At 37.3% G+C, this 72,089-nt stretch overlaps 1 pseudogene; it reads left to right on the top strand.

Moving 5' to 3' along the window:
• The first annotated feature begins 45,061 nt into the window (after window positions 1–45,061).
• Window positions 45,062–45,720, top strand: LOC144299466 (large ribosomal subunit protein uL1 pseudogene; annotated as a pseudogene).
• Window positions 45,721–72,089: the final 26,369 nt, after the last annotated feature.

Raw genomic sequence — 72,089 nt, 5'->3', positions numbered from 1 at the left:
GGGACTTTCATTGGTTGGCTGAGTGATCCATGGTATGAAGTACCCTTCCTGTATTCATGTGCCGCAGAGTGTGTCATTGGAGAGACATTGACTTTCCTTTAGCATCTGATTCTTGAGTGACTTTATGTACACAGAGGTGTGGGACAGCGAAGCCATAGAGACTACGACTTCAGACTCAGCACTGATCTCATAGGGTAACTGGGCAATTTTAAGATCTCTTCCTGTGTCTCACTTCCAGGTAGTCTGTTGGGTACAAAGCCATCAGTGTGAGCCTACCGTTAGTCACCATGGCCTGCGCACTCTCTGCTGGTGTGCACACAGAAAGATTTGCACATGCACACAATTTCTCAGAAGGACTTCTCTCAACAGTTAATCACAGCTAAGGAATTTTATTTCAGGTGATCTCAGTGGTCACGATCTCCTATGTTTATTTATTTTTAGAGATTTATTTACTTACTTATTTGACAGAGAGTGAGAGAGCAAGAGCGAGCACAGGAGCAGGGAGAGTAGGAAAGCTCAGAGTTTTCCACCGAGCAGGGAGCCCAGTGCAGGACTCCATCCCAGGACCGTAGAATCATGACCCCAGCCAAAGGCAGACGCCTCACCAGTGGAGCCACCCTGGTGCCCCATCAGTTTCCTATGTTTAGAAATTAAGTGGGGGCTGGTTCTTGTGAGCATACCTTAGCTACAAATCCCAAAGGCTGGGTGATTTGGACTTTGATCTGGCTGAAATTGGACTCTTCCCATCTTCAATGGTGGTGGGTATCACCTGGATGGGGGGTCAGCCCATTTCTAGAAAGCCGTAGTGAATGCCTGCCCAGATATATATTTCACCTTGCTAAATTTCATAGAAATGAGGGGAAATGGCAAGAGTGCACACATACTAAATGTGCTGGAACGGCATTTATCAGGGAAAATTTATGGAGACAGCAGTAACAGAAGTGTGTGAGTCTCCTGTTGCTCATTGAATTCTAGGCCAGTGCCAAGAATTCAGCTGGGGTGGAAATCGGACTTGGCAAGAGGCACTCTAACAATTTGGCAGTGGAATTTTAAGTTATGATTAGGGAAGCTCCAGCCCCTCTGGTGTGATTAGTGACTAAGAAACAATGGTAATATGTCTCATCAGAACCTTGTCTCTGGAGACTTTGATTATGGCAGAAGTCTGGCTGTATCCTGGGCCATGAAGTAGATGGAGACTAAGGGTACCCCCATAAGAAGAAACACTCCTGATGACCCCTTCTTGGATGGAATATACTCATTAAGGATGTGTCCATACCTCTGTCCTGTTTTATATGATAGTTTTTTTTTTCCAGGTCCAAACATTATGCCATGTAAGCACGATACTGGCTTGTCTCATTGTAGGATGAGTTCAAATTAGTGTAGCAAAGGTTAACTGATCTGGGCTGAGATTAACTGGTCTTGGCACTGTTTTCTCACATGTTTGGGTGTCCGCTGGCTGTTGGCTTGTCTAGAATGACCTCAGCTTTTTTCTAGATGCCTCATACATGCTTCCAGAAGGCTGGCTTTTTCTTATGGTGATGGCAGAGGTCAAAGAGAGAGCAAGAATAATAATAAAGGAGCTACTAGTCCCCATGTAGGTGACCGCTCTGGGCATGGAAATGAGGCTATGGGTAAATTCTAAAGAAGAAAAAGACCCTTGCCTAGTAAGACAGGATCACTGAATTCACTGGAGGCTAGAAATGGGCACACACTGTCTTGCCCTTGGATTTCTCCAGAACTGCCATGAGACCATCCCCAATTCTTGAAATTTTAATGGGTGGTGACATTTTTGTTCATCTGTCTCTGAGCTTTCAACAAGGGGGAGGGAGAGAGAACATTTCCAGCACCTGCAATGACACTTACTGTGCTTCTAAAACTTCCTAGCAAACTTGATCTATATATCCTAGAATGACAAATGAAAGTGATTGTCAGAGGTGGATCTTAGATCCTAAGGTTTAAGGGAAAGTCATTTGGAATGGCTCCCTCTTTCTCCAGAGTGATAGAGATCATTGCAGATGCAGAAGTCTTCAGAAGACTCTTCTCAACCTTCATGCTATATCTGGTTCGAAGACTTGTTAATCCTTTCCATACGAGGTAGTGGATGCCTTTTGGACTGTTCATAAAAATGGTCTTACCCTCTTTCTTAGAGGAAATAATCTTAGGGGAAATAATCTACACCCTGAGGGTGGTTTTCAGGCATTGCTAACAATCCTCTAGTATCTTCTTTGGAAAATTCAGTGCTTACTCTCACAGTTTTTAGGGGATTGATAATGGAATGGGTTATTCTGCGTAGAGGACACATTCTGTGATCAGGGTAGTGGACTGAGAGGTTCGTGTTGATATCGTTCATTTGAATCAACAAAACTCCGTGGAAACTGGCTATAGTCTAATAATTAATCCGGGTTAATCAACAAAACTCCGTGGAAACTGGCTATAGTCTAATACAAAATCCGGGTTTGAATCAACAAAACTCCGTGGAAACTGGCTATAGTCTAATAATTAATCCGGGTTAGCCATAGGGCTTGGAACTTTAATCCCGGGTGATGCCAGTGAAGATACATGAGTTAGTTATTACTTCTTTTTTTTTTTTTTGAGTTAGTTATTACTTCTTAACTAACTACCTCAAAGCTTAGTGACTTAAAACAACCACCTTTATTATTCCTCACAAATCTATGTATTAGCTTGGTATAATGTACTGGGCTGAACGGGGCTGAGATTAACTGGTCTTGGCTGTGTTCTCTCACATGTTTTGCTGTCTGCTGGCTGTTGACTTGTCTATAACGACCTCAGCTTTTTTTTCCAAGTGCTTGTCATACACTTCTGGCAGGCTTGCTTGTTCCTTTGATGATGACAGAGGTTGAGAGAGAGACAGAGCAAGCATCATTGTGTAAAATAGCTAATGGAAATGCACATGTGCTTTTTAGTTTTCTGATTACAGTAGATTTTTTTAAATATCTCATTGGCCAAAGCAACTCACATGCTGATCTCAGAGTCAGAAACGGAAGGCATTATGAATTTACAGGACAAAGTGTGTGGATATGGGGACAACATTAATTGATGGCATTAGGCAATCAACCTGCCATAGTCCATCTTTTGTTCAAAATTATTTATTGCTTCTTATATGTAGAATACATTTATCCCCTTCAAGTCCTCACAGAATCTTATCCAATTACAAAATAAGGCTAAGAGTCCAGTATTTTATGGTATATTTTAAGTCAGGATGTGTTCTTCTTAATCCAGAGACCTATGGACAAGCTTGTTAATACCACATACACCCAGGGCAGTATAATCATGAGAGACATATCCATTCAAAAAAAGGAAGAAAGAAAACTGCATAGGAGACATTTGTCCATAGTAATTCTGAAATCTAGCTGAGTCTTCCTACTCTGAGGTTGGAGACTATTTCTTGAAAAGACCCAGTTCTGATTTCGGGGGTGGCTCTGCAGCTCACTGTTTTCCACAGCTCTTCTCTTAATCCTCCGGGTTGTTGTTTTCCCTGCTCCTTGCCACATGGACTAGGGCACTACTGCAATCTGAGCAGTTTTCTCAGCTTTCCCTGCCTGTAAAAAGTTGGTGCCCATTTAGAAGCAGAGTAGAAGAGTTGTTAAAAGTTCATCCCATTTCTTTAAGGTCATACCGGATCAATGTGATATTTTTTCACAAGAAAAATATGCTGTTGTTACCGATCATACATAACTATGATTCCAGGAAATAATCTCATCTGGTTGACTTGTTAATATTAACATTATATTTTATCTTAAGAATTTTCATGGACAAAAGAACAACACAGCATTGCCTCTTTCACAAGCCTCTTTCAATGAAGTATATTATGCAGCAACATTATCGTCTCATGTATGGGTGTCCTCTCACCCTGGGCATTGTCCTTTTTGTTTGAAAAAGGGAACTTGAGAATAGTATAGAAGAGCAATAGTGTGCCATTTCTCACTGACATTAGTTGTATCTATTTTATTACATTCTATGTTCCTTAACTGTTATGGTCAAGGAACTTTTCAGCCACCTATTTTAAATACTTTTTTTTTAAAGATTTTATTTATTTATTCATGAGAGACAGAGAGGCACAGACATAGGCAGAGGGAGAAGCAGACTCCCTGCAGGGAGCCCGATGTGGGACTCCATCCCAGGACTCTGGAATCACAACCTGAGCCAAAGGCAGATGCTCAACCGCTGAGCCACCTAGGCATCCCTTAAATACTTTTTAAAAGAATTACAATAGTTAATAGACCTTCAATATTTCCATAAGGGTTAATTTTGTGCATAATATGTAGTAAAGAAAGGGCTTACTATGTATATAATAAATGTTTGTGACTTAAAGAGAACTTGGTTAAATTATTTTCCTATGTTAATCATTCTCATATTTCACACTAAAATTCAATAAAATTTATGGCATTTTAATGCACTTCAATGTATTTGTTACAAAAGTCATGGACTTTTAAATTATTTTTCTCATTTTGACTATTTTCTCATTTTGGGGTATTATGCTAACTGATTTTCTCCAAGTCCATTCCATTCTATTATTATATTTATATCCTCTTTTCTCAATAATTTGCAGATTTTGGAAAGCAGTGAGTTATTTCTCTGGGATGATTAGTTGGATGGTAAATATACTTAAGTTTCTTAGGGAAGAGTTGTCATCAATATATTTTATAATTATTCTTTTAATTAATATTTGTAGATTTAAACTAATGTAATCTAATTACTCTCCAAATCTCAAGCAAGAAAATAATTTAAGGAAATATGCATATAAATGAGCTACTTCAACACAACAGTAAACATCGATAAGAGGAAGTAATTATATTTACTGTGAAGTTCCAAATGGGGGGAAAAGTATACAAATTTTGACAGCACGGGTAGCAATATAATCAACTGTTATTGCTACGAGAAAAAAATTAATTAAGAGGTAAGGGAACAGGAAATAGGAAACAAACATAAAATAAAAAAAAACAGGTTAAAACAAAAACAAATAAATTTCTATGCCAGGTCTTTTTTTTTTTAAGATTTTATTTACTTAGTTGAGAGAGAGACAGAGTATGCAAGAGACTGTGAGCACGAGCTGAGGGAGGGGCAGAGAGAGAAGGAGAAGTAGACTCCCCGCTGAGCAAGGAACCTGATGTTGGGCGTCATCCCAGGACCATGAGATCATGACCTGAGCGGAAGGCAGACGCTTCACCAACTGAACCACCCAGGTGCCCTGCCAGGTCTTTATTTTAAGACTTGAAAGAAAGAACTCACTGTTTTCCTTCCTCCCTTCCTCTGTCTTTTCCTCCTTTCTCCCCTTCATTCCACCCTTTTTCTGTAATGTGAAATGATAAATAGCTATGTCATTTATGACACGTAAACATGATGACATTGATTTAAGGATGTCATAAGAAGAAATGCCCAGATAATTTCCCTTAGTTACTATAATAATGGCTATAGAGAAACCAGCATACAAGTCAAAGCAGAGTTTTTATTCAGCCACAATGATGACTACTTCTTTGAGCTCAGGGACAATGGATTATTATACTTTTTTCATTTCATTCACTTCTTAGGGATTAGTTTAGTAATTTGCTTTTGGTAAACTCTCAAAAAAATCATTTTTAATGAGAAAATATTTCTTAAAAAATGACAAAAAGATTTTAATTTCCATATTATTTTAAGGATTTTCCAAATCTAATGACAAGGGGAAAGAAAATGTGGTGTAGTAGTTAAAGGAGATCAATCCCAAACAGGAGTATTCCATTAGCAAATCATGTACATTTTCTTGGCCTCAAATTTCTTGTGTATAACACAAAGGGTAGAACTAAAGGACCTTGAAGATGTTTACAATTCATGAGTTTTGAAAAAAACTTTTAAAAAGTTGAATATAGGGATAGGGATCCCTGGTTGGCGCAGCAGTTTGGCACCTGCCTTTGGCCCAGGGCGCGATCCTGGAGACCCAGGATGGAATCCCACATCGGGCTCCCGGTGCATGGAGCCTGCTTCTCCCTCTGCCTATGTCTCTGCCTCTCTCTCTCTCTCTCTCTCTCTCTGTGTGTGTGTGTGTGACTATCTTAAATAATAATAAAAAATATACATAAAAAGTTGAATATAAATTTGCTCATTATGATGGTTTCACCGCATTTTGGGGTATAATTTATTCTATAATTATGGAATACCAACTCCATGCCAGGTATAGTGTAAAACTCTAGGGTAGAAAAAATGGGTAAGATAAACTACTCAAGAGTTTATAATCTACTTGGAGAGATAACAATGAATGTATTATTGTAATAAAATAATACAAATGCTATGATTGAAGATGCCCAAATGAGTAGTTCTAGTCTCACTGCTGGTCTTAATCTGTTTAAGTTGCTATAACAATATACTTAGGTTAGGTGGTTTACAAACAAAATACATTTGTTTTGTCATGTCTCTGGTGACCCAGGCACCTGTAGATTTGTTGGTTGGTGTGTCCACCTTCCTGGTCCACAGAGAGCTCCCTTTTTGTTGGGTCTTCCCAGGTTGGAAGTGGCAAGGTCATTCTCTGGGGCCTCTTTCATGAGGGCGCTAATTCCATTCCTGAGAGCTCTGCCTTCAAAACCTAATCACCTCTCAAAAGCCCTGCATCCAAATGTCATCACATTGGGTGTGAGGATTTAACATATGGATCTGGGGGTGAACACAGTCAGTTTATTGCCCTGGAAAACCCTGATGGAGTGTTGAGAACTCATTTCTAGAAGAGATACTGAATGTTTGAGTTCTGAAGGAGGAACGTCTTTGCTCGTGGACGTGGTAGTAGAGGAATTTCTAGATGTAAGGGCAAGGATGTACAATGTCATGGTGCCATTGTGATAGAAGCACTGAAAAATTTTGTTCATTCATGTTTTCTTGCACAAAACTAAACATTTTAGTGTTTCTTCAGAGCACATGGCTCTGGGGAGGTAGATTTCTTGGAATATTTTTTATTTTTTGTTTTTTCTGTTTGGCTTGGCAGTAGGGATATAGAAAATGAAGGAGTGAACTAAAACAATTGGAGAAGAGGAACTAACACTTTATCCTCCTTATTCTTACAACCGTTTTCCACACTTTATTTTTGCTTCATTCAACTGTTTTCTTTCAGGGCCTTTAAAAAAGTATTTCAGAGAAAAGCTGTGATCTGCTTAAAAGACAGTTTTTTTGTAAAACATTTTATTTATTTATTTGGGAGAGAGAGAGAGAGAGAGAGAGAGAGAGAGAGAGAGAATGAGCCCAGGGAGCAGCAGAGGGAGAGGGAGAAGCAGACTCCCTGCTGAGCACAGAGTCTGACCCTACACTCAATCCCAGGACCCAGAGATCTGACCTGAGCCCAAGACAAAGACTTCACCATTTGAACCAGCCGGGTGCCCGTGAAAGACAGTTCTTTAAATTGAAATGGGATAAGTCACCTTCTCAATTGTTATATTGCCGCGGATGGTTATTTTTTCATCGGAGACACTGATGTACAGTGTGCTGGCTCGAGTGAGTCAGGAGGGTAACTGGTGAGCAGTGAAGCAATGGAAGGGTGCTCAAATCAACCATACTCCTTGTTGTTGTTGTTGTTTAATTGAGATGTAATTGACATACAACATTAGATTAGTTTCATATGTAGAATATAATGAACTGATATTTGTAAATATTGTGAAACGATTACCATCCTGTCTCATTAACATCCCTCTCCATACAGAGGTGCATACTGTTTTTTCTTGTGATGAGAAACTTTTAAGATTTATTCTCCTAGCAACTTTCAAACATGCAATATATAGCTACATTCACATGCTCTCCTTTTCTTAGGGATCACATAAGTAAGTCCTAGGTGACATATGAGAAAAGTAAAGTATATTTTAAAGCTGCCACAGTATTAGGTAAAATCTGGAAATTTATACGTTGAGAACAAAGTAATGGAAATTCTAATTTAAATCAGAGGAATGGGAGTTTTGTGTTTTATAGCAGCCACTGTGTGTAGAAATGATTTTGCAGGATTTTTCTTCTTCAGATACAGCCACTGGGCAGCTATTTGAAGACATAATTGGATTTGAGTCTCATCCAAAGAGTCAGAAAGACTCTTACGGGAAACAGCAGGAGTGTCACGTGAATACAAGCTTACAAATGACAACAGCATTACAGTGGACTCTGGAATTTTGCCGAGCACTAAGTTGTATCTGCTGGTATGTTTTACAAGTATAGGTCAGTCTTCTCATGACAAACAACCAACAATTATCCTAGACATCTGGGGAAATGTCTTTGGGAGTGGCCCACTGTTCTCATAAAATGTTCACATCCATGACTTCCGTATTCTGTATTCAGTTTCCATCCTAATCAATACATATGCTTTGCTAGACTGAATGGTTTATTAGAGAACCACCATGGGATCCACTGTGGAACAGCACATTTGCTCTAGTTTATGTCATCTAGAGAGGTTGTAAATGGCCTCAGAACACCGCTGCTTTTTCTCTTTGATACAGTTAAATCCCTCCTTGCTCCTTGAGTTAAAATTCAAAGAAAGCTACCCCGACTGACTGATGTAAGTGGTGTCTGAGGTCAAACAAAGTCAAACAACTTGTTTAGAATAGACTTCTAATTAATCTGGGCCTTAGGAGTGTAACCTTTATAACTTGACTTCAGAATCAACGCCTTTTATAATACCAGGTGTTCTCCAAACAGTCAAATGTCAGTTGTCTTACTATGTGATCATAGGGCTCATAAGGCCCTGGCTGTGCCTTCATAGACTTTGCATCATGCTTACGTCATCATTCTTTCTATCCGTTATGGTCTCTCATTAGATGGTAGTTCCACCCATTTCTCGGTCAGTTTGGGTTTTTTCCGCTAACCACCAGAGTTTCATCTTTCTTAGGTTAATGTCAGGTTTGGGGTGGATGTACAATAAGGCATAGTCAGATGGACATAAGTGAAAAGTACTTGCACAAACAACATATATTTATTAAGCTCTGTATAGTTAGCTTTTAAACATATCTAAGAAAGAAAGAAATAATTAACCCAGAAAAAAGGCATCCTTAGCCTGAGTTAATTTTCAAAATTTCAGATCTTCCATTTTTTATATGGGTTTCTGAAATTGAGTTTAAATGGATAGTTCTGTGTATCTGCAGGGCTTTTCTCTCTTAAGAGACAAATTTTCCTTGATTTTTCTCTTTTTTAGTTTATTTGAAAAGACTAGCTTTTGTCTCTACACTTTTAAAAACTACAGAAATTCTTTCATATTTTGAGTAAATTGTGATCACTGGTTTGCTCCATATAGTAAATGTAACAGAAAAGATGAAAATAATGCTGAAATTTCTTGTGTTTTTTTTCCTTCCCACTTTTTAAAAGAAAAGTTATGCTTTTAAAAGTTATGCTTACAAGGAACCTTGCAGGCCCAACTCCATAAGATCGAACACACTAATTGCTCAATCAATGTTGAGTGATGGAATAGTGGGGGCTAGAGCAAAAAGAAAAAAAAAATCTAAATAGCTTGAATTGGGTCCTCATATTTTTTGACTCACTATTTCTTTTTTTTTTTTTTTTAGATTTTATTTATTTACTCATGAGACACACACACACACACACACAGAGGCAGAGACACAGGCAGAGGGAGGAGCAGGCTCCATGCAGGGAGCCCGACATGGGACTGGATCCCGGGTCTCCAGGATCACACCCTGGGCCCAAGGCAGCGCTAAACCACTGAGCCACCCGGGCTGCCCGTTGACTCACTATTTCAACCTCTTTTAAGTTATGTAACTTGCATTGGACTTCAAATAATTTTCAATAGTGAGCAATGAGATGAAATAGCACAAATAGACAACTTTTATACTGGAAAAGATATTTTTAAGATGCTCCTAATGAAAATGTTTCATCGTATAATTAAAATTTCTTATTTTATAGCAGCTGAAAGGAGCAGCTACATTAAGAAATTTGAACTCTTCTATTAAATAACTGTTTTTGTTTAAAATACTGTACATGCTAAATCCAAAGAAATATACTCATTTGGACAATCTGAACTAAAAATACACAAGGCACTGATCTCATTTCCATTGTAAATTCTGATCTGCATGAAATTAAGAGGCAGAGATTATTTGGAGGCAGATGGGCTTCTCCTTGGATGTTTTATTTGAGCTTACTTGTATAATTAGGTTTGCTCCAATGCTAAATAGTTGTCCTGAGGGGTGCAGGTCATGAGTCTGTACGTCAGCAGTTGACAAGCTAACACATCAAGTCAGCCAAGAAGGAAAAATAAAAAAGAGAATTCTGTTGAGCAAGCTGGGCTTGTTAAGCCAATGGCCACAAAAATTGTAAAAACTAGATAAATTCCACTGTATTAGCTTAGATGAAATTATTTTACACGTAGAAGGTTTTGGCTGGGAGGGACCCCGGAAAGAAAATAATCAGCCACCGAGCACGGGTTCCATTAGGCAGGTGGTGTGCTGCCTGCATTAGATCCAGGATCCCATTCATCCTCGTAACAATTTATGAGATAGGGACTACTGTTATTCGCACCTTATAGCTGAGGAAACAAAGGTTTTAAGGGCAAATAATGTTCGCAGGCTAATTAGGGAGCCAGATGTTGAACTGAAGTCGGAACGCAGTATGTTCTGCTAACAGTTCTGATATGCCCTTACTTTAGGAGACAGTGTTTTACAGCTTACAGGCTGGAGAGCTGGGGTTTGCACCTCAGTGAAGAGGATGAAATTGCAATCAGAGACTTGCTGAGAGGTGCTTTCTCGAGATGATCACATCACATTTAAATGGGTCAGAACGGTGCCAGAGTTCCCTGCAGTTGGTGCTGAGCACACTGCCCATGTTTCAACGATTAATTCCTTTGATGGGATTGCTACAAAATGCCCCATTTTGGGGACATGGTAGCTGTGCCAATGCAGCTTCGTGTACCTGCGAAGCCTCCAGGTGGCACCCTCTGCCCTCAAGAGAGGCCACAGGGGCCACGGGCAAGACATCTGTGCTGAGCAGGTGTTTAGAGCAGCCCTGGACCACCTTTCATCCTCTGTTGTCTCAGTTCCTCTCTGAAGTACCCACCCTTCTTCTAATAAATTCAGATTTTAATTAATAAGGAGAAAAATAATCGGCCTAAGGCTTCGTGGCTGGTAAGCATTTCAGTAAGAGCTTTCCATCCTCACACCAACATTTAAGGCAGTTTTATCTCCACTCCTTTGAAATGAGGGAATAAAAGTGCCCACAACCCATCAGTGACGGAGGCAGGTTTTGAACTCAAGCCTCTGACACAAAAAGCAATTTGCATGCCATTCTCTTTCTGGGTAGGAGGACCATAGCCTGTACCCCAGGATGCTTGTCGCCTGACTGTATTGCCATGATGATGATTAGTGTCCCTTTTCATTTCCAAAGCGTCCAAGTTTGAATGATAAAGTCATGTTGGCAACATTAATGAAATCTCCATAAATTTCTCCCCTCTCAGTTCTGATGTCATCCTTCTTCAGCAGAGTTATCGGGTGCCCTGGGACTGTTGCTCTGGAGGAAAGCTAACATCTCTCTAGCTAAGAATCTGGAACAGTATTAAGAATCAGTGTGATTTTCTTTTTTTTAAATTTTTTTTTATTTATTTTTTCAGTGTGATTTTCAAAGGACACCTTCACTGAAGGAAGACAAAAAGCCTAATAAAGTAGATATTTTTGTTAATACTATTTATAAAGTATTTGAACACTTTTTCAGTAATTCCTTTTAACCTCCTAGAAGTCTTGCAAGGCCTTTCTTTAATTATTTTCCCACCTGTTTTACATTTACAACTATGAGAGGACAAAGAGGACCATTCTCAATGGGGGAGATGAATAGAATCAGAGTTTCTTAAATCCATTGCTTTGCGGTGTTTTTCATTCTGTCACTTTGCTTCTATTTTTATATTTTGCTATTATGTGAAGTGTATCTTTTGGTTGTTTATTACTTTTCCTTTCTTTCTTTCTTTCTTTCTTTCTTTCTTCCTTCCTTCCTTCCTTCCTTCCTTCCTTCCTTCCTTTCTTCTTTCTTTCTTTCTTTCTTTCTTTCTTTCTTTCTTTCTTTCTTTCTTTCTTTCTTTCTTTCTTTCTTTTTCTTTCTTTCTTTCTTTCTTTCTTTCTTTCTTTCTTTCTTTCTTTCTTTCTTTCTTTCTTTCTTTCTTTCTCTTTTTTTCCCTAAGTGAAGACTTCATCCTGGCTGGGTTAGTTTCATAGATCTGAAACCATCTCACAGGGATACTTCTGAGTTTTGTCAAATGCCATGAATGTGTTTGCTATCATAATAAACAGAATTCTTGTGTGACCTCAAAAAAAAAAAATTTCTCCCCTCTCATGGTGTTCAATGATAAGCTGTTATCTCTAGTTTAGCAAAACTCCTCATTCTGTAAAGAAATTTCAGGCATCAATGAATAAGTGCTTGTTCATTTGTGGAAGAGATGCCTGTGACTATTTCCATGAAGGCTGAAGCCGAAGATGGAGAAACTGGCATCTTTTGCACTTCCTGAGATACAGCCGTGCCCTGAACCTGCCTTCCACGGCTGTGATCTGAGGGCACTTGTATCACTTGTGTTAGTCAGTCTCTCGCCATTCAAATGACAAAACCTACATTCAGCGTTTGTTTAATCCAAGAAAGGAATTGAATTTTGAGGTTCCTAACTTGGAGTTCAAAGACGTGCTGTTGTCTGGACACAGCTGGCACCTGAGCTTCAGTCTCTCTGTTTCTCTGTCTCCTGCTCCCTGTCTTTTTCCCAGGTTTTTCCTGGCATGACTTTCATTTCTCAGAAAGGGATAAAGAAAGTCCCTGGCAACCTGAGCACTGCAGTCTTCCTTTGGCACCAGCTAAAAGTCTAAGGACGATTTTCCCTGGACTAAGTGGGATCACATGCTAATCCCTACCATCCTTGTAGGCCAAGGTACAGAATGTTCTGATTATACACACACGGCATCATGTGCCTATCTCTGGAGCTTTATAGCAGGACCGGCAGCAGCTTGAGAACACAGACAGAAGTTGAAGAGGAGCGTTTCCCTTAAAGAAGATAAAAATAAAGAATGGCCAGTGAATGGTGGGCAAAACATCACCGGGAAACAAACCAAACACATGCTGTTCACTGTTCTGCTGCTTTGGTTAATAGAAGAAAATATGGAATGAGGGAGAGAGAAGAGGTGTAAACTAAAAGGGTGTTATTTTCCTACAAGTGGTATAAATGAGTGCCCGTCATGGCCCAACGTTCTACACTGGAAGGGTCACAGGCATCCTAGGGCTTCCTCAAAGTGTGGAATACTACTTCGGGCCTCTTGCTCTAAAGACTGAGTTTGTGCAAGTGGATTGATTTGCAATTTCTGCCAAAACAGAATGTCAGAAACTAAGAGCTTCCAACCACACAAACTTATTATCTTACAGTTGCAAAAATCAGAAATCCAAAACAAACTTTATGGGAGTAAAAGCAAGTGTCGGTAGGACTGTGTTCCTTCTGGAGGCTCCAGGAGAGAAGTTGTTTCTTTGCCTTTTCTACCTTCTAGAGGTTGTCTGTGTCCCTTGGCTCATTACCCCTCCTGCCTCTTCCAAGTTAATTAGTCAAAGTTCTGCTCTCATCCTTACATCTTCTTGTACTTTCCTCCACCTGCTTCCCTCTTATAAAGACCCTTGTGTCTATTTTAGGCCTCTCTGAAGTATCTGGATAATTCAGGATAATCTTCTCAAGTCAAGATCCTTAACTTCATCACATTGTCAGAGTTCTTTTTGCCTTGTAGACTAACATATTCACAGGTTCCAGGAATTAGGACATCGGTATTTTTGGAAGAGCCATTTTTCTGTCTACTACAGTGCACTTAGGTGAATTCGAGCAACCCTGGCCTTCTCACTTAGAAGTGGTTCCACCATCACTTCCTGGATCAAAACACTGAAGTTTTGGGAAATAAACCCTTTGCTTTCTATCCAGGCCAGACTCGATCTAGCAAGGGTGGACACAGGCAGTGGAAGGAAATTGGAGATTTCCTTGGAAGCTCCTTGGAGATCATGGCTTTGCCCTGTAACTTTAAACCTTGGAGGTCATGACTCTGCCCTATAACTTTAAGCCTTCTGTGTCACCCCATACCCTGTCCCACTAGGTCCTTTTACCTTACATCACACACAGTGAATAATTAGTGAATATAGGTGGAACTGAAAGGTGTCTTAGAGTCTCGAATGTTCTGTGGATGCAAACATTTGAGAAGAGGATCCCAATCCTAGAGCCAGCGTTAGATTTGATGAAAACACCTGGCAGCACCAATAATTCTATTGTTTGCTTGTGTATTAAGGAAATTCATAATAGAGCTTGTGATAGATAAATGACATATGACCCTATAATGGCATATAACTTCCTTATATATTATCTGTTCATTTATAAGACACATTTGTTGAAGGCTTACAACACACTGGCCACTAGGTCACTTTCTGCTTTTGAAAGTGCCCCTGGTCCCACAGTGAAGTTTTCTGTATCTCTGCTGAGATGCCTACATAGAGAAAAATTAGTTAATACCTGGCAGGTGTTCTTGAGGAGGACAGTGAAATTACTGAGTGAGCTTTACCAGCACACATATGTCCACTGACTTAAAAAGTCTGGAGTGCAACCTAAAGAATATGCACTTTACAGAATCTCCTCGGGTGATTGACACACACAACCATGATTAAAAGTGAACTTTGTATTCTCAGGCATTCCAGTTAGGAAGGCTCTAAAGTCCTTTGGTGCTTTTCCACTCCCACACGTCATCACTGTGATGTGACCATAAACATAACAGTAAAGAGGTACCTGGTCAATGAGTGGTTAGGATTCTTTCAGTTGCTCAGTTATTGGGAGCATGGAGGACTCTATAACATTCAGGGAAATCTTGACTTTTTGGGTAGAAATACTGAGGAATGTCCAATGGATAAGAGTAGCTAACACTTTATTTTCTTATAATGAGAATAAATCTATGGAGTTCATTTCTGTTTCACTTTTTAACTTATATGCAAGATATTTCTTAACTGGTTTTATGGTTATGGCTATTTGTACATCAGACAGACAACTATACAATAACTTTCTGAAAAGATATTAAAATACCATTATTGGGCAGGGATGTCACAGTAACCTTTGATTACAATTAAATACCCTCCTTCTCTACTTTTTCCTTTCTCTTTCTTTTTGTTCAAAAATAAAAGAAACCCAACTGAGACTTGTTTAGGGAATTTGCTGACATGTAACTTGGAATGATAGAAGTAGTACGGTCTTTAAGCACTGATATACAGAACCCCCAAAATGCTCTCTTTCTCTGCTTCTCTCTCTCACTTCTCACTGTATGTGGGCCTCTAGGTAATAAACAATTTAGCCTTGCCCAAAGAGAAGTCTGGCCTTTGTCCTCAGTTTCTGGGAAATAATAACTGGGCTCTTGGAATGTATGCCTGAGAGGAATATCTTCATCTGCTGGGGATCATATGAGTAGCCTTAGAAATGTGATTTAAGGTGGAGGTGGAACACACCTGTGTAGTTTTAGGGTGGGGGTGGCCATGCCAGGATGACCAACAATGTGAGTTGCTGTGTATGTTGAGGATGAGGGGCTTTAGGTAATAATAGTGTAGTCTTCTTGGAGATTGAGATCACCCACATGGACAGTCAATCATGCCTACATAATGAGGATCCAAAAAAATTCAATACTGATGCCCAGGTGAGCTTGCCTGGTTGGCAATTCTCTGTGCATCTTGTCAAACATTGTGCCAGGAGAGTAATGCATCCAGATTCTGGGGCTTAGGACAACAGAAACCCTTCATTTGTAACCTTTCTGGACTCTGTCCTATGCACTTCTTCCTTAGCTGATATTAATCTGGCTCCTTTTTAAAAGATTTTTATAAATATTTTATTCATTTATTCATGAGAGACAGAGGTGGGGGGCAGAGACACAGGTAGAGGGAGATGTAGGCTCCATGCAGGGAGCCCAATGTGGGACTTGATCCCAGGTCTCCAGGATAAGGCCCCGGGCTGAAGGCGGCGCTAAACCGCTGAGCCACCGGGGCTGCCCTCTGGCTCCTTTCCAACTGTGGAAGGAGCCTCGGTGTCCATCGAAAGATGAATGGATAAAGAAGATGTGGTCTATGTATGCAATGGAATATTCCTCAGCCATTAGCAACGACAAGTACCCACCATTTGCTTCGACGTGGATGGAACTGGAGGGTATTATGCCGAGTGAAATAAGTCAATCGGAGAAGGACAAACATTATATGGTCTCATTCATTTGGGGGAATATACAAAATAGTGAAAGGGAATAAAAGGGAAAGGAGAAAAAATGAGTGGGAAATATCAGAAAGGGAGACAGAACATGAGAGACTCCTAACTCTGGGAAACGAACTAGGGGTGGTGGAAGGGGAGGTGGGCAGGGGGTGGGGGTGACTGGGTGACGGGCACAGAGGGGGGCACTTGATGGGATGAGCACTGGGTTGGCAAATTGAACTCCAATAAAAAAATAAAAATAAATAAACACAACTGTGAGAATCCTATCCTATGAATTCTGTGCATCCCCCAAAATGTGGGTGGTTTTCAAAACCGAGAGTTCACAGTTGGTGTCAAGAGTGAAGGTACTTTGTGGAGAGCTGTGTGCCCTCTAATTTAGGGCAGTTGACTAATATTTTTGCCCCTAAACTCTTTTCATCCTTTAACTTCTCTACTGCCGACAGATGATTCTATATGAAACAGGTGGAAGGGAAGAAATGGATGCACATAGCCCCGAACTTGCATTGTTACAATTAGGTAGCCTCAGACCTTACACAGAAAACATCCTTCTCAGAATCAGTATAAAAAATGTGGGGTAAGGGGTGTAGATCTTTCTTTCTTGAGACATCAGCCCAAACTCTGGAATAACTACAATGGCTAATGAATATGATAAAATGATTAGAAGCCCTGCCAGAATGACATGAGTATGGATGGTGTGGGAGGAACAGTTCCCCAAAAGAAATGTGTGTGTGTGTGTGTGTGTGTGTGTGTGTGTGTGTGTGTGTGTTGGGGGAGTAGTGGGTAGAGTTTGAGAATTGTTTTGAAGTGTTTGAATAGGAAAAGACATTGGGTAGAATAAGATAACCTATTGTCACTAGTACTTTTCCTGAACATTAAAGCTCAAAAAAAGTCTGAGTTGTCCCAGCAGCCTCCCCAAGCAAAGTTGGGTTTCACCAAAGTTAAGTAAAGTAACTTTTTACTGATGTGTGAGAGCTGGAGAATTCACAGGAAAATATTGTTTTAGTTATGAAAACACACACTCACACCCCAGAGATAACAGAATATGGTAACCCAGTGTTTAATGTAGTCATGAGTATGTCTGTCTTAAGGGTTCAGTTTTGTTAGTTTTGAGTCATCATTCAAATAGTTCTCAGATATTGCTACTGTTGTCACTGTTTCTTTCTTTTTTTTTAAGATTTTATTTATTTATTCATGAGAGACACAGAAGAGAGAGAGGCAGAGACACAGGCAGAGGGAGAAGCAGGCTCCATGCAGGGAGCCCGACGTGGGACTTGATCCCAGGTCTCCAGGATCACACCCTGGACCAAAGGCAAGCGCCAAACTGCTGAGCCACCCAGGCTGCCCTCCCCCCCTTTTTAAAAAGATTTTATGTTGTCACTATTTCTTTATGACTCTGAATATTATGGTATAATTTGTTTATTGTGCAACAGAAATGGGAAGCCCCTGGGAACTTGATGTAGTTTCCTCTTCTTCTCACCCTCTTCATTTCCTTCCTCCTTTCCTCGTCTCTGCCATTTTGTCCTGTCCTTTTTAATAAGTACTAAGAAATTGGAAATTTCCTGATTAATCAAAATGGCAGCTTAATTCAAATAGCTAGTAGAGCAACAGTTTCCCGTATTTTTTCTCACTAAGAAATCTGGAAATACAAAATGTGACTTGCATCATTTTTTTTGCACGTGGTTTTACATTTAAAATTTTTCATAAACCAAGATTATTTTAAAATTGTTGTCAAAGGAAACTTGCTAGCTATTTCTCTTATTTTTGTTTCCTGAAAAACTTATTACCTTTATGATTCACTCTGCAATTAATGACCTTTTCATAGTAAGGGGATTTGACTTTGACATTATACTAAGGGAAGTGAGTTTCACGAGAGCAGATCCTGCAGAAGGAGCTGAAGAGAGGATATCTCAGGGCACTGGAGAGAGATTTTCTTGGGAATAGAGAGGATTTCTTGTTCTATTCTTGCTGTGAACTTGAGTAGGCTATTAAGTCTTTCTTTCCCTCAGTTTCCTCTTTTCCAAAAGGAAAATAATGAAGTTACTCATCACAGGGCTGTTGAGAGGAAAGAATGGCTTAATATTTATAAATGTCAGAATAATGTTTAGCATGTAATAAATATAAAGTATGTGTTAGTCACTGTTTCCATCCTCGACATCCTCCTCCTTCTTTGGCTATTGGTAAAAAATTGTTACCCTTTTTCCTTTAAACTTGCAAAAAAACTACATTCCTAAGTTGTGGACAGGGAAATTCTCAGCTTTAAGTTGAGATAGTTGAAATGTTTAACAAATTCAGACTGACTGTAAAGTATTTATGCCAAAATTAGTGCTTGCTCAGGCTTTGTCTAAAATGTCTTTGTGTCTCCGGGAGCCTGGGTGGTTCAGTTGGTGAAGTATCTGCCTCCAGCTCAGGTCGTGATTTCAAGGTCCTGGGATCAAGCCCTGCATCAGGCTCCCGGCTCAGCAGAGAGTCTGCTTCTCCCTACCCCTCTCCACCTACTTACGCTCTCTTTCAGTCAAATAAATAAAATCTTTAGAAAAATAAAATGTCATTGTGTCTCATTCAAATGTATAAAAAATAAACTTTACTCTAAAATGTTTAAATCTTATTTTGAAGGTTAATTCAAGTCATTATCCTATCTGCATTTGTAAGAAGCTTAAAAAGAAATCACAAATTGAAGTTTTTAAGGGCCTAACAATCACATTATTGTGATTAAACACAGATATGTTGGTAGGAAATGTGGGAGTTCTTACGCAATTAGAAGTGAGTTGAAAGTACATCTAGGAGCAAGGTGAAATGATCAGAATGGGAGAACTTGGTTACTGAACTGAAACTTGATCGGATTTTCCACTGTAGAGAACTTTTACTGTGAAAAGTTGAGAAAAAATGTTCAAGAGCACAAAATATTAAGTAAAGCCAGAATATGCAATGATGCACATTATTTTCTGAGACAGGAGAGTAAATTTTGCTTCTCAAAGTTATTCATTAACGTTAAGGAAAATAAATTCATTAATAAAATTACCTCTATAATATACAGGGCCATTTCTCTATGAAATTGACAGTGGTTATTTCCAGATTCCACAGAGGCATATTCAGGCATTTAGTGATTTTCCCCCTGCTTTGTCTATCTCATTTGTCAAGATATGAATCCATGAAGAAGTCTGCTTATCTGATTTTGCCGTGTATGGGCACAAGCCTTCATGGTCAAGACAGAATGTTGACATCTTCTTATGATATTTGGAAGGTGTCTTGGGATTTTAAGAATATGTGAGAAGATAATTTTGCCATCCTCTTTAATGACAATTATATATTATTTAAAACTCAGATATATATGTAATAACACATCAAGGATATAAATAGATTTTGTTATGAGTCTGGTTTTCCTTACTTGAAATTAGATGATACCCCTTAACCAGTGTTATTAAGCAAATATTTCCATGCTGAAGTAGATTTATCTTCTGTCTCTTGTGAATCACACATTGCCATGTTCATTACTATTTATTTCAGATGTCTGTTTATCTGCCAGTCTTTTATGAGAGGTAAATACTTGGTTTACACTTGCATAACTTACCTAGAGGCATTTGCTACAGCAAATTTTTCTTTTAGCACAATTTTTTGGGGGGAATTTAAATAACTTTATTTTTTATTTTCTTTAAAATCAATTAATTAACATATAGTGTATTATCAGTTTCAGAGGTACAGTTTAGTGATTCATTGGTTGCACATAACACCCAGTGCTCGTTCCATCATGTGCCCTCCTTAATGCCCATCACCCAGTTACTCCATCTCCCCCCACCTCCCCTCCAGCAACCCTGTTTGTTTCCTAGAGTTAAGAGTCTCTTATGCTGTGTCTCCTCTGATTTTGTCTTATTTTTTCTCCCTTTTAGCACAATTTTTGAGAGGAATTTGTAAGAAAGGTTTTTGCTACATTCAAATATAATTTTCAAAATTCTGGATGCTAGCTCTTTGGCTGATGTCAAGAATGTCTACATGAAGCTTTAGCCTTTGTTCCTCTCTGTGCTCTTGGCCAACGGGGTTTTCGCAGTCCTGATCAGCATCCTCTGCCCAGAGATTGATGATAGTCCTATTTAAAAATCTTCAATGGAAAAAAACTATTTCCTATTCAAAATTAGCACTGAAAAATGTCCCACTATGATACTTTCTCTGTAGTAGTATTAAGCATTTCAGCACCTAAAGCTTATTACAACCTTAAATACTTCAGGCTCAATATCCTATCAGGTACAAGATCTGAAGCCTAGGAAATGAGGGAAGTAAATCATCCTTTAACACAAAAAAGACAGCTACCAAACTTTTATTATCTAGTTCAACACTGAGCTTTGGTTATCCAAAAAAGAATTTTCATAACTGTATTTATAATGAGAGACATAAAGATCAATTGTTAAGTGGATTATTTTGTTAGGGCTGTCATAACAGACTGGCTGACACTAAAATAAAAAAAGTTTATTTATTTTCTCAGAATTTTGAGAAATCCAACATCTAGGTGTTAGTAGGGGTGTTTTCTTCTGAGACTTCTTTCCTTCTCCTATAGATGGCATCGTCTCCATCTTTGTTCACATCATCTTCTCTGCACTAGGCTGTGTCCAAATTTTCTTTTCTTACAAGGACACCAACTCATTTTGGATTAGGGTCCACCCTAATGACCTCATTTTAACTTAATTACCTCTTTAAAAACCCTTTCTCCAAATGTTACATTTTGAAGTGCTGGAGTTTAGGACTCAGCCTAATGAATTTTTGGATAGATACAATTCAGCTGATAATATTAAGATATTCAGAAAATTGACAAAGTAGGGATACATTTTGAAGAGTCTGGCAACAAGGGTGATGACCTCAGATACTTATTTCTTCATCTTGATTAATGCTTTTCCATTGTTCACATCTTTACTTTATACCAATGGATGACAATAACATGAGAAGAAAGGCAAAGACAATCTTGACCAGGTAGAAAATTAAAATAGGAATGGATATGTATTTTTAACCTGAGCAGTTTTTAGGGAAGGAGTTCACATAATTTGGGAAGGTGTTTTGGGCAAACCAGTTATATGTTATGTGTCATTTCAGGGGAGCCATAAACCACCTGAAATATTCTAAGCACTGTGTTTTTATGTTTGTTTGTATATTTACAGATTCATGGAGAATATTCCAATCTTTACACAACTTTTAAAACAGGTCTATTTTCAAAGAACATTTAAGAACTTCTTTTTTTTTCATTTAAGAACTTCTAGTTTGAGATATTCTTTAAGAAATGAAGGAATAGTGGAGTATCAGAAAAAGTCACAGAAGAAACATGACTTGAGCAAAGAACATATGCAAATCATTGACTTATGAATACTTTTATATGTAAACATGTAAGTTACAGAGAGTTTCCAACTTATCAGTCACTGAAATGTCACCAATTCAACTATGAATGGATTTTTTAAGATCCTAAATAATGGTAAATAAACATATTTTTTGATCTACTAATTCCCCCTACACATTTAAGTGATAATAGTGATTTAGATAGTGGGGTCAAGAATTAGAGCCTGGTTCAAATCCCTTTTGTACTCCTTAACTATTTGTGCCCTACTTTGGGCAACTCATTCATTTATTTTAAGCCTCAGTTTCTATATCTGTAACACAGGGAGGGAGTAAATAACCTCTTCATATGATTGTGGTGAAGATTAATCACTCATTTTGATGAGACCTAAAATCTACACTAGGGATAATGGTTAGATCTTTGTACGTTCATAAAAATATTAATGTTCTTGTTACAAGTGTACAAACTATGCTGTTTTCATCCTCTTCTCAAAACAGAGAGACCATTTCTATTAATCATGGATCTTTAAGTTCATTGCCTAGTAACTGTTCTATTGCATAGTTTGGGTGAGTCTCTGAAGAGCCAGATAATTTATCACATTTTAAAACACAAAATTTTAGAATTTTCAATCAAATGGAGAGTTCTGGTACCTACTATCGTTTAATTTTGTTTCTGAGACAGTTTTCTTCTTTTCCCTCCAAGGTAAAACATTCTATTAATAATGCTTCCAAATCGCTTGCTATTTCATTTGTATTGTCACAGTATACTCTGTCCAGGTTATGATTTTAAACTATTCAAAAAATAAAATGTTGCCCCTAGGAATTTATTAACATTATAGTAGCCTTAAGCGACTTGTAGATAATTTTGAGTCTTTTGAAATATTTATATATGCTAAGTGACAGAGGGAATCTTAAATGAATTAATCTCTCCCCTGTTTATAAAAGAATCATAAGTTCATTGTATAAAATTTAAATGAAGAAGACAGGTGACAAAAATAGAAATCTCCCTAATCCCATGGTTAGAGAAACGATTTTCCTATAATCAGGTCTCCTCCTGTCCTGGATAATTAAATATAGAATAGAGGAGGTTAGGGGCACCTGGGTGGCTCAGTCGGTTAAGCATCTGACTCTTGATTCCAGCTCAGGTTATGATCTCAGGGTTGTGGGATTGAGCCCTGTGTTGGGGTCCATGCTCAGCACAGAGACTGCTTGAGATTTCCTCTCTGCCCCCACCCCTGCTAGCGTGCTCCTATGCTCTCACTCTCTCTCTCAAATAAATAAATCTAAAAATATATATATACAAGGGGTTAGGAGATTTAAGTTTGCTCTAAACTGTCCTCTGTGCCATTGATGAAGTCAAGAAAGGGTCAGGTCTAACCTGATCAGAGAGCAAGAATTTCATGAGGTTTTATATGATTCCAAACTCCCAGGTCTTCACCTATACCATTCCACTCTTGATACTCTATCCATACTTTCTCCACCCTACCTGTGTGGTAATTGACACAGCTGTCACTCTTGTCTGAGTGGTCTCTGATCCTTGCTAATACTAACACGTTATTGAACTTCATGACCTTTGGCACCACATAGAATCCTCAAGAATCTGACCTAGATCTCTTAAGGACTTTATGACAAGTCCTAAAAATCATTCATTCATAGGCCACATATGAAAAGATGCAGAATCTTTACTTTCCCATCATCTCTGGCCTGTGTACAGAGGTGCTGGAACTCACTCGAAGGTCTTATGTATGCCTTTTAAGAGAGGAACTCTGGTTAGTTAGCTGGGCATGAAACAAGAAAGCACACCCTTTATTTTTCCTGATATTCTGCTGAGCATTGAACTAAGGGGGGAAAGCCCCTTCCAACACACACCTGTTGCATTTTATTATTAGATCTCTACATGAATATCAATAATAAAATTAAGTGTATGCCTTCATGATAAGCACTGTTAATGAATTTTCTGAAATGAATGATCAAATTGGTAAGGAATGTGGAAGTATAATTATAATTAAAATTTTGTGCCACATGCCACAAAAATAATATTAGACAATGGTGTGAGATGGATACAGGTTTAAAACACATCAAAACACCCTCAGGCTAGCATGTGGTTGTCAGGAAAGCTTTTCCAAGTCGATCTTTCTATGTCAGAGTTCTGACCATGACAATTACCAGCTCACACACTTCTCAGGACTCCACAATGTCGATCTGACCAAATCAGTGACTTACATTCTGTAGCAAAGCTCCAAGAATTTAGCTCCAATCTTATCTCTTACTACTTGAATAACATCTTTGATACTCTCTCAGAACTATACAACTAACTGATAAAAGTCATTCAAAACTACTTTTGACACATAAACAGCTTAGGTAATGGTTAAATTGCAAAAAGCAAGTTAGTTTATACCCATCCCTTTCGATTTCTTGCCACCAGGCTTATGAACTACAGCATCTTTCAAAGCTTAATAACTTACTAGTTTGATGGGTCATATTCTGAAAGTAAATTTTAAAATAAAACTTAACAAGTGGGCATGACATTTATTTATAATTTAAGATCTATTTTTTGTTTTAAGGAGGCCTCTTTGACCCCTTCCTTCAAATTAGGTTACATCTCCTGCATAATTTTATACTTTACCTTTTATAGCATTTTTCAGTACATTTGGGATTAGTCATTCTACTTATTCCAACCTTCTGAGATAGTAGGAATCATGAGGACAGATTAAAAAAAAGATAAAAAGAAAACATGCTTTATTTTGAAGTGCTTGGGTGACTCAGTGGGTTATGTATTCGACTCCTAATTTTGGCTCAGGTCCTGATCTCAGGGTAATGAGATCAAGAACCACCTAAGGCCCTGGACTGGGTGTGGAGTCTGCTTAAGATTCTTTCCCCTTCTCTCTGCCCTTTCCCTCCACTCTTTCTGTCTTAGAAAATAATAAATAAATAGCTTGCCTTATTTTATTTTTCTGCATCTTCTTACTCCCTATTCTGCATCCAGAGTGTCTAGCACAGAGTATAATACATAGCAGCTGCTTGGAAGATCAGTGCTGAATAGAAATTAATTTCCCACTGCTTTTCTGTCAGAGTCTCTAAAATGTCACAAAGACACTTAAAGCTTATCCTAAAACAGAAGCTGTGAGCTCCCAGAATTTCACGATACCCTACTAGCCCTAGTGGAATCCTCCCGTGTGTTTCATCTCCATAGATAGGGGCCACCCCATACATCCAGAAAGCTGGGTATCATTCTTACTACTTCACCCCTTCTCCTAAGGATTATTAATTTCATTTCCTATGCATGTTGAGACTCCTTCCAGGTCTCTGTATCCCGCTGCTACCACCCTGTTTAGGCACCTTCATCCTTTATCCAGCCAAGTCAGCAATCTGCTTTTATTTTTTATTTCTCTTTTTAGAAGATTTTTTTTTTTTATTTATTTGAGAGAGAGCACAGCAGCAGGGGCAGGGACAGAGAAGGAGAAGTAGGCTCCCTGCTGAGCAGGGAGCCTGACTCAGGGCTCCATCCCAGGACCCTGAGGTCTTGACCTGAGCCAAAGGCAGATGCTTAAATCTATCTATCTATCTATCATCTATCTATCTATCTATCTATCTATCTATCTATCTATCTATCATCTATCTAATCTTCTATATATATATATTTATTTTTTATTTTTTAAATTTTTATTTATTTATGATAGGCACACAGTGAGAGAGAGAGGGAGAGACACAGGCAGAGGGAGAAGCAGGCTCCATGCACCGGGAGCCCGACGTGGGATTCAATCCCGGGTCTCCAGGATCGCGCCCTGGGCCAAAGGCAGATGCTAAACCGCTGCGCCACCCAGGGATCCCTATATATATATATTTATATATAAACATATTCTTCTTTATCCATTCATCTATGGATGGACACTTGGGTCACTCCTGTAATTTGTCTAAGTAATTAGGCTATAAACAAGGAGTATATATATTTTTGACATTGTGTTCATTTTCTTTGAGTAAATGACCAATAGTGGAATAACTGGATCATATGGTGATTCAATTTTTAATTTTTTGAAGAACCTCCACAGTATGGAGCTTCAGAATTTTACAAATGGCTCCACCAGTTTGCATTCCCACCAACAGGGCACAAACATTTCTATTTCTCCACATCCTCACCAGCACTTGTTGTTCCTTGTTTTTTATTTTACCTATTATGACAAGTGTCAGGTGATATCTCATTGTGGTCTTGATTTGTATTTCCCTGATGATGAGTGATGTTGAGCATTTTTTCATGTGTTTGCTGGCCATCTGGATGTCTTCTTTGGATAAATGTCTGCTCATGTCTTCTCTCATTTTTAATTGGATTATTTGGGTTTTTTGATGTTGATGTGTAAGTTTTTTATATATCATGGATACTACCCCTTATCAGATATATTGTTTGCAAATATATTCTCCAATTAAGTAGGTTGTCTTTTTGTTTTGTTGAGTATTTTTCTTGCTGTGCAGAAGCTTTTTTTTTTATCTTGATGTAGTCCTAATAGTTTACTTTTGCTTTTGTTTCCATTGCTTGAAGAGCCATATGTAGAAAAATGTAGGTATAGCTAATGTCAGAGAAATTACTGCTTGTGCTCTCTTCTAGGATTTTTATGGTTTCAAGTCTCAAGGTCTTTAATCCATTTTGAGCTTATTTTTGTGTATGGTGTAAAAAAAATGGCCCAATTTCTTCGCCTTCTCCTTTTCCTCCTTCTCCTCTTCCCCCTCCTCCTCCTTCTTCCTCTTCCCCTTTTTCTTCTCTCCTTCTCCTTCTCCTTCTCCTTCTCCTTCTCCTTCTCCTTCTCCTTCTTCTTCTTCTTCTTCTTCTTCTTCTTCTTCTTCTTCTTCTTCTTCTTCCTCTCCTTCTCCTTCATCTTCATTTTTGCATATAGCTGTCCAATTTTCCCAACACCATTTGTTGAAGAGACTTCTTTCCATTCCATATTCTTGTCTCCTTTGTCATAGATTAATTGACCATATAACCCTGGGTTTATTTCTGGGCTCTCTATTCTGTTCAGTTGATGTGTCTTTGTGTGTGTGTGTGCCAGAACCATATTGTTTTGAATATTCTGCTTTGTAATAGAATTTGAAGTCTAGGATTATGATATCTCCAGTTTTGTTCTTCCTTTTCAGGATTACTTTGGCTACTCATGGTCTTTTATGGTTCCATAAAAACTTTAGGATTATTTGTTCTAATTCTATTTTGAAAAGGATTGTAGTTAATCTGTAGATTGCTTTGGGTAGTATAGACATTTAACAATATCCATTCTACTCATCCATGGAGATGGAATATCTTTCCATTTGTCTATATTGTCTTTAATTTATCTCATCAGTCTTTCACCTCTTTGGTTAAGTTTATTTCTAGATATCTTATTATTTTTGGTACAACTGTAAAGGGGATTGTTTTCTTAATTTCTCTTTCTGCTACTTATTAGGGTATAGAAATGCAACAGACTTTTGTATATTGATTTTGTATACAGAGACTTTATTGAATTCACTTATAAGTTCTAGTAGTATTTTGGTGGAGACTTTAAGGTTTTCTACATACAGTATCTGTTATCTGCAAATAGTGGAAGTTTCACTTATTCCTCATAAATTTAGGTGTCTCTTTTTTAGTATTTTATTTATTTATTCATGAGAGAGAGAGAGAGAGAGAGAGAGAGAGAGGCAAAGACACAGGCAGAGGGAGAAGCAGGCTTCATGCAGGGAGCCTGATGTGGGACTCGATCCCAGGATTTCAGGATTACGCTGTGGGCTGAAGGCAGGCGCTAAACCGCTGAGCCACTCAGGGATCCCCAATATTTGACCTTTCTTATGTTCCCTCTAAACCTATATTGTTGAGGGATTTTATCATGAATGAATGCTGCACTTTGTCAAGTGCTTTTTCTGATTTTATTGAAATAATCATATGGTTCTTATCCTTTCCTTTATTAGTGTGATGTATCACATTGATTAATTTGGAATATTGAATCACCCATTCATCCCAGGGATGAATGTCACTTGATCACAGTGAATGATTTTTTAATATATTTTTTTCAATTTAATTTGTTAATATTTTGTTGAGGGTTTTTGCATCTATGTTCATCAGAAATACTGTCCTGTAGTTCTCTTTTTATGTGGTATCTTTATGTGTTTTTGGAATCAGGGTAATCTGACCTCACAGAATGAATTTGGAAACTTTCCTTTCTCTTCTAGTGTTTGGAATAGTTTGAGAAGAATAGGTATTAATTCTTCTTTAAATGTTTGATGGAAATTACCTGTGAAGTCATTGGGTCCCATAGTTTTGATTGTTGGGAGGTTTTGTTTTCTGATTCAATTTCATTGCTCTTTATTGGTCTGTTCAAATTTTTCTACTTCCTCCTGATTCAGTTTTGGGAAGTTTTATGTTTCCAGTAATTTATTCATTTCTTCTACGTTGTCCAGTTTATTGATTTTTTTCACAATATTGTTTTACAATTGTTTGTATATCTGGGGTGTCAGTTTTTATTTCTTCTCTTTCATTTGTGACTTTGCTTATTTGAATCCCACCCTCCCCTCTTTCTTTTATGGGTTTGGCTAGAGGTTTATCAATTTTGTTGATCTTTTCAAAGAACCAGCTTTTGGTTTCATTGATGTGTTCTATTGTTTTTAAGGTCTATTTCATTTATTTCTGCTACAATCTTATTTCCATCCTACTAGTTTTGGGTTTTGTTTGTTCTTCTTTTCCTAGATCCTTTAGGTATGAGATTTGATTGCTTATTTGAGATATTTCTTACTTCTTGAGGTAGGCCTGTATTCCTATAAACTTCCCTCTTAAAACACCTTTTGCTTCATCCCAAAGATTTTGGACCATTGTGTTTCCATTTTCTTCTGTCTCCATGTGTGTATTGATTTCCTCTTTGATTTCTTAGTTGACATATTCCTTGTTTAATAACATGTCATTTAACTTTCATGTATTTGTTTTCTTTCCAGATTTTTTCTTGTGGTTCATTGCTAGTTTTGTAACATTGTGGTCACAAAATACGTGTAGCATGACTTCTGTCTTTTTTAATTTGTTGAGACTGGTTTTGTGGCCTATTATATGATCTATTCTGGAGAATAATCCATGTGACCTTAAAAGGAATGTTTATGCTGCTGTTTTAGGATGTAATGTTCTGAATATATTTTTTTAGATCCATCTGGTCCAGTGTGCCATTCAAAGCTACTGTTTCCTTGTTAACTTTCTGTTTGGACAATTTATCCATTGATGTAAGTGGGATGTCAAAATCTCCTATTATTTGTATTACTATTGATTTTTTCCTTCATGTTTCTTTCTTATTTTTTTAAAGATTTTATTTATGTTATTCTTGAGAGACGCACAGAGAGAGGCAGAGACATAGGCAGAGAGAAAAATAAGCTTCCTGCATGAGCCTGATGCAGGACTCCACCCCAGGACCCCGGGTTCACACGCTGAGCCAAAGGCAGATGCTCAACCACTGAGCCACCCAGGTGTCCCTCCTTCATGTTTCTTAATCAGTGTTTTAATGTATTTGGGTGTTCCCATGTTGGATGCATAAATATTCACAATAATTGTGACTTCCTGTTTTGTTTTCTTTATTGTTATATAGTATCCTCTTTATCTCTTGTTACAATCTTTGTTCTAGAGATTATTTTGTCCAATATACACATTGCAACCCTGGCTTTCTCTTCACTTCCATCTGCATGATAAAAGCTTTTCTATCCCTTCACTTTCAATCTGCAGGTCTCTTTAAGTAAAAAAATGTATCTCTTGCAGACAGCATATAGATGGGTCTTGTGTTTTATTCCATACTGCCATCCTATGTCTTTTAATTGCAGTGTTTAGTCCATTTATATTCAGGGGAAACTATTGATAGGTTTGTACTTACTGTAATTTTGTTACTTGTTTTATGATTTTTTTTAAGTTCATCTCTTGCTTTTTTTCTTCTCTTGCTCTCTTCTCTCCTGGTTTGCTGGCTTTCTTTAGTTATTATACTTGGATTACTTTCTCTTTATTCTTAACATATTTATTACCGGTTTTTTATTTGCTATTACCATTAGTTTATATATAACATCTTATGCATATAACAGTCTATATCAAGTTGATGGTTGCTTAAGTTCGAATGCATTCTAAAAACTAAATTTTTACTCTTCTCCCCCCACATTTTAGGTATATGGTGTCACACTTTTCCAACCTTTTATTTTATGAATCCATTGACTAATTTTCAAAGATATACTTAACTTTACTGCTTTTGTGTTTCCTACTTTTCATACTCCTGCTTACAGTCTTTCCTTACCACTCAACGAATCTCCTTGAACATTTTTTTTTCTTTCAGTACTTTGAATATCATGTCACTCTCCTCTGGCCTGCAAAGTTTATGCTGAAAAATTGACTGATAGCCTTTTGGAGTTTCTTTTGTATATAGCTGTTTTCTTTGCTCTTGCTGCTTTAAATTTTCTTCTTTCTTACTAGTTTTTGCCATTTTAGTTTAGTAACTATGTATCTTGATGTGGACCTTCTTGGATTGATTTTGTTTGGGGCTTTCTGTGGCTCCCCGATGGGGATTTCTGTTTCTTTCTCCAGATTTGGGAAATTTAAGCTATTATTTCTTCAAGTAAATTTTCTGTTCCCTTTTATCTCTCTTTTCCTTTTGGGATCCTTATAATGTGAATATTATTATGCTTCATGATGTTGCTGAATTCCCTTCTATTCTCACTTGTCATTCTCATTTTTCTCTCTCCTTCAGCTTGATTGCTATTATTCTGTCCTCCAGGTCACTCATCTGTTTTTAGTTTCATCTAATATTCTTTACGTCTAGTATATTTTTAATTTCAGTTATTGAGTTCTTTATCTCTGAATTGTTCTTTCTTATCTTTTCTATCTCTTTTTTGAGAGCCTGACTGAGATCCTCCATCTTTTCCCAAGTCCAATGAGTATCTTTATGATCTTCATTTAAAAAAAAATATTGGAGTTCAATTTGCCAACATATAGCATAACACCTAGTGCTCATCCTGTCAAGCGCCCCCCTCAGTGCCTTCATCCAGTCACCCCAACTCCTGCCCACCTCCTTTAACACTACCTCTTATTTATTTCCCAGAGTTAGGAGTCTCTCATGTTCTGTCACCCTCACTGATATTTCCCACTCTTTTTCTTTCCTTTCCCCTTTATTCCCTTTCACTATTTTTTGTATTCCCCAAATGAATGGGACCATATAATGTTTGTCCTTCTCCGATTGTCTTACTTCACTCAGCATAATACCCTCCAGTTCCATCCATGTTGAAGCAAATGGTGGGTATTTGTCATTTCTAATGGCTGAGGAATATTCCATTGTATACATATACCACATCTTCTTTATCCATTCGTCTTTTGATGGACACCAAGGCTCCTTCCACAGTTTGGGTATTCTGGACATGGTTGCTATAAACATTGGGGTCCAGGTGTCCTGCCGTTTCTCTGCATCTGTATCTTTGGGGTAAATCCCCAGCAGTGCAATTGTTGGGTCATAGGGTAGCTCTATTTTTAACTCTTTGAGGAACCTCCACACAGTTTTCCAAAGACCTTCATTTTAAGTTCTCTGTCAAGCATATTATCTCCCTTTCCTTGCTGTGTTTTGTCCTCTTCTTTCATTTGGAACACATTCCTCTGTATCTTCATTTGCCTCACTCCTTGTGTCTGTTTCTATGTGTTAGAAAAGTCAGCTAATTCTCCTATTCTTGCAGGTAGTGATTCTATGAAGAAGAGGTCTTGTAGTGTCTTGCAGCACAGTGTCCCCCATTTACCAGAACCTGGTGCTTCAGGGGTGTCTCCTATGGGTGTAGTGTGTGCCCTTGCTGTTGTGGCTGAGCTGCATTTGCCTTCAGTCCAATCATCTACAATGGCTCTCTTTGCTAATTGTGGGCATGGCTTTGTCCTTGTGTTTTTTAGAGAACTGTGGAAGGCATGTCTATAGAAGAGCATGGGAGGGGGACAGGCCATGTTAGCAAGGTGTGTTCTGGTATACTGTGGGAAGATGAGACCTGTACTTGCTTTGGAGAATTGCTGAGGGCTGAGGTGAGGGGGAGTTTGCAGAAGAGTGTGGGAGTGGGACACGCTGAGGTAGAGAGTGTTTGTGCTGTGCTGGTTTTTGCAGATGTACCTGTATTCAGACAGATAGTGGGATGCGAGGTGGGGAAAGAAGTGGTACCCACCAGCTCTTTTGGTTTTGGAAAAATTTCCTAATGATCCCTGCCCCTCCAGCACATGTTCTGAGATTAATAAATAATCTCCCTCCCATACACCTTAGGCAGTTTTCAAACTGCTGCCTCAGTGCTATATCTCAGTGGGGCTGTTTGTTATGCTGGCTCTTAAAGTGTAAGAACCCAGTTTCTTACAGCTCTCCAGCATTCTCAGAGCAGGGCCCACTGGTTTTCAAAGTCTCAGGCATTAACCTTTCTAATCATAAGAACTCACACAGGTAAGCCCCTATGGTTTTCAAAACCAAATGTCATGGGGATTAGTCTTCCTAGTGTGAGTCCCCTGTGCCTGGGCTGGGGTCTGCTCCTCTTCCATCACTGTGGCTGTAGTAGCTCTCCTTCCCCAGACACTCTTGGAGGTCAGTTTGATTTCCAACTGCATCTCTGCCCTTCCTACCCTTGTGGAGGTGGCCTTTTTTGTTCAGCTGTGGAGAGTCTGTTCTGCCAGGCTTTGTGCCATTTTATGGGTTATTTACACTGATTTGGGTGTTATCTAAGTGTGTCGGTGGGACGAGGTGAGTTTAGAGTCCTCCTACTCCACCATCTTTCCTCTGAAGAGATGGTCTTTCGGACTTTGAGGACTTTAAAGTAGACACAGTCCCTTTCTGTTCATTAACTAAGATTTTTCTTCTGCAGAATTTGTCTCACCCTTCAGGTCACTGTTAGGTGCTCTTTCTTATCTATTCACCCTGTATTCTGTCCTTTGTCCATTAAACAATAGATAACATAGACACAGTCTCTAATGATTTTTAATACAATATGAGATATAAAGAAGTGACACTTAAAACTAAATGTTTATTATTATATTATATATAGCTTTATATATTATGCATTTTGTTATTATTACATCACACAACAGAGTTAAAACTAGTTAGAGATAAATACATTTATTTAGTCAGATATGTGGAGATCAAAACAGTATATGATTTGTTTTTAAAGATGAGGTTAGAAATACAACTTGATATGTTAGCTAAGTGGTCTTATTTTATATTATATTACTTAATTAAGTTTTCTATGCAGTCATGAAGAACACTGGCAGACCTATACAAATGTGGCATAGAACATCAAAAAGAATACTCTCAAGGAGCAAGCAGGAAATCTGATTCCAAAAGATGGACAGGAGGTGAGCCTGATAAGCATAGTTCCTTCTGCCAAGTTTACAATAATAGAGACTTTTCTTGTATGGAAAACAAGTGAAGTAATGTGGGTAGGTCAGGGATATCACTTTCAATTCACTATTGGTTAAAATAGAAAATAGTTTTTAAAATTTTCCATTTTGATAGAGGCTTTTAATTTTTTCTATCAATACCCTTTATAGGACATAAATAATACATTAAATATATCAAGATCACTTTTAGTTACTTCATGTTCTACTTTTAGTCATGTTTTGAATGTCTATAAAGGCAAGAGCCTTTTTATTTCCAGAGAATTGGGTTTGACCCAAGGAGATAATATTCATAAGAGTCATCACTGCCTAATGACTGGCAACTGCTTGAAATGCTGTGAGGTTTTGTTTTTATTCCATCCTTCAAAGAACACTTATGGCTGCAAAAAATGGGCAAACATCTTTTTGCTGTTTTAGGAAAGGAACCAAATTATAAATACTTTTTGAAAGAGTTATAGGGGCACCTAACTCAGTTGGTTAAGTGTCTGCCTTTGGCTCAGGTCATGATCTCAGGGTCCTGGGATCAAGCCCCATGTTGGGCTTCCTGCTCATCAGGGAGTTTGCTTCACTCTCTTCCTCTGGCTCCACTCCTGCTTGTGCTCTCTCTCAAGTAGATAAATAAAATCTAAAAATATAAATAAAAATTAAATAAAATAAATAAGAGTTATGAACTAAATGGCTTAACTTGAGAATGCATGATAGGCATGCCTGGGTGACTCAGTGGTTGAGCATCTACCTTCGGCTCAGGGTGTGATCCCGGGGTCCTGGGATCCAGTCCACATCAGGCTCCCCACAGGGAGTCTGCTTCTCCCTCTGCCTGTGTCTTGCCTCTCTCTGCCCTCATGAATAAATAAACAAAATCCCCCCCAAAAAAGAATGCATGATATTGAAAGCAGTGAGTATTTGAAATTGGAAGACTTGATATGATGTGATGATTTATCTGTGTGACTTAATTTCTGATACACTGTGGTTTCTGTAATAGATGGCATCTAATATGCCTGCCAGCGCTGGTGTTCCATGATTAGGGCATGAGGCATTTGCATCTGTTATTTAGATCACTGTTCTAAAAATCAGTTTGCTAATTAAAACCTCTGGGAGCTTAGTAAAACATTGGTTCCCAGTCTCCATCCCCAAAGCAGATGATTCATTACTTCAGGGATGGGACTCTGGAATCTGTATTTAAAAATATCTCCAGAATTGAACCAGGTCATATTATGTAGATCTAATTCAAACCACAATGAAATGAGTAAAGACTGGAACAACGGATTAATTTCGCAATTGAGAGAGTCTTAAAGTTATTTTATTTTTAATTCTAAAGTAGAAAATCTAAGTTATAAAAACTTAATGCAATATGCAAAACAAGAAAAAAGTTTTAAAGTCATTCATAACCCCACTATCTAGAGCAAAAACTGTATTAACATTATTTGTTTATTTTTAAAATTTTATTGGTAAATTGTGCATGTGTGTATATATACCTATTCATATTCTAAATATATAAATTATTTTTCTATCTGATTAGTTTTATGTCACATTCCACTTTGCTATTTATTTATTTTTACCTAAACTCAAATGAGTATTTCCTATAATTAAAATTGTTTGAAAATACAATTTTATCATATGATTTCATTTTTGTGTATAAAAAGCATTATTAACTGCTCTTTATTATCTATTTCTAATTCTTCACAATAGCAAACAGAAAGACTGAAATAAATATCTTTGATTATAAATGCTAGTTCCCAACTTTTATTAACTCTTCAGTATAGAGCCCTAAATATGGGATTACCAGATCAGTGGGCTATAGCAGATTGAAATGATCGTGTGAAATGTTGTCAAAGATTGAATGAAGATTAATATGGCCATGAGAATCAGAAAGATGAATTAATTGGCTCAAGATTATGCACAAAGAGGTAAATTTTATTAATTGAGCCTTCAATTTGTTCTGTCACAAACAAGATTATGTTGCATAGATAAATAAGGTATAACTACACAAGAGGAGAGAAACTGTATGTATCAGGCATCCAGGTGCCTCTTAACCTTCTGTGTGTGTATAGTGGATGATTGAATAATTGACATCCTATCTCTTAGGACAAATGTGGACAACATATGATTGAATAATTAACATCCTATCTCTTAGGACAAATGTGGACAACATATCAACTTTACGACATAAAAATGAATTCATTGAGTCCTAATGAAAATCTTTAAAACTATTTTCTAAATTGTGTTTTTTTATTTTTTTATTTTTTCAAATCGTGTTTTTTTAAAGGAAATATTCATCATCACTGTAAAAATATGATTTAAAGTCTCCCCAAATGTCTTTATATACATAATGTATGTGCCTCACTGTTAACTGGTCAGTTTGAATTACTTGCCACTTCAGAAAACTGAATGGGCATTTGGTGAAACTGACAAATGAACTAAAAGAACAATTCAAAAAAAAAAATACCTGAAAGAGAGGCTCAACGTCTTGATCTAAAAGAATAAATTTCAATCCCAACTCTGTTATATCATTCATGAAATGTTAACTGACTGCCTTAGATCACTGAGTTTTAAGGCATCTTAAACTAGAACAGCTACATAAAACATAAGGAAAATAGTGATTTTGATGTCTCAAAGGAGTAAAATGCACCTGAATAGTACGTATGGATTGTTTAAAGTTAGCACTTAATACGTTGGATACCAAAGTGTTATAGTTATTCATTTAATTACTATAATAGATAATGTATTACTTTAACAACAAGAATAATTGAGCAGTTGAAATTTTGGAGTGTAGATGCTCACAATTCTTAGTAAAAGCTACTGCGTGCGTGTTCTAACATCTGTTATTAGGGTTCTGTTCAGGAAATCAGGAACATGATGCAGCATTGTGCTAGATGTTTGTAAATCACCTAATCATTCATTCAGTTACTTATTCATTAAACAATTATTTACTGAGTGTTTATTATGTGATGGCACTGAGTTTGGTGTCTGGCTCACAACAGTGCTTCCTCACTCTTGAGGAGCTGTCATTCTGATGAGCATAGATGTAGGGAGCAAGACAATGAGCAGACCACCAAAGAGCAAGATGTCAAATGGTGATATGTACTATGAAGCTGATAAAACAAGATGATGTGAACAGGAGCGAAAAGCAGGTGCAGATGCTTCTTGTTGGGATGTCAAGAAAGATGCCTATGTACTGACAATTAAGTGACAGCAGGAAGCAGGCCTGGGGATGTGGTCTTCTAGCAGAGCCAGAGGCTAAAAGGAAGGCCTGAGACTTTCAATCTTGTATGAAAGACAAGAGTAAAGGTAATATATCTGTCAATAGTGACAGAGGACAGCAGAAAGGTGTGTAGGAGCTATGTACAGTATGAATTTGGATTCTCCTCTAGGAGCAAAAGGAAGCTATTGTAGGTCATGCTCTTGGGGGTCATTGGCATGTTGTGTTGTTGTTGGATTGGTGGTGGTTATTTTACACACTAATTTATTAATCTTCATTCCTTTCTAATTTCTATTCTTATTTTTCCTACCTTAGGACTTCCTCTGACTTTCCGATTAAGACTTAAAAAAAAAAAAACTATCCTGGAAAGGTATGCGTTCTGTAAATGTCTAGTCTACTGTTTTTGCTAACTGAATACAATTATTCAGAAATATGTAAAAGCCATAAGAATAGCTCAACAATTGCAGACGTTAAACACATCTGTGTAAGGGAATGAAAAGATAAGCCACAGAGTAGGAGAAAATATTTGCAAGTTATATTTCTGACAAAGTATTTCTATCTAGAATATGTGAAGAATTTTCAAGATGAAACAGAAAACAATCCAATTTTTTAAAAAAATGGGTAAAAATTTGAATAGACATTTAAAAAAAGATGTGACATGAAAAAGCATATAAAAAGATATTCAATATCATGAATAATTACATAAGTACAACTTAAAACCAAAATGAGATGCTTTTACATAGTTAGAAGAATGTCCGTAATGAAAAAACTGGCCATGCCAAATAGTAGTGAGTTTTTAGAACACTCAGACATTGCAGATGAAGATACCAAATGTCACATTCACTTTGAAAATGATTTGATGATTCCTTACAAACATACACTCACTTGCTATATCCCGCGCCTAGAAATATTCCCCAGAGAAATGGAAACTTGTATGTATACAGCAGGTCCTAGCAACTGTTTATAGCAGCTTTATTCATAATCACTAAAAACTGGATACGAATCCACATGTCATTCAGCCAATGATGGGATTGTCAGTGCCTTCACACAAAGACACTTGGAACACACCTGCAGGTGAACAAGCTGGCTTTATTATTCATTGAAGTGAGGAAAATACTTACCAGGGAACTGTGAGGTAACTGAGCCCAAGATGTCAGGAAAACCTGACATGATTTGGTTGATTCTGGGGAGTCTTAGGAAAGCGAAGTTCACTCTAGTATTATAGGTAAAAGGGGTGGTTCTACGATTGGGCATCTCAATAAAACTTGTCTATAGAGAGGAGAGGAAAGAGAAAGCTTAAGCTGAAATTGGTAAAGAAGTGGTAGTTACTCATTTAGGGAGAGAAGGGAGTGTTTTGTATTTTGTGGTTTGCACAGTAACTGCCTGAAGTGGATATTTGTAAGATTGCTTTTGTCAACAGGAGAACAGTATAGCTCAGCTGCAAATACCAGACGAGTCTGAAATAACATCACCACCTAGCGATGAACATCAGTTCCTGAACTTCAGGGCCTGATTTTTTCTTTCTCTGGATACACAAAATGTAGTATATCCATATAATGGAATACCATCGAGCAAGAAAACTGAATGAGCTTTTGATTCACGCATCGACACTGATGAGTCTTCAATGCATTTCGCTAAGGTGCATTAAAAGAGCTCAGAAACTAATCTTAATCTTACACAGAAAGACTCCTTCTTGCCTGATTCCAACTATATGGCACACTGGAAAAGGCAAGACTGTAAGGAGGACAACACGAATGGTTGTGGGGATTGGGAATGGGGAGAGCAGTTGTATATAGCATGGCAAAAATCTGGGGGAAGGATACCCTTATGGATGGAGGTGTAGTGGTGGATATGTGCCTCTATACATTTGTTAAAATCTACAGAACTGCCCACCACAAAATGTGATGTTTGCTAAATGAACACAAAACCAAAACCTATATTTGGTAGAGGAGGGGAATGCAGACTGTGGCAAAATGAATGGTACTGCACTATACAGTAATCACATAACCACACAAAACACATGGATGTGGTCAGTGCCCTTCATTGAAGAAATCATAACAAGAACTCCAACAACTGATGTGAATAACATTGGAAAACAGTGTTTTGACTGGTTACTATAAAGCAAAAGGCAAAAAGAAGTATATCCAAAAATAGACCCTAGTTTGAAAAAAAAAAGTTTTTAGGAATCTAGGTTAGGAATTCTGAAGTTATTTTATTTGTATACTAGTACTGAACAAATAAGTAAATATAGATAAAGAGAGGGAAGTTTCTCATTGTTTGAGAAAGAAATTACAAATAAGAAAACAGGAAGGCTAGAAAACGCCCTGTCATGCTAGACTGGAGTGGGAGGTACCAATATGGATTCATTTTTTAAAAGTTATGTATAATGTATAGAAATATGGATATGTGTCTGTGCACAAGTTGGCGTATATGTATATGTATATATATACATATATTTCCCAGCTCTATATACTGAGAACAGTGTAAATCAGTGATGTCCCAGTAGCAATGAGCACACCTAGAACCGAGATCATAATTTCTAAATACTATTTTATGATAAAAAGAATCATGGCTTTTTGGAACACTGGTTTGTTTCAGGAGTAGAGCATGGAAAATATAAGATGGTTTTGGAGCATTTTGTGATAACAGAATATAAAGAAGTGCCTGAAAAGTGGAGGTGCATTAAAAGAGCTAAAAAACTAATCTTAAAGAGCTCTCAAATGCCAAAGCTAGAACTACTTGAGTAACAAAATAAATATAGCCATGGATTTCAAAACAAAGAATAAAATAAATATACACAAGTTCATATAAATAACTGAATAAATGATGGAGGAATGAACAAAAATCCCCTATGAAAATTATAATTAATAAGTATATAAGGAATGAGAAAAAGTATAAAATCACCATTGGGATTTCCATAGGCAAAATCCATGGAGGGGAACTAAAAGAACATGTAAAAATTGAAGCCAAAACAGGATATATGCATAGTCTTATATTTTGTACCCTGAAATATTTAGTGATTATGAAGGGGAAACTTCCAGGGGCAAATCCTGCAAGTCGCCACCTTAGATAAGTGATCAAAGTTGATATCTCCAATAAAACATATCAGCATCATGTACCCTCAAAAGCACCACCTCTGTGCTATTCTTCCAAATAATGCAAAATGTCATGAGAAAACATTAGAATAGACCCAAGTTGAGCGCCTTCTATGAGGCAATGACCCAGTGTTCTTCAATGGTGATAAGGACATGGAAGTCTGAAGGACTTTTGTAGAAGGAGGAGATTAAGGAGACATGACAAGTGAATGCAGTGTGGTGTCAGTTCATGGGAGAAGAGGCAAAATCTGAATAAACTCTGTGTGTTGGTTAAAAGCGGTATGCCAAGCGTTAACTTCTTAGTTTTCTTAGTTTTGCACCCCTTCTATAGATCTAGAACACAAAAAGAGAGCCAGGTTGATAAGAAGTGGCCATAAATGGTGATTTATTTATTTCATTTTTATTTTTTAAAGATTTTTATTGATTTATTCATGAGAAACACATAGAGAGAAAGAGGCACAGACAGAGGCAGAGGGAGAAGCAGGCTCCATGCAGGGGGCCCGATGTGGGACTCGATCCTGGGTCCCCGGGATCACGCCCTGGGCCGAAGGCCACGTTAAACCGCTGAGCCATCCGGAATGCCCCATAAATGGTGGTTTAGAGGCAAAGAGGAGAGGTCTTCCACGGGTAGTATCAACAGCCATGGGCAGCTAAAATTTCTGAACACTTCCCTAGATATACTCAAGTGTTTTAAACACTGTTTCATTCAAACCTCACAACAAACCTATGAGGCATATACCATTATTTTCCTGCTCTAAGAATGGGAAACTAAGAATGAACAATTTTAAATTACTCTGCTGAGATCACGTAACTGTAGTTGAACTCACTTCATGTTTCTGGATTCAGTACACTTAACCTGCCAACACTGGTCACCTGAATTAACAGAAACCGGGGAGAAATCCAGATTTCCTCTTCTAGGGTTCATCTTGGTTTGTGCATTCTCTCAAAGTTCACACTTCAGCAGATTATTTATCCCCTGCAACTGTTTTGGTTCTTTTTGGCAGTCCTACCAGTTCATAGCTTGTTGGCACGTGGGTAGCACGTGGTATCAATAGATGCTGAAATTCTTCATCAGATTCTGTTTTATTGTATTTGCTCAGTGCAATATAGGATTGTGGACCTATAATACTGACTGTGACAATCAGAAACAGTCCATACAATCCTCGAATCAGTATGTTATGTCCTAGGGGATTTATGAAATGCAAGACATTATGAAGCAAAATATTGTAATGTTACTGAAATTAATCCCTTAAAAACATATACATTCTACAACCTTCTTCACATACAATGAAATATAAAAGACATAACATTCTTGAAATCTGTGCTCATCTTTATTTTCACTAGATATAATTTGCCTCAAATAGTTTATGCTTACCTATTTGAGATCCTTTTCTGGGTTTCCTAGACAGGTGATGGATGCTGATGTCTGTTTTCGCTTTTGGCTCTTATTACCAAATCTTAGTATTTGCATGAATATGCACTCAGTGTATAGACTTTTAGTATTGATTATTTTGCAATTGATTTTTCTTGAAGCTTTTGCTTCCCTCCATTAAATACATGCTCTGGCAATGTCAACTCAGGATATTAGTTTTAATCATCAAATATCCCCACTTAAATGGGATACACATGCTGTGCAAATTAGCTGCTGCAATTTTTTGGAATAGCCTATTTATTTATTATTTATTTATTTATTTATTTGGTTAGTTCAGTGATTAAACATTAGGAAATATCTCTTGATTCCATTGACTTTTTCAGGATTGTGTGTCTAAATATCTCAAAACATACAAATTTGCCTTTTAACTTGTCATACCTGGGGCAGCCCGGGTGGTTCAGCTGTTTAGTGCCACCTTCGGCCCAGGGCCTGATCCTGGAGACCCAGGATCGAGTCCCATGTTGGGCTCCCTGCATGGAGCCTGCTTCTCCCTCTGCCTGTGTCTCTGCCTCTCTTTCTCTGTGTTTCTCATGAATAAACAAGTAAACTATTTATAAAAAAAAAACCAAACTTGTCCTACCTGGTTTGTATTTGGATTTCTCTAGTGTGGTCTGCAACAGCTGTGACAGGCGAAATTCATCTATGGAATGAGCATTAGTTATTTAGGGAGTATCAGTCTCATCCTGCTTCTAAGGACAAAGAGCAGCAAGATCTAATGTGACATATGTCATGATTGAAAGCCGAAGTGGCAACTTGCATGTATTAGCCACCATGAAAGGTGTGTAATTTTTATATTTTCTTATTTAAAATCTCATTTCTAAGTCATTTAATAGAATTTGAATGTTACAGTCTACCTAGGTCAATTTTGTATTATACAGTTGGAAATTTTAATTGTCTGATAACAAAAACTGTTTCTACTGTATTGTGACAAAAGTCTAAGATGCAGTGGCCTGGGTCAGTCTCTGAGCCATGTTTATTGCTGTTAATGGAAGGAGCCAAGGCCAATTACTGCCTGAACGAGGGGAATGTCAACTTCTCAGCCACAGCACGGTATACTGAAAAAGGCCAAGTTCAGAAATAGAAAGGAGAAAAATGTCAAAGTGGACCAGCAGCTAGGGTTTCTTTACCCATCTCCAAGAAGGAAAAATGTCATTTATCTTTTCCTAATTATGATCTGTCTCCATCTGATCCCAGCTGATTTTGCTCCTAATGGATGGTGCTTCTCTTATATCCACACACAAAAAATTGGAAAAAGGAGAATGATAGTACCCATCCTGAAGGACTCTTCCAACAATTTCATGAGATTATATATGCAAAATACTTAGCATGGTCCCAGACATATTGTAACAAGCCAATCAATGCCAGCTGTTAATACCATTATTGTACCTACCAAAGCCTTATGGTAGCGTAATATATTATGATTCAGCCATTTCCTTAATCCTGTATCACTGCAACAGCCCTGGAATACCCCACTGGATCTTAAGGATTTTTCTTTATTCATATTGATTTTCTTACATTAACACTTTCTTTATTACTAGCTGTCACAAATTTTCAGTGATTTTCTCTTGTCTAACAAATTAAACCTAAGCTCTTAGAGGCAAAGCTAAACACTGTTCCAAAATAATCCAATTAAGAAATGGGCAGAAGATCTGAATAGACACTTTTTCAAAGGAGACATCCAGATGGCCAATGGACACATAAGAAAGATGCTCCCCATCACTCATCTCAGAGAAATGCAAATCAAGACTATAGTGACATCCTGCCACACACCTGTCAGAATGGCAAGTATTAAAAAGATAAGAAAAAGCAAGTATTGGCAAAGATGTGTGGAAAAGGGAACCCTCTTTGTGCTGTCGGTAGGAATGTAAACTGATGCAGCTGCTATGGAACACAGTATGGAGACCTTCCAAAAATTAAAAAAAAAATAGCTTGCCATGTGTGCATGTGCAAACACAGACACACATGTATACAGACACGCACCCACACAATTTAATATTACTCACCCATGAAAAGAGGAGATATCTTCATTTGTGACAACATGGGTGGACCCAGAGGGTATTATGCTAAGTGAAATAATATAGAAAAAGACAAATACCATATGATTTCATTTATATGTGGAATCTAAAAAACAAAACAAAGGAGCAAACCCTACAGAAACAGAAACAGAGGACAAATTTGTGGTTGCCAGAGAGAAGGGGGCTGGGCAAAATAGGTGAAGGAGATTAAGAGGTACAAACCTCCAGTTGTGAAATAAATAAGTCCTGGGGATGGAAAGTACAGCACAGGGAATAGAGTCAATAATACTTAGTAACTTTGGATGGTGGTGGGTGGTAACTACATTTTATCATGGGGACCACGGTGATTCAACCTGGAGCAGATGGTGTTTGCTCTGAGCTGAGGCTGGAAGGACAAGCCATGGGAAGTGCTCGTAGGGGTATTAAACTAACTGTTGCTTTGTTCTCGTGGGCCTGGAGGACTCTGGAAAGCTGAATGTCGTCGGCTCCCAGATCTTTTCTCCTGGCACCCCCTCCTGCTGATGTGCTAGGAGTGGGTCTCAGCTTTTCCTGCCTAGGCACGTGGATGTTTTCTCGGGGACCCTGGGTAGGAATCACTCATCCAGTTTCTGGATTTCTCTTAAAAGGAACTGGGTCATGTTTAGCTAATTATTTGGTATGTCCACAAGAGGATCTTCTGATCCCACTACGTCGCTGTTCACTCAAGAAGCGATGACCTCTGAGAATATTGTATAAAATATACCTCAAATGACTCCAAATCATCAAAAATCGTTAAATACTGTTAACAATTGTCTAAGAACACTGAACAGTCTACATGAAAAAGGTTTCCATCAGGAAAGGTAAAAATACACGTTAAACACGTTAAATTGCTCAGCTTAAACATCCGGAGAGCAAGCCCCTGTCCCCTCAAGTGGGCTGGTCCATGCTTTTACTGAACAGGTGCATTCACTTCAGAGCTGAGACGTTACTTCATCTCTACCCTGCCCTGAAGTTCTTCTGAGATGGAGACAAGCTCCCTGGGTGTACATTTCAAGCTTCTACATGGAAACAAATATTGTTGCATTTTTCCTCAGGTCTTCAGAACTCCAAATATGAACATATTGGTTCCCTCTTCCTCCTCCTCCTCCTTCTTTTATAAGTATGCCAGTGTTGATCCAAGTTGGGGCTTTAGGACTATGCATATGAACAGGAGATAAACTGACCAATTGCGTGTGTTGCTTTAATTTTTTTTGTTTGTATAACCATTCTTTAATATATTTTGAAGGTGTGAGTTGTATTTTTAGTAAAAAATATGGTCATTCATATGCTGGTGGGATGTACCTTCATCACCAGCGTCATCGATGTACATTTGGATCAGGAAATGCCAACTGCTAAAAGCTAGGAGGAAATGGATTCAGAATCAGGGCAAGAAAAACCTTAAGGTTCTAATTATAACTTTTGTGATCTTACTGGGCCAATCTTGCAGAATTCAAGTCCTGAAACCTCAGTATGGTGGGGTCAGTGAAACAGCTTATGTGAGCATCTTGGCAATTTTTTAAATGCCACAAGAATGATTTGATCGTTTTTGCTTATGATCTAGGCATTTGCAACCTTCAGTAGGTGACCAGTCAACCAATATATAAAGCTAATGAGAATTATTCTGATTTGTGATTCCCTATGAACGATTTTCAGGGTGAGATGAGAAATCAGAAAGAATCTACTCTTAGTTATAAATTAGTAGCATCTGAAATTCTTCTTTCTTGAATTCACTTTTCATCTTTATCTTGTGACATTGCTAGAAATTCCCAGAATATTATCTCCTAATGTGGGCAGGACAAATCCTTGTTAAACAAATACTAGTTTTTGGAAGGGATAATACCTAAAATAATGTTGTGAAATAAAGAAAATGACTAAAACAGTCTTGATGAATAGGGTTGTAATGGGAAGTAGAGTTGGGTGTCTAATGCTTGGATTGTCCCGATTTGGGCAGGAGGTGGTCTGGTCCTGTGAACACGGGAGGAAAAGTATTAGAGACCCACAGAACAATGTGTCCTCTCAATGGAGTCATCTAAATAAAATAGATTTGGGAAGCAAATACTTTGTCTAACATTTGAAGACAGATCTTAGACAACAACAAAGCATTGAATATATAGGACATATTGTATATATAGTTACGTCTAGAAGAAATGGTATTTTGGGGGTAGATTATATAGATTGGGGAACTGTACACAAATTAATTTCATACTTTCATTCACATAAAGTTCCAAGTCTAGTTTATGGTGTTAGGAGTCAGGATACTATCCTTGGAGACGTAGTAACTGAACACAGCAGGGGGAGGTCCCCCGTGCTGGTGATTGTCTTATTTCTGATCTCACTCCCCTATCCATTCTGGAGATACATGGACTGTGCATATGATTTGAGGACTTGTCTGCATCTAATGTTATACCTCACAAATTTGAGGAAAATGTAAGCGAGCCATGAGAAACAAAGTCTCCTGCAACACCCTGTACGAGGTCCTGCATGGGAACCAGTGCAAGCACCAGAAGTTTCTGGAGACGGTGGAGCTGCAGATCGGCCTGAAGAACTATGACCCTCAGAAGGACAAACGCTTCTCGGGCACCATCAGGCTTAAGTCCACCCCCCGCCCCAAGTTCTCCGTGTATGTTTTGGAGGACCAGCAGCACTGTGATGAGGCCAAGGCAGTGGACATTCCCCACATGGACATTGAAGCGCTGAAGAAACTCAACAAGAATAAAAAACTAGTCAAGAAGTTGGCCAAGAAGTATGATGCCTTTTTGGCTTCAGAATCTCTGATCAAGCAGATCCCATGAATCCTGGGTCCAGGCCTGAATAAAGCTGGCAAGTTCCCTTCCTTGCTGACCTACAATGAGAACATGGTGGCCAAAGTGGAGGAATTGAAGTCCACCATCAAATTCCAGATGAAGAAGGTGCTATGTCTGGCAGTGGTGTTGGCCACGTGAAGATGACGGAAGATGAGCTCATGTACAACATCCATTTAGCTGTCAATTTCCTGGTGTCCTTGCTCAAGAAGAATTGGCAGAACGTCCGGGCTTTGTACATCAAGAGCACCATGGGCAAACCCCAGTGCCTTCACTACCGGTTTAATAAATCCTAGTGCTACCGTAAAAAAAAAAAAAAAAAAAAAAAAAAAAAAAATGAAGAAATGAAGAAATATTCCATTGCTAAAAATGTTTGGAAAATAATGTTCCATAAGAAACTGTCTTTTAATTTGTTAATATAATGTTTAACATAATTTCATTTTCTAAAACAAATTGCTTGATATATTTCAATTCTTAAATTATTCTGCACAGTGGGAAAACTTCTACAAATTAGAATACTGGAGACCTTCCAAAAAGATAACTTGTAAAAAATTGAAAAACTACCCTAAAAATATCAGTCTATTTGCTTTAGACTCTTCTGATAGGCAGCTTTAAACAAGTTTTCCATTCTTGAATTAATAATGTACTTCTTAAATATACTTATTGTTATAAATCTGAAAAGATGTTTTATCTTCCACCTAACACAATTTAACATCTTCACACATCAACTTTGTTGTGTTTTAATAGCTTAGGCACATTTCAATAATGTTGGGTTTTATTTTGTGATTTCATTACAAAACAGCTTGCGCAAACCAAATTCAAACAATCTTTTTATTTAAAATTCCATCTGAAAATTCATTTCTGGGTTTTAGTTTTTCTTTAAAAAGAAGCAAACATTTAGCCATGGCTAAATGAGCCATGGCTCACAAAATGTAAGAAAAAAAAAGTAAAAAAAAAAAGAAAAAAATAGTTCATTTTGTCTTTCCACCAAAATTCCTTTGTTTTACAAAAAAAATGTTTTCAAACTTTAATTGATATAATCATACTATCTTAGAAGGAAATTTTGCTTTGTTTTGCTTGGTTTGATTTTGAATTTTAATGGGTAGTCTAATTTTTTAAAGATTTAAAAAATATTTGTTATCTAGATTAAAACTTTATTAGAAACTGTATGGAAATCAGAATCATAAACTCTGAGTTCTAGTGCTATTTTTACCATTAAATTTCTCTGGGCACCCATTTCCTTGCTGGTCTCAGCGTCCCCCAAAGTTGAATCTTTCCCATAGGCAGTCTCTGATTCAGCCTCCCACCAAGTTCTAGGCCTGACTTTTTCATGACTGTTGACACACTGTGGAGTCCTACTGGAGTCACCTCACCCTATCGCACATACTTTGTAGGGTTCTGAGGGGTGAGAACTGGTTCAAGGGGAAAGGTCACTTGAGTCTTCTACGATAAACCATTTACAATGTCACACATTTTTGTCCCATGTCCCTCAAAATTCAGCGTGCTCCAAATCTCGATCTATCTCCCTAATTGAGCAATGTCTAGTCCACCTGTGACCTCTCTCATGTGCACAATCATGCTCAAAGTTGAGGTGCCTGTCTTCCTGTCTATGACAGTGAAAGGGGTACGAGGAGAATCCCCTCCTCTTATGAAAACACAGACGTATTCAGCCACAGGAGAGGAAGGGCATGGACAGCACACTTTAGATAGATGGCTGAGTTTAAAGATATTTCATAATGAATCTCAAGTTGTTTGTCTTTTAGGATAAAAATGGATAATGGGCTAATGAGGTGCTGGGTATCGCTCCTTCTCAGCCACAACTGTATTTGGAGCAGAGCTATGCTTTGAAATCAGTAGTTTTTGGTTTGGATTACCAGCCAAAATTATTCAGTAGGAAAAGAATCCCATTTTTTACACATCAAGAATATTATGGCACATGGATAAACTAAGTATACCTTTCTATGTTTTGATCTCCCACAGTGTTAAAATAGAATTTTGATGACTTTACTATTTCTTATGTTCCTCTCCACCCAGAGGTGATGATGATGATGATGATGATGATGATGATTTGTGTTAGGAATACATCAACCACCACAACCTGAAAAGAATATGAGGAAAATAGGGTGACAGGAGAGCATGAGTTTTCTCCTGGGCATTTACAAATAACTCACAGAAGTAACTGTCACTAAAAGTAGAAAAGATAGTTTAGGACATATTATTGATGATATTGATGACTATAAAATTCTAAATAGCTTTTGAGATTGTTTTTATTTGAAAATAATTTCAAACTTAAAAGGAGATTCTAAGTGTAGTACAGAAACATTCTTATCCACTTTACCAGATGCACTTATTAATATTTTACTGATTTTGCTTTATGATTTTTGCTCTATCATTATTTATCAATCTATTGTAATTTATCATCATATTTCTGTCTCTGTCTATAGTAAGCAGAATTCTAAAAATCCCTCCTTTCAGCTCCCAGGTTCCTGTTTCTTGGTCATTCGATCAAACGTTAATATAGGTGCTGCTGCTATGAAGAGATTTTGCAGCTGTAATTAAAGTCCTAAGTCCTTTAACCTTGAGATACAGACCTTACCCTGGTAGATCTTATATGATCACGTGAGCCCTCTAAAAGTCAGAAGTCGGAGAGAGTAGAAAGGTGATTAGAAAGACTCAAAGCGTGAGAATTCAGTGTGTTGTTGTGGATTTGAACCCAGTTGTACACAAAGGAATGTGAGTGGCTCTAAAGACCTAAGATTTTCCTGGCTGACAGGAGGGAGGAATGGCCCTTCCTATGCTCTTACAACCAGAACTAGCTTATAAGTGTCGTATTCACAATACTCTTATTTTTCTGAATCATTCGTGAAAATTATATCCCCTCCCTGGATATGTCATTGGGTGGTTCTTAAGAATAAGAGTACTCTCGTAGTTATCAACTGAAGCACATTTATCTTTGATATAACAGTTTTATCAAATGTGTTATTTATAGTCCAGTTTTTGACCTAATAATGTTCTTGGTGGCATTTTATTTTTATTCTAGGGAGCATCTCTGCTACGTCCGTGGGCACATCCCTATTACTTTTTTGAGTGGTTCTTTATTTTCTAATATAATAATATGACCAGACTCATCTTATCTATATAGAAACTTGACTTGGCATCAACCCTTTCCCAAGAATACTTTAGAACCTTAGATATTTTAACTGAAGGGATTATATTGAGATTGTGCTGTAAGAACATCCCAGACATTATTTGTATCCATATGTTATCCATTTATTCAGTGTCCATGGCACTGTGATATTTATTTCTGAATTGGAGCAAGCTTAGTCACTGGTAATCAGTGAATGTATTAATAATAGTAATAGCAGTTGTCACTTATTGAATGTTTTCTTGTGCCAAACACTATGCTTAGGATGTGTATATTTCATTCCATTAATCATGCCTTGTCCTTGAGAATTATAATAATTTTATTAAAGTTCAACATGGTCAAATTACCAGCTCATGGTCACACAGGAGAGAACCAACTCCAAATATCATGTTTTTAGTGCTACATACTGTGGCACTTCTTTTAGAAGTAATTCATCCTCTAGAGACATACGAATGCGTATACACTGTGTGCATGTGGTAAAAATAGAAACATGGATAGAGAGATGAGAGATGATTGATACATAGATAGATGATAGATAATAGATGCATAGGTAGATAGAAACATAGAAGCATAGATATAAATATAGATAGATGATAGAAAGATAAATAATAGAAACAGATGATGATAGATAATAGAAATAGATATAGATAGATGATAAATAGATAGATAGATAAATAGATAGATAGATAGATAGATAGATAGATAGATAGATAGATAGGAGTTAGATAGAGGCCTAGGAGGTATACAGATTTTAGGCACTCATGGGAAACATGTAAGTCTTTATTTATTTATTTATTTATATTTTATTTTTTAAAGGTTTTATTTATTTATTCATGAGAGACACAAAGAGAGAGGCAGAGACACAGGCAGAGAGAGAACCCAATGTGGGACTCGATCCCGGGACTCCAGGATCACACCCTGGGCCAAAGGCAGATACTCAACCAGTGAGCCACTCAGGCATCCCTACATTTAAGTTTTTAAAAGGGTTACCTGTTTTTATTGCCTGAGAACAAGACTCTATGTATCATAAAGGAAAACTATTATTTAGTTTTTATGTTATCATGTATGGACACTACAGAGAATGATAATTTGCTAATACTTATCCAGAGAAGGTATTTCTCTGTATATGCATTATTTATGTCTTAATCCACAGCTAGTGATACTTTCAATTCAAGTGAAGGTATTTATATAGGATTTTGAAAACTGGGGATTAGTATCAGACACAAATGGATTGTTTTTTAAATGCATGTAGTCTTTGAATTTACCATTTTAAAACTCAATACACAGATTAATAGTGGGATGTATATTAATTTGTGCAAGGAAGAATGTCCAGAGTGTTTGAGAGTAGTACTTCTGGAGGGCTGGTCATGGACCACCATGAGATGTGAACTGTTTGTCACTGGCTCACATGATGAGTTTAGAAAGTGAGAGTAGGCACTTGGAAACTGTTACTGAAATTACCATTGTCATTATACATATGCATGAGGTCATTTTCCTAATACTTTATTATATTTTGGGACGCCTGGGTGGCTCAGCGGTTGAGCATCTGCTTTCAGCTCAGGACATGATTCCAGTGTCTGGGATCAAGTTCCACATCCAGATCCTTGCTTCTCCTTCTGCCTATGTCTCTGCCTCTCTCTCTGTGTCTCTCATGAAAATAAATAAAACCTTAAAAAAATACTTTGTTATATTTTTAAAAGTATCAGTCCACCATGGGTTGGAACTGAAACAACACACACACACACACACACACACACACAAGATCCTAGATTGCAGAGTCTCTAAAGTAATAATCTACAGAATACAGAATTAAGTCCAAACTAAAGGTTCACCTGAAATATCGAGGCCACAAAATATTTAAAAAATTATATATGGCTGTCTGTTACTTAGCCTTTCTATTTGAATGTCTCATTTTCCTTTTTTCTCTAAGAATTATATTTATGTATATAAAAAATAACATTCTTACTCCCTAACTGCCAAATCTCCTTGGCTTCTTCTCAGCTCAATTGTTGGACAAAACTCAATTTCTATATCAATATTTTAAAAAGGTCATTGTTACCCATGCTTCATAGCTTCTTCTGAATTTAATTCAAAGTCTGCATCATAGTGTCAGGACAGCAGAGAACTAGTTCTTGTCTAATTCACAAGCTCTTTTGCAATTTAGAACTTGAGAAACATCAAGGACACAGAGTTCACTGAGAAAATTAACCACTGTCTTGTGAATAAAGTGCATACATAAAGCACCCAGCGATACCAAATTGAGTTAGGCAGTTGGCAGGATGAGGGATCAATAGCATCTTGGCCTGTTGATGAGAAATGCTGACTGATTTGTGGCATCATGGTGAGCTCTAGACACCACTCACAGTATTTTTTATTATTTTTCCTATAAAACCATAACATGATCATCATATACAAATTTAGAATTATAGAAAGCCATCATGATTAAAATGAGAATCACATGTATTCTTACCACCTAACATAGCTGTTTGCAAGATTGTATCCAGTCAAAGGTATGTGTGTTATTGGTGTTATTTACGTACATACATTTTTTTCCCTTGGGATTCATTTTTCCCCCTATTTCTTTTTTTTAATAAATTTATTTTTTATTGGTGTTCAATTTACCAACATACAGAATAACACCCAATGCTCATCCCGTCAAGTGCCCCCCTCAGTGCCCATCACCCATTCTCCCCCACCCCCCGCCCTCCTCCCCTTTCCCCCTATTTCTAAATTGAAGTATAATTGACACACAATGTTACATTAGCTTCAGGTGTACAACATAGGGTCTTGACAGGTCTATACATTATGCTATGCTCACAAGGGTAGCTACCATTTGTCACCACACAAGGCTATTACAATGCATGGACAATGTTCCTGGTACTGTACCATTCAACCCTGTGACTCATTCTTCTCGTAACTGAAAGCCTGTTCCCCCCTCCCTTCCATCCCTTTCATCCATCCCCTGCTTCTGCTCTGGCAACCATCTCTTTGTTCTCTATATTTATGGGTCTGTTTCTCCCTTTGGCTTATTCATGTGTTCCTTCACGCGTTTTGTTTTTTTAGATTCCACATTTAAGTGAAATCAAGTGATATTTGTCTTTGTCTGACTTATTTCACTTAGCATACTACACTCTAGCTCCATCCATGTTGTTACAAATGGCAAGATCTCATTTTTTCTTATGCCCGAGTAACATTTTATATATGCCAGGTCTTGATCCATTCATCTATTTTTGAACCCTTGGGTTGCTTCTACATTTTGGCTATTATAAATAATGCTGCAATAAACAGGTGTGAATATATCTTTTCAAATTAGTGTTTTCATTTTCTTTGGGTAAATCCAAGTAGTGGAATTACTGGATCGCATGTTAATTCTATTTTTAATTTTTTGCAGAACCTCCATACTTGTTTTCCACAGTGGCTGTACCAATTTGCATTCCTACTAACAGTGCAGCAGGGTTCCTTTTTTTTTCTTCACATTCTCACCAACACTTGCTATTGCTTATCTTTTCGATACTAGACATTCTGACAGGTGTAAGATTTTGATTTGCATTTTCCTAACGATGACTAATGTTGAACATCTTTTCGTGTGTCTGGTGGCCATCTTGACGTCTTCTTTGGAAAAAAAAGTCTATTCAGGTTCTATGCCCATTTTTAATTGGACTATTTGGTTTTTTTTTGTTTTTTTTTGTTTTTTTTTTGTATTGAGATGTGTAAATTCTTTACCTATTTTGCATGTTAACCCTTTATCAGATATATCATTTGCAAATATCTTCTCCCATGCAGTAAGATGTCTTTTTGTTTTGATGATGGTTTCCCTTGCTGTGTAAAAGCTTTTCATTTTGAGATAGTCCTAGTAGTTTGTTTTTGCTTTGATTTCCCTTGCATAAGGAGACATATCTAGAAAAATATTTCTATTATTGATGTTAAAGAGATTACTACCCATATTTTCTGCTTGAAGTTTTATGACTTCAGGTCTCACATTTAGGTCTTTAATCCACTTTGAATTTATTTTGTATATGGTTTGAGAAAGCTGTGTATGCTTGGGATAGCGGTCCAGTTATCCCAACTTCATTTTTTTGAAGAGGTTGCCCTTTCACCATTGCATATTCTTACCTGCTTTGTCATAAATTAATTGACCATGAAGGTGTGGGTTTATTTCTGGGTCCTCACTTTGATCAATGTCTGTTTTTGTGTCAATATCATACTGTTTTGGTTACCATAGCTTTATAGTATACCTTGAAATCTGGGATTTGTGATGCCTTCAGCTTTTTTGTTGTTTTTCAAGATAGTTTTGTCTGTTTAGGTGTTTTGTGATTTCATACATGTTTTAGTATTATTTGTTCTAGTTCTGCGAAAAATGCTGTGGTATTTTGATAAGGATGACATTGAATCTGTAGAATGCTTTGGGTAGTATGGACATTTTAACAGTATTAGTTCTTTAATCTAGCATGGCATGTTTTTTAAATTTTTATTGTCTTCAATTTTATTCAACAAAATTGTATAGTTTTCAGGAGTAAACATCTTTCACTTCCATGGTTGAGTTATTCCTAATTATTTCATTCTTTGTGGTGCAGTTGTTAATGGAATTGTTTTCTGTTGGTTTGTTTTTTAATTTACTTTCTGCTGCTTTGTCTTTGGTGAAAAGAAACACAGCCAATTTGTATATGTTAATTTTGTATGCTGCAACTTTACTGAATTCATTTATTACTTCTAATAGTTTTTGGTGGAGTCTTGAGGTTTTTCTATGTATGCAAATATAGAAAGTATCATGTCATCTGCAAATAGTGACAGTTTAACTTCTTCCTTACTAATTTGGATGTCTTTTATTTCTTTTTCTTGTCTGGTTGCTGTGGCTAGGATTATGTTGAATAAAAGTAGTAAGAGTAAACATCCTTTTCTTCCTTCTGATCTTAGAGAAAAAGCTCTTAGCTTTTCACTACAGAGTATGAGGTTAGCTGTGCGTTTTTCACATATGCCTTTTATTATGTTCAGGTATGCTTCCTGTTCTTTGGAATATTTTGAGAAAATAAGTATTAACTAAGGTATTATGTGTATATAAATTTTGGCAGTAATTTTTAACCTGCTACCAGAGTCATTTTTTTCTAATGTAATCTAAAGTTTTTCAAAAGCATGACTTTAAACAGCTGCATAGTATTTCATAATATATTTAACAATTTCTTCATTGGTGAACATTTACTTTTTTATTTATTAGAGGAAGGAACATTATTGTATATATATATTTGCCTGACTTTCTGAATATTACTTATGACTGATTTTTTAAAACAGTATTATTTTTTGAATTATATTTACTTCCTATTGGAATACTGTATTTTATTTTTTTGAAAACCATATTTTTCTTTTATTTTTTTTTCTTTTATTCAAGTATGCATAATACCAAAATTGGTTCATTGAAAAATAGATATAAATTATTTCAGTTCAGTTCTTAAAATTGAACCAGTATATTAACATAATGATATAAATTATGATACAGAAATACATGTTGGAATATTCATTAAATATTAAAATTTATTAAATATTAAAATAATTAAAATATTTGTTAAATATTAAACATATTTATCTAATATTTTGTCCAAAAATGAGCCTCCCATAAAATAAATAAAACTTTCAATAGTTTGTTTTTAGTTCTTGTGATTAATTCTATAATGCTAATGATCTGTAAAATATATTTATTTATTAATTATTTAAGAAAGAGAGAGAGAGCAAGGGGAGGGACAGAGGGAGAGAATCTCAAGCAGACTCCTTGCTCAGCACAGAGCCCAAAGTGGGACTCCATCCCATGAGCCTGAGATCATAACCTGAGCTGAAATCAAGAGTTGGACACTTAACCAACTGAGCCACCAGGTACCTCAATGATACTCTTCTATAGTTATTTAAGAATATTGGCATTTTGTATAGATTCTAGCTGTGAGAAATAGGGTTTCTCACTCTGACGCTCCCCCCATTTACTCCCTTTATTTTTGAGGTATATTGTTAATTTTGCTTTTTTTTCAAACATGGAAAAAGGACCCCTGCTTGAATGCTTTCAAATTATTCTTTCTTCTTATTGATTATTTCAGTAACTCCAAATATTGCAATTAGGTACTTTGTTCTTCTCACCAATACCCTCCACTGTGGCTGTTATAATTCCTCATTGGATAAGTTGTGGATCATTGCCCTTACAATTCCACCACTGGTTTTATCATGTTATAACATCTACCCTCTGTTTTTTATACTTTTGGTTTTATGTTCTCAGAGATGAATAGGTTTATATTTCATTCCTATGCACAAATTGAGTTTTATGAGCTCTCTCTGTATGTCATTACTAAAAGATGTAAAAGAGAAAAGCTGGGACACCTGCACCCCGATGTTTATAGCAGCAATGTCCACAATAGCCAAACTGTAGAAGGAGCCTCGGTGTCCATCGGAAGATGAATGGATAAAGAAGCTGTGGTCTATGTATACAATGGAATATTCCTCAGCCATTAGAAACGACAAATACCCACCATTTGCTTCAACGTGGATGGAACTGGAGGGTATTATGCTGAGTGAAATAAGTCAATCGGAGGACAAACAGTGTATGTTCTCATTCATTTGGGGAATATAAATAATAGTGAAAGGGAATATAGGGGAAGGGAGAAGAAATGTGTGGGAAATATCAGAAAGAGAGACAGAACATAAAGACTCCTAACTCTGGGAAACGAACTGGGGGTGGTGAAGGGGAGGAGGGTGGGGGGTGGGGGTGAGTGGGTGAAGGGCACTGAGGGGGACACTTGACGGGATGAGCACTGGGTGTTATTCTGTATGTTGGTAAATTGAACACCAATAAAAATTATTTTATTAAAAAATTAAAAAAAATTAAAAAAATAAAAGATGTAAAAGAGAAATAAATATTTTACAAGTATGAGAGAATAAGGAGAATGGACACATGTAAGATAATATGAGATTATTTAACATATGTCACATGGAAATTACAGAAAGAAAAGATGGGAAGACAAAACAGAAGAAAGGATGGAAGAGACAGGGGAAGGAAATATTGAGGGATAAAGATGACAGAGTTATATGGCATTCTAGGGTCTTTGCATTTATGTTATAAATTTAGAATACATTTGTCAACATCTGTGAAAAAAAGAAAGAAAAAAGCCTGGTGTAATATTTATTGGGATTGCATTGAAGCTATTGGTCAATTTGGAGAGAAGTGCTTTCTTGATAATATTGATTTTTTGTCCCATGAACATGGTATTTATCTCCATTTATTCAGGTCATCTTAAGTTCCTCATAGCAAAGTTTGGGAGTTTTCAATGTATAGGTCTTTCACATCTTGTGGAAAATTTCCCCCTAAGTATTGGGTATGTTTAGCACTATTATAAGTGATATTTTAAAATTTCTACTTGTGGGGATCCCTGGGTGGCTCAGCGGTTTAGCGCCTGCCTTTGGCCTGAGGAGTGATCCTGGAGTCCCAGGATCAAGTTCCGAGTTGGGCTTCCAGCATGAAGCCTGCTTCTCCCTCTGCCTGTGTCTCTGCCCCTCTCTCTCTATCATGAATAAATAAATAAATTTTCAAAAAAATTAAAAAAATAAAATTTTTACTTGTCTGTTATTACTGGATAAAATGCTGTTAATTTTAGAATACAGATCTTGAATCCTAAGACCCTACTAAACTGACTCTCAGTTCCAATACTTAATTCCTAGATTCTCAGGATATTCTAGAATTATAACTGTGTCATCTTTGAATATAGACAATTTTATATCTTTCTAACTTTGATGACTTTTTAGTTTTTTTTTTTCTTGTCCTATTGCACTGGCTAAAACCTTCAGTACCATTTTATAGAAGTGGTCAGAGCAGACATCCTTGTTTTATTCCTGTTACTAGGAACAAAATTTCAGTATTTCATCATTAAGTATAATATTAGCTCCAGGATTTTGGTAGATGCCTTTATTAGGTTTAGGGAAATCCACAAGTTAATATATATTATGGTGTCTGAACTGTAACAAAATATAATAAAATCAAAGACAGGTACAAAATCTTGGAGGATGGCAAAGCAAAATCTGCACCCAAGTTATATAGGCAGGGAAAGTTTTATTCAAGGCTATTGCAGTAAGGTAGAGAGCCAGAGCTAACGTCTGCACTTAGCACCACTGAGAAAAAAAAGTAGAAGAGTTTTAATTCTGAGCTGATTGAGTGGAAAAATACTGGAAGATGTTAGTGTGGAGATTGATCAATGTAGTCTGTCATCCCTGAGTTTTCAAATGTTTTTGCTAATTGTCACCCATTGAAGTTCCACTGCTACCCTCTCACAGAGACTGGGAGAAAGAGGCTCTATCTTCCTTAAATTTATATTCCAAAAGAATGGCTCCTAGGACCTTGAGAAAAATATTCCTGGGTCATAAAACTGGCTAGAGGCTTTAAAAACCTTTTACATACATCACAAAACAGACTGAGAAGGAATTTACAATGACAGCTTTTCTGCAGTAAATGCTCTATGGAAAGGGGTCAGGAGCCCAAACTCTGGAAGGAGCCAGCCTAGTGTTCAGTCAAGCTGACAGGAACCTAAGGCCATCTTGGTCAAACTAAATATTCCTTATATGCTTGTTAAACAATGATCCTCTATGACATTGAACGGACCTGCTGAACTTCTTTGTGATTTGTAAGTTTTGGATAAGTTTCTTTTTCATAGCCTAGTTTATTTAAAAACATCACATAAAGTGGGAAATGATTTCTCTCATGACAATGGTGGTGGTCATGGTGATGATGACAAGTAGTCCAAGTTTTAAAAATATATTTTAGATTAAAATTAAAAAAAATAAAGGTAAGCAGAAAAGCCTTACTGATTTAACAACTGTGGAGTATTAGAGAATGAGAGGAGTCAGCGAAGACGTTAAATCTTTTTTTTTTTTTTTTTTTATAAATCTGACCAATGGGAAAACTGGGGTTTTTATTAACTTTACTTTCGTAGAACTGGTCATCAGATTAGCAGTCAAACCATGTCTTGTCTTACATACTATCTATGAGTTTTTCCCCCATAGTATGCTGGTCCCCAGGAATATTCCCTGACTACCATTTCATATCTGATGCTTAGCCTTTCTTAAGAACCTACTCTTATGCTTTCTCTTCAACAAAATCATCTCTGTTATCCCCAACCTGTTAGGATGATGGTGGTGCTATTATTGATGTTACTATTATTACTAACATTTTTGGTGGTTATACTCTTTTCTTGGTATTAAACTAAGTCTTTTACATTAATTGTCTAATATGATCTTTATAGAAACTCAATGAGATGTTATTATTACTATTTATTTGTTTTTACAAATGAGGAAACCAACATGTTGTCACTCTTAGAGATTAGGATACAAAACCAGAAATGGTGGCACCAGTATATGAATTTAGTTCTGTTTAACTCCAGAGGGCCAATCTCTTAAACTTCTAGAATAACTAATTAAATACAATTGTTGATGAATGACTATTTGTTCTGTAGCCCGTGTTTAGTTTCCCCTGAGGTGATTGCATTTGTAATTTAATTAATCCTGGGCATCCATCCTTTCTTTCTACCAATTGCCCCTGTGGCTACTGTTGCTATACACCATTCAATGCTGTTGTGCTTTATAGTTCTCTACTGAACCATATTTAAAAGAAGAGTTGTATCTTTATTCCAAATAATGTAGCACAATTCCATGGCAAATTATTTATATAAAGCAAGTGAGTTTTAGTAAAGGTCAGATTTACCTAATTGACATTTTTTTCTGCTCACTCACATTATTACCTAATTATTTATTTACTTCCTTGTACTAGTACATTTCATAATGAGTGTAATATACACCGTTGTGGAGAATTAGCACTAGGAGGAACTTGAACATCCTTTGGTACGTCCTTGTGCCCAAAGGAAGATTCCCCCCACGCCTCCCTGACAAAGCACTGCTCTGTATCTGATTAATTATGTCAATGAAGGGAATACAGACTACCTGGGTGCATCCACTTTTGTTATTGGATGAATGCGTAAGTTTAACATTACTGCAACAGTTAGTTGAAGTTTTTCTCTTTGTAACTTTTCAAACATTGCTTCTAGGTCTAACATCTTAAGAAAAAAAATGTTAGATACACAGCATGCCATGTGCTCAGATGTTAGGATGCCCTTTGTGTGCTGCCAAAGGCTCCTTGGGCTAACTCTCCCCAATTTTCTCTCAGATACTCTTAACGTACATCTTACCCCTTTCTCAATGGACTCAGATTGTTTTTCCTCAGTAAGAGGCAGCAGAAATATTCCCTGGCTATAGGCTGCTACATTGACAGCAAACACGACAATTCACACATGCCACCAGGATAACGAGCTAGTCATTGATCTTTCCCTGTATTGATTCCGATGAATTATGATTATGGATTTGAAGCTGGACTCTTGGTTCCTGGACCTGTTTTTAAAGCACCAGCACGACTATAGTTGTTATTAGTTGCATTATTAACTTAGCTCCATGTTCAGTTTTGTTCCCTACTTAATTATATTTTATACACCTCTTAACCTTATGCTCAATCAATCACTAATTTGCCTTCTTTATCTCTGCTTCCTGTTTACCCACTGATTAGAAATCTACTGGGTAACTGAGTGTACCAGGTCCTGATAGCACCTTCTCAGTCACTAAGCATACACCTCTGGATTGTTTCAAGACCCCTCCCCACCACCATGGTCTCAAGAAACCTCTTACCCAGCTCTCATGGATGCAAGCTGTCCCCAAACTCAACAGTGCAAGGCAGCTTCGCCTCCTGCGCACAAGGTGCATGGACAAGTTTGAGTCAGGAACAGATTCATGAGTACTGGATTGTTGACACCGATCACCGTATAGACTCCTGAAATACCCAAGATGCTTTCCGACATCATAGACTCTCTGTGGTCTCTTGACAAACAAGTTCTGTCCTCCTCTCTTGATCTCTGTTTTGTGTACAACCTTGTTTAAGTCAGTCTTTGCTGAATTGGATCTCATAAAGATCTCTTCTATAAATCTTGCATACTTGTTATTTCTTTGCTGTGTTTTTTTCTAATTAATAGCATTAGTTATAAGTTGATATTATATCTTGCTCAACCTGGAATAGGAATTGTAAAGCTTAGTTTTAGCTGGAACTTCTACCATGCATGTCGTTGATTCTCATGGTGCCCCATAGTAATGTTCTAGAAGGTCGGTGAGTGCTGGACTTGGGCTCCTTGGGGGAATACAGGCTTAAGTGCTTACAAGCCTCTAGTCATGATGATTTTATCGACTAAAACACCATTTATGTTCGTTTCTTCATTGTTGAAAGCCTATTCTTCCATAAAACCCTTTCCCTGAATAGCACTTAGCAGGCATTTTAAAGATTTCTCCACTGTCTTTTGGGTTGCAGAACTTGCCTCACCTGTGGGTTTCACATTTTTCATGTTGCATTACGTTTTGAAATGTCCAAGTCAGCCAGCACTCTCTGAGAAGAGTCTAACGTTTTCCTGATTCGGGATAATGTGACTATAATTTTCTTTGCTTTCAGCTTCACAATAATGCCATCCACTATGCTTTTTTAAAAAAATGGGTCATTACCTCATGAATTCACAAACTTATTCATACCTTCTCTTCTTTTCTGTAGCTTCATCATGCAGTATAGATGTTATTTTCAGACTTTCTGGAATGGTCTCATTGATCGGTGGATTTCTTTTTTCTTTTTTTTCTTTTTGAATGGAGCTTATTGACTCATTAACGTTGAACTCCTCACCAACAACACTGTAACTCATGCATCAATGAAGCTTATCTAACACATGCATTTTTTTCCATAAACCACAGATATCACAGCTTTGTATTTAGAAACATCACACAACACTTGAACATTAGACTTAGGAGACTTTTTGAACAGTTAAATCACCAAGTAAAAGTAAAAAAGATGTGGCAATAAATAAAGTGAGAAAAGGACACTTTTTTACAGCATGAGAGCTTTGCTTTGTTTGACTGGGAATGTTTGTGCCCAGTAACTCAAGTTTCTGCTATTCTGTGAATGTCCGTGAATAACCACAAAGTGCCCGAGTATTGATTTGGAAAGTACAAATAAATTTCAGTGACTAAACTTATTTTTAAATATGGGATATGCACATAATATGGATCAACTGTATTAGAATCCAAGGATATGACCCTTTAGAATGAGAGATTACACCAAATGCCCTGCACAGAACCTTGTGCTATGGCAAATCATTGTGAAATTTCAGAACATTTAGCTTAAGAGAAGATTCTAAAAGTTTCCAGAGAGCAAAAAAAGAGTACTGAAAGTTGTTTAGATCATCCTTGTCATGACAATAATTACCCCTTACATATTAATTCAAAAAAATTTATTTAGGGCTGCCTGGTGGTTCAGTTGGTTAAGAGTCTGACTCTCCTTTATCGAATATTAGTTGACCATAAAGTTCAGGGTCCACTTCTGGGTTCTCTATTCTGTTCCATTGATCTATGTGTCTGTTTTTGTGCCAGGACCACACTGTCTTGATGACCACAGCTTTGTAGTACAACCTGAAATCTGGCATTGTGATGCCTCCAGATATGGTTTTCTTTTTTAAAATTCCCCTGGCTATTCGGGGTCTTTTCTGATTCCACACAAATCTTAAAATAATTTGTTCTAACTCTCTGAAGAAAGTCCATGGTATTTTAATAGGGATTGCATTAAACATGTAAATTGTCCTGGGTAACATTGACATTTTCACAATATTAATTCTGCCAATCCATGAGCATGGAATATTTTTCCATCTCTTTGTGTCTTCCTCAATTTCTTTCAGAAGTGTTCTATAGTTTTGAGGGTATAGATCCTTTACGTATTTGGTGAGGTTTTTTCCTAGGTATCTTATGCTTTTGGGTGCAATTGTAAATGGGATTGACTCCTTAATTTCTCTTTCTTCAGTTCCATTGTTAGTGTCTAGAAATGCCACTGACTTCTGGGCATTGATTGTGTATCCTGCCACACTGCCAAATTGCTGTATGAGCCTAGCAATCTTGGGGTGGAGGCTTTTGGGTTTTCTATGTAGAGTATCATGTCATCGGCGAAGAGGGAGAGTTTGACGACTTCTTTGCCAATTTGAATGCCTTTAATGTCTTTTTGTTGTCTGATTGCTGAGGCTAGGACTTCCAGTACTATGTCGAACAGCAGTGGTGAGAGTGGACATCCCTGTCTTGTTCCTGATCTGAGGGGAAAGGCTCCCAGTGCTTCCCCATTGAGAATGATATTTGCGGTGGGCTTTTCGTAGATGGCTTTTAAGATGTCGAGGAATATTCCCTCTATCCCTACACTCTGAAGAGTTTTGATCAGGAATGGATGCTGTATTTTGTCAAATGCTTTCTCTGCATCTAATGAGAGGATCATATGGTTCTTGGTTTTTCTCTTGCTGATATGATGAATCACATTGATTGTTTTACGAGTGTTGAACCAGCCTTGTGTTCTGGGGATAAATCCTATTTGGTCATGGTGAATAATTTTCTTAATGTCCACAATAGCCAAACTGTGGAAGGAGCCTTGGTGTCCATCGGAAGATGAATGGATAAAGAAGATGTGGTCTATGTATACAATGGAATATTCCTCAGCCATTAGAAACGACAAATACCCACCATTTGCTTCCATGTGGATGGAACTGGAGGGTATTATGCTGACTGAAGTAAGTCAATCGGAGAAGGACAAACATTGTATGTTCTCATTCATTTGGGGAATATAAATAATAGTGAAAGGGAATATAAGGGAAGGGAGAAGAAATGTGTGGGAAATATCAGAAAGGGAGACAGAACATAAAGACTCCTAACTCTGGGAAACGAACTAGGGGTGATGGAAAGGGAGGAGGGCGGGGGTGTGAGTGAATGGGTGGCGGGCACTGAGGGGGGCACTTGACGGGATGAACACTGGGTGTTATGCTGTATGTTGGCAAATTGAACACCAATAAAAATAAATTTATTATTAAAAAAAAGTGTCTGACTCTCAATTTTGGTTCAGGTTGTATCTCAGGATCCTGAGATCAAGCCCCACATTAGGCCCCACATACAGCAGGGTGTCTGCTTGAGATTCTCTCTCTGCCCCTCCTCACTCTGCTTGCTCACACTCTCTCTCTCAAAAAAAAAAAAAAAAAAAACAAATAACAGAAAACAAAATCTTTCTATGTTGGAAATCTAAAAAGATAAGAAGGAATTAGCCAACTAATTGTTGTTTTTTGAACAGAAGAAATAAACCATTAAGAGAAAGAGAAAGAGATTACCAAGAGGAAAAGCGGCACTTTACATAGAAAAAAATCCAAATACCCAATGAATGAATTGAAAAGTTATTCAATTTCATTTGTGACCAGGAAAATCAAGGATGTGGAGTGAGAGTGTCTCTTGGACACTTCCCTGTGGTGTGTAACCTTGTATGAGGACCCTGGTGAGCCTTTTGTCATTATCTAGTTAAGTGAAAGCAACGCATGTGTATAACCCAACCAGGACGCCAGGATGGGTATAGAAGAATGTTCACAGCAGAGCTGTGCACGGTAAAAATTGCAATCAGCAAAAATTTTCATCAAAAATAGAGTGGATGAGTCATATAATAGAATACTGAACAGCAATGGAAACAAATTACCACTTCACAAAACAACATGGATTAAGTCTGTCAATTATATGTTTCAGTGAAAGAAACAAGACACAAAACAAGATAGTTTGAGTCAATCTGTATACAATTCTAAAACAGAAAAATATATACTGTCTTAGGGCTACATATTTAAATTGCAGAATATTTTTTAAAAATCAATAAATTGTTATCATTCTTGTCACTATAGTGGATAAAAAAGGAAAGAGAAGGAAGTCTGGAGTTAGTGTTATGACCTATTTTTTGACATGGTTATAAGGATATTGACTTTATTCATTTATTATACTTCATGATTTCAGTATTTTTCTGTGCATATTACATTTCATAATTGAAAGAGAATTAATAAGATTTTTATAAAACTCTGCATTCATGTGCCCTTCTGAAGGGAAAAATACTGCTTAAAATGAAATGCAATCCACTTCAGGTTGTTCAAACTGAATGTGAATAAAATGACTGGTAGTACATGAATAACCTTAAATTTTTAGGAGAAATCTCATTAGAGAACAACTTAAATGTTCCAAATTTGACAAAGTAGAAATAATGATGAATTTCCAAACAGATTAGAAGGTAAGAGATGGGAAGTTGGGGAGAATTATAACAGGCAATCTTCTCAATTTTCATGCCTTCCCATCAGTATTGACGTGTGAAATATGAACCTGAGTCCAAAAATATCTTAGTCTGGGATGCCTGGGTGGCTCAGCAGTTGAGCATCTGCCCTTGGCTCAGGGCGTGACCCTGGAGACCCGGGATCAAGTCCCACATCCAGCTCCCTACATGGAGTCTGCTTCTCCCTCTGCCTATGTCTCTGCCTCTCTCTGTCTCTGATGAATAAATAAATAAAATATTTAAAACAAGAAAAGAAAAACAAAAATAGCTTGGTCAGTATCTCAGTCTCGCTTCCTTTTTAATATCAGAAATACTTATTTTCAGAAGTTACCATAATTTTGTGGGAAAATATTAAGAAAACTCCTTACCTTGGTTATGTCCTTTAGTCACATTCAGATAATTAAAATTTGATATTTTAAAAGTGGAAATTCTTATTCTATGGTTGAGTGTCACACAGATGAGTTCTGTAGACATGTACACATGGAAGAAGCTCACACAACACTTCCAGAGCACTGGAGCTTTGTAGTCGTTTCATTGTCGTCTTTTCCTTCATTCCTCTCTTCCGCATAGTTCTCAGTAGGGCCTTAGAAGTGAATTAGCATTTAATGAGCAGTTCACATCTATCTTCATGGCATAGGTCTTCAAGATTATTGTTTCGAATAAAACGTATAAATACATATGTTTGTAGATGTGTATACACACACGTTTGTTTGCATCTTATATATACAGGAATGCCCCTTTTCAGGAGGATTAGAGAACTAAGAGCAGCAAAGCTTCATGGACTACAGGAGTGTGTGGAGGAGAAGACTTCCAGTCCAACAGACCGCAAAACACACACAACATTCACCACCTGTTATGCCTGATTAATTTGCCTTTAATGAGATGCTCACAATTGCATATTGCAAACAATAATTATAAATATTTTGAAATTTATAAAATATGTATTTTTGCAAAAATATATACAGAATTATAAGAAAATTTGTATATAAAATATTTTCCATATAGCAAATGCATTTGTATATTGGGTATGTATGTGTTATACATATATATATATATATATATATATATATAATATTTTTAGAAGAGAAGTGTTTAATAATGTGGTTTCTTGGGGATATTTGATGTGAGTATCTATGTAGTTGATACAAAGTAGATCACTGATTGAAGAACACACATTCCAGTCCTGAAAGTTGAAAGAGACAGAAATGAGAATGAGGATCTATATATTAGCTCCTACCCTAGATGGTGTGCTGAGATCATCTCGGTTTTACATTTATTTCTCTCATTTCCACAATTTTGTCAACATTTGTTTCCCGTTATTTTTTAAAGAATTTTATTTATTATGTATTTATTTAGAGAGAGGAGAGCATGTGTGAGGGAAAGAGAGAACCTCATGCAGACTCCATGCTGAGTATCCAGCCCCATGTGCCCCTCCATTTATTTTAAAGTACTGTTTATTTTATAATTTCTATAAATTTTCTAGAGAAAGGTTTTTTTTTGTTTGCTTTTTGTTCTTTTTTCATTAACATGCTGTTGTTGTTTTATGGGTTGAATCTCCTTGAGGATGCTTCCTACGGTTTTCCCCCCATTCTCTGCTCACTGGACAGCCTTGGCTTGGGAGTCTGCCCTTCTTGGTGGAGTTGACCCTGTGGGGGCCTGGCCTCCATGTGTGTCTCCAGGGACTGTCCCCCAGTTCCAGAAATATTCATGTTGTCCTCAGTAGAATTTTTCTCTCACATTATTCCATCTCTGCAGAAATCTAGATGCTGGTGAGGAAAAGGTGCTGGTCAGCTTCTGCATGTAGAGCAGCAACATGCTTTGTGTCTCTACTCAGTCTCACTTTCTTGAGCATCTAAAAATAAACTTTGAATAACTAAAGCTCCTGGGTTTTTGTCAGATGCACCTGCTCCATCTGGAGTATATCTATCTTACAAACTCAAAGACACATTTTTCAGGCCAATTTCTCTGGTTACTGTTACTGTTTCTGGTCTTTCTTTCTAGAAACGTATTTCTGTATTACCTCATCCTGCTGGTCTTCTCATCTCTCCTTGACTAGAGGTTTATATCCGTATTCACTATTATTATCATTTTAGGGGAATTATAACAGAAAAGAAAGAAGCATGTTTGTTCAATCTTATTTTTCACCAGCTGCCTTGAGACTGAGAAGCTAACACCCAAGTTTGTGGAAAAGTACAGTGCCTCTGACTTAATATTTTTGACCCATACTCTAGGAGCCTTAAAATATTTTTTTTAAATAAGGAGAGGATGTGAAGTCCTAATCAACTTTTTCTAGTGAGATACAGTGCATGTATTTTATAGAATGAAATCACATTTTTGTACTTGATGTCTTTTGTTTAAACTTATTTTTTCTAAACAAAGTCTATATATACTATAGAGTCTAGACAAGAGAGGCCTCCAAACTGCTATAGCATTCAGGTCCACGATTTAATGCTGGCTGAAAGGAGGATGTAAGTTATCCATCATATCATAATTTTCCCATCAAGAAAAAAAATAAAATTAAAGCTTTGTACTTTGTCAGTGTGTCTCCTGGGAAATGGAAGAGGAGGCTGAGCCCGAATAAATGTGATGGGAGGAATACAGTGATTCAGGTGCATATGGAGTTGTGATTATAGGGAAAGGTACAAACTTAATATTGAGGAAAGTTTGAAAGGGGGGCACAGATAAAATTAATGGCCTTCAAAATTCTGTTAGCAGAAAAGCCATCATTCATTATGCTCAAAAGCAAAGTAAGCACCTGCTGAAATCTTATCTTGGCATGATAGAACAGATGTTGTACTAGAAGGAGCAAGACCATAAGGTACCATTTTATTTCCAATAGATCACATATCCTAATTCGCATGAGTCTTAGGATACTTTCGGACACATGTTTCGCAGGCCATCCTAATCCAAGGACAGGAGATAGGGCAGTGACAAGGAGGGGGCAGCCATGAAAACACCCAAATGCAGAGGAAATTGGTGCATCTCAGGGAAAAGGGAGGGAAGGTGGAAGCTGTATATCTACAGGGCATCCTCGGACGACATAGGGGTTATGGCACTCACCCCATCCACCTATGACTCTTGACTCCCCAAAACTTAACTACAAGTAGCCTACTGTTGTTGAATTGAAGCTTTACTGAAATAAGGTAAGAAAAGGTAAGGAAGGATAACACAAAGTCGATTAACACATGTTATATAGAGACGCCTGGGTGGCTCAGCAGTTCAGCATCTGCCTTTGGCTCACGGTGTGATCCTGGAGTCCTGGGATCCAGTCCCACATCAGGCTTCCTTCATGGAGCCTGCTTCTGCCTATGTCTCTGCCTCTCTCTCGTTCTCTCTCACCTGTCTCTCATGAATAAATAAATAAAATCTTTAAAAAAACACATATATATTCTGTATGTACTGTATTCTTATAATAAAGTTAGACAATAATTATTATTAAGATAATAGAAAGGAAGAGATAATACATTTCCAGCGCTCTACTGTATTGAAAAAATATCCATGTATATGGGTACCTGTGCTCTTCAAACTGTTGCTTGAAGGTTAACTGTATTTCTTTTCTTAATTGCATATGGATAGGTAAGGGTTTATTTTATATATTTTTAAAAATATTTTATTTATTTATTCATGAGACACACACAGAGAGAGTGAGAGAGGTAGAGACACAGGCAGAGGGAGAAGCAGGCTCCGTGCAGGGAGCCCGACGCAGGACTCGATCCCCAAGTCTCCAGGATCTCGCCCTGGGCTGAAGCAGCGCTAAACTGCTGAGCCACCCAGGCTGCCCATAGGCCATGGTTTATAATCCAAAAGAAGTCTTACATTTCTTGCCAAAGAGGACGAATTTAGCTGTTAATTTATAGAATTTGCTGTTTTAAGATAATACCTCTTTTGATTTTTCTCTAGAATGCATTGTTTTCATTTGGGCTTTTAAAATACATTTTGCATTTGTTAGAGTTTGTGTATGTTTATGTTCTTGCAAGACTGCCTAAGAGGATATTATAATGATCTGATTAACTGTTGTGTTCATATTCATGGATGATATCTTCTGGCACTTATCATCTCTATTCTATTGGTCATGGCATTGTTTTGAAAATTGGGAAGAGCAAAAACATGTCACAAGGATAATTTCCTTAATGGCCGTTTAAATTTTTCCTTTGCAGTTTATTTTGTGTGTGTCTGCCTGCGTATGTAAACACTTGAAGATTTTTTTCTCAAAGTAAATCGTGACCTTTATTGTTTTAATTCTAAGTAAACCTTTTTTGAAGCCTTAGATTTTACTGCCCTCTGTCTCCAACAGGCTTGCAGCACTGACACAGCACTAATACAGAGATGTAGACTGAAACTATAAGTTATACACACACACACACACACACACACACATTAATGGAAAGATTTTAACAGAAGTCTAATGGGAAAAATTGGATAAATGAATCCTCTTTAAACGTACACTGCTTTCTGAATATTCCCTACTGATGTGGTCAGCATTTGCTTTTATTACTTTGGAGTTGAGAAGATCTTAATGTCACACACACACAGAAATATGTAGAACCCAACCACAAGGAAATGTTGGTATTCAGCATGCAAAATCACACATTAAACTTATAGGTAGTTAAGTCCAAGCCCATGGTTGCCAACAGCATTCATACGTTTGGTTAAATGTTATTTTGATTTATTAGTGGGACTATAAAATTCCTTAAAGAAGCATGTTCACAAAAAGCCAAAGCAGAGACTATTAGCTGGGCTTGTATTGCTGAAGCCATAAAAATTAACAAGTAAACATAGAAAACACAAGTGTCAAGTTATTTCTGGGCTCCTCATTAGTATAAATATTTTTAAGGCTGCCTGAATATATCCGGGCAGACTTGGCAGCTGATGGGTGAAACAACACAGGGCAATGGGTAGTGTAGTAGTGTAGGCTGTGGCTCAGAGGGTCCTGAGCCAGGGAGGAGCCTGTGGATACTGGAATTGAGAAACAAGGGAAGGTTTGGAATAAGAGTTTATGAGACCAAGGCTCAAGCTTATATAATTACCACTGTCTGGAAGAGAAAAAACTAGATGTTTGAGAGAAGTTTCGAGGAAAAAAAAAAAACAGAAAGAGTTATTAGTTTTAAATATTTTTAAGTCCTAGGGTAAGGATGGTATTTCTGGCCTGGGGAGGAGATTCAGTAGGCTACTCAGGTGAGGAAAGGGGACTGTGACCTAGCAGTTGCTCCAGTGCTTTCTGCAAGAGCTGGACCTGGTGCCAGATCATAGATAACTGTGGCCTGAGGGAAGCAAGTGCAGGAGAGGTGAAAGCATTTCCAAAAGCTAGGAGGCAGCATTGAACTGTATTTTGACAAGAGTGAAGCGGAGCAAGAGGAGGTCTGCTGCCCCAGAGAGCTACAAGCTGGAATAGGCCAGCTTGTTCCAATTTCAATACCCACCCCCGTCCCTCTCCCTCCTCTTCAGATCAATAACTGCTTCCCTTGGTTACAGTTACTTACCAGGGAAAATACACTTAAAACAACACACCACTGGAATCCTTTCTTCTGCTCTTGGAAGATAAGTACGTGTTTCTCTCTTACGTACAGTTCACGGTTGTGTTTTTAACAAAGTGCTCCAAATTGGGGATGGGGAACAGTCTTTAGTATGCTTTTGAATAAAGTCAGTAATAAAAACAAAATATTGCAAACTCCCATAAAGCTTTAAAATGTAAATCAGTTCCTCTCTTTGGCTTTATGATCCCTACAGACTCTGTGGCGGTCCCTCCCCAACCAGCTGTGGGCAAGACTGCTCTCCTGCCGTGCTTGATTTTTCTGCTCAGTGCAGCAGGTGCAACTCTTTTCCGATTTGGACAGCGTTTATTAAATCTAGTGACCATCTATGTAAACTTTTTGATCTCTCATTCAATTAAAAATTTGTTGTTGAGAATGGAATTCATATTTGCTTCACAATTGTATGCTTTCACCAAGCACATACCATGTGTTTTACATAGTTGGTATCAATACAATTTTAAACAGCGTGATTTCCAAGCTCTAGCAGTTTGCTTTAACCACTGGGAAACAGCTTCTGGATTTATTCTATTCCCTTGAGAGCCTAGATCTCCGTGATGGGAGAACTCTAAGTGGAGGTCAGTCAGGGCTGCTGCGTTGCTGGCACCGTGCTGCCACACTGTATATTCATAGGTAATATTTAATTTAAAACATGATCTCTTGGGAGTTGCACTGCAGTGCTCAAGAGATATAAGGCATCCAAATAGTCCCACCTCCCACTGGATGACTTCAAATTGTATGTTAGCTATATTTTTTGAGAAATTTATGCCAGATACTGTGTGGTGTTTTATAGGATTTAAACAACATTTAATCATGATTTAGTCGTCTTTCTTGTAGAACTTCATGTGTTTAGCATAGAGAGCACATCATTTGCTTTTGTTCTTGTGTTTGCATGTCCATTTTTTGAGTCTAATGGAAAAAATGAGTACTTTTTAGCATGAATAGGAATAGTTCTCTCTCAATTTAAGGAAAATTAAAGACAAATATTTAATTTTATACTGTGATAAAAGTAAACAGCAGAATCTATAAGTACTTAAAACTAATATAAATAAGTATAATAAATATATTTGTATATATAGATAACTGAACACAAATTAGTTATTAAAAGTTTTGCAGTAAATGGTTAAGCTTTAGTAGTATCCATTAATATGACTATTGGATCAACATGTCAACATTTACTCTCTTATGACATTTAATGGTGTGTCAATAAGTATAAATTGTGACTATTTCTCAAATGATATAAAATGTTAGGAAACTAGTAAAAAGTTATGAATCACACAAAGAAATCATTAGACTTGAAAGGAACTTTTCAAATAAAAACTGAGAATTCTAGTACTCTTAGATTAAAATAAGTTAATAATAAAGCAATGTAATGTACTTATTTATTTTACATGTATCAAATATGTATATTAACATATACATATTTATAATACATTTATAATTTAATGACTAATATGCATGAAGATTATAACTGAATTATTTATTCCAGGGTAAAAAAATATTATCCATGTAATTGAAAGATTGTAAAGCAAAGTGAATGCATGAATGAATGATGACACATTTTTCATTTGGTTCAAATCCATACTCTTCCTTTTAATTTATTTTTTATTGGTGTTCAACTTCCCAACATATAGAATAACACCCAGTGCTCATCCCATCAAGTGCCCCCCTCAGTGCCCGTCACCCAGTCACCCCCCCCACCTCCCCTTCCACCACCCCTAGTTCATTTTCCAGAGTTAGAAGTCTCTCATGTTCTGTATCCCTTTCTGATATTTCCCACTTATTTTTTCTCCTTTCTCCTTTATTCCCTTTCACTATTTTTTATATTCCCCAAATGAATGAGACCATATGTTTGTCCTTCTCCAATTGACTTATTTCACTCAGCATAATACCCTCCAGTTCCATCCACATGGAAGCAAATGGTGGGTATTTGTCATTTATAATGGCTGAGGAATATTCCATTGTATACATAGACCACATCTTCTTTATCCATTCATCTTTCAATGGACACCGAGGCTCCTGCCACAGTTTGGCTATTGTGGACATTGATGCTAGAAACATCGGGGTGCAGGTGTCCCAGAATTTCACTGCATCTGTATCTTTGGTTGTCAGTCCCCAGCAATGCAATTGCTGGGTCGTAGGGCAGGTCTATTTTTAACTCTTTGAGGAGCCTCCACACAGTTTTCCAGAGTGGCTGCACCAGTTCACATTCCCACCAACAGTGCAGGAGGGTTCCCCTTTCTCCACATCCTCTCCAACATTTGCAGTTCCATACTCTTATATAGAGATTATTATTGATAAACCAATAGATCACAAGTTTTGAGAGAGATCCCAAGGTTCATATTTTATAGCGCCAGTCACAAGGAAGACAGAGGGACCATCCTCGGGGATTGATTGGTCCAGTTAGGGAAGACACGCTCTTCTGACCAATGTGTTACAGCCTGAAAAGGGACAATATTGAATGTGGATGCTCTGGTTGCCACACAATAATGGCATGACTGTAGAGAGGGAAAAATGGCAATCTATGTAAAGCAGGTTCTTCGATGTGACATTACATGGCATCCCATGTTCAAGAAATACACATTTTTGGGATGCCTGGGGGCTCAGCAGTGGAGCATCTGCCTTTGGTTCAGGGTGTGATCCCAGGTACAGGGATCAAGTCCTACGTTGGGCTCCCCATCTTGGGAGTTGACTGGATTTGGGCTTCAGCTTCTGTCCTTCAGTTTTCTTCTGGGCTCTGCCACATGGAAATTACTTCTCAGTGTAATTCTTTTGATCAGGGTGATTGTTGATAACTCA

This window comes from Canis aureus, chromosome 27 (assembly GCF_053574225.1).
Source record: "Canis aureus isolate CA01 chromosome 27, VMU_Caureus_v.1.0, whole genome shotgun sequence".
NCBI classification, from domain to species: Eukaryota; Metazoa; Chordata; class Mammalia; order Carnivora; family Canidae; genus Canis; species Canis aureus.
This window is presented reverse-complemented; position numbering and strand designations above follow the sequence as displayed.